This window comes from Cricetulus griseus, chromosome 2, assembly GCF_003668045.3.
Source record: "Cricetulus griseus strain 17A/GY chromosome 2, alternate assembly CriGri-PICRH-1.0, whole genome shotgun sequence".
Lineage (NCBI taxonomy): Eukaryota > Metazoa > Chordata > Mammalia > Rodentia > Cricetidae > Cricetulus > Cricetulus griseus.
In genome coordinates, this window is record NC_048595.1 from 25,018,824 (window position 1) to 25,090,912 (window position 72,089).

Genomic DNA, 72,089 nt, shown 5'->3' on the forward strand with positions numbered 1-72,089 from the left:
TCAGGCCTGGAATAGTCAGTTGGAAGCCAGGGCTTTGCTCACCCTTTCCATTCCCCACATAAGCAATAGGCAGCCCCAGGTCAAGGTCTCTTCATAATATCACATTTCTGAGAGGAGAAAAAAAAAAAAAAAAGCCAATGCAGTGTAGTGACTTGCCAAGATAAGCCTAATATCCAGATAAGATCATAGTTTGTTTTAGAAAGAAAACAAAGTCTGATGCTTTAGAGAACTCAGGCTGATTCTACTAAGAACTGTAGTCTGGGTGCCCCGAAAATTTCATTCTGACCCACAAAGAAAATCAAAGAGCCTTCTGAAGCTGGAAGAGGGTGGGGGGGGGCAGAGAGAGCACAAATGGCTGCTCCAGCCATGAGAGGGCAAGGCTGGGATATGGATGCTGAGCCATGAGGAGTGAGCCTGCAGAGGGTCTTTGGAGCCAGGGCTGGCCTCGGAAGGAAGGCTGGGGTCGGGCTGAGAGTGGGGTTCTAATCCTGAGTGCGACTAGACAGAATGGAAGATGTCTCAAGTGTGAGGCTGGCGCTATGATGCTAGCAGGACGGGTGACAGAATCAAGCAGGAGCTGAGAGAAGTGAGCAGGGCTAGAACCCAAGCTAGCCCCTCCAGTGTTCCTGATTCTTATATTCTTTGGGGAAAATCTCTACTTGTGAAAGGAGGAAAGAAACAGGGCTCGCATCAAGGCCAAGACACTTCAATTTTTCCCCTTTGTGTGTCAAGTCATAATCCATAGAAGAGGGGCTGCCCAGGCTTATCATAGCTTCTTAAAGCTCCCCTTAACAGCCATTTACCTTCCTCACTCCACTCCCCCTGCATACAACATTACTTCCTCTCCGAACTACCATCCAGCTCAAGTGCCACCTCCCTCAGGCTGTCTTTTGTAAGTCCTCCCCACTTTGCCCCACCCCCTGCTGGGTGAGATGACCCTTTGAGCACCTGCTACTAGGTGGACATCACAAATACCTCCTTCCATTTTCAAAACAGAGATTCTTAATGGAGGGTAAATATTTCCCTACAGGGGACATCTGACCATATGTGCAGACAATTTTTTATTGTCACACTGACAGGTACTACTGGTATCCGGGAGACAGAGGCCAAGGTTAATGCTAACTATCCTATGATGCCTGGAGAGGCTCTTTCTACCACAAAGAATGGTCCGACCCTAACATCAATAGTGTTGAGCTGTCAGTAAGAAGTGAATGTTCAGTCAGGACTACATTTCCCAGCCACCTTTGCAGTTGGGTGCAGAGTGAGACAAGGTATTAGCCAAAGGAATATAGGCAAGGGTGGACTAGATGTAGAACATTTGAGGATGGTTAACCAAAGAGAGAATGAAGCCTGGGTCTCTAAGAAACCATGGGAAGGAAAGTCGCCTGCCTACCAGAAACACCCATCCTGGACCATTCTGGGTAAAACACTCTTAAACAGTCCTAAGCCATTGAGTGACTGGGGGCTGCTGTAGCAGCTGCTCATGCCCTGGCATAGCTTTTTTTGTTTCCTCTGTGTTTTCCCAGGCAAACATGAATAAACTCTACACTTATTCATGCATTCATTCGTGCTACAAGTATCCCTTTATGTGTTGAGCTCCCTGCTAGGGCCCAAAGAAATACCTGTAAAGAACGAGACATCACCCAAGGTTCCTGCCAGTACCTGGTTGATGGTGCAATAGGAGTTAAACAACAAAGCACAGGTAGGAGGGTGATGGGATATGATGGAAACAAGAGCAGCTCTGGCTCAGTCGAGAAAGAGGGAGGTAGGTGAGAAAGAACATTTTCTAGAAAGCAAGCCCAGAGTTCAGGAAGGTAAGATGTTGCTGCCCCGGGCTGTGGCACCAAGAAAAGGCACAGGGGCAGCACAGGCCTCTCTCTGTGACACTCCCAGCTGTATAATGGCCTGTTTTCTCATTTGCAGGCTGGAAGCTCCTGATGGCAAAAACATTATCTTGCCTCTTGAGTTTCCAGTGTCTGTTTTGTGCCTGGAATTCCTTCCTCCTCAAATGACCCAGGAGGCTTTTCCTTCCAGCCTTCTCAGAACAGAACACATTTCTAATTTCTGTTTGGTCCTCTTGTTCACCAAACATTGTCCATATCTTTGTAGACTCCAGAAAGTGAAGCCGGGACAGTCATCCTGGTCCCCTATGTCACATGATCGTTAGTCTCCTAAAATCAGCCTCCTTACTACCTTGAAGAACCTGACAGAGACCCTATTATCTGTCCTTCAGTTTGCTTCCATCCAGTAAGTCACAGGCGCCCTGCCCTCACAAAGCTTTCTCTGCCATCTGTTATCTTTTATAATACTAACTTAATAATTTCACTGCTCTCCCTGGACTTTCAGTGAGCCTACAGGGTAAAATACAAACTCCAGTCATGCCCTCCCTGCAAGGGTCTTCATCATCTGTGTTTGTCTGCCCTGACAAGCACCGGTTTCTGGTTTCCGGCTTCCTCCATGTCCTTGCTCCAGCCCTAGGAGGCCCTCATACTCTCAACAGGGAGCCTTCCTTCAGGGTCCTGCCATGTAAGGCTGTGTCTACCTGGAATGCTTTCACTTATTTGCCCTTCAAAGCTTGGTGCAGATGTGAGAACTCTCAAGCTCTCATCGGCCAGTGCCCTGGTAGATTTTGTAACTTGAACGAGGAATGTCTCACATAGGTTCACCTGCTGGAACACTTGGTCTTTGGCTGCCTGAGAAAGCTGTGGAAACTTTAGGAAGTGGATCCTTGTCAGAGAAAGTACGGTCACTTGGGGCAGCCTGGGGACTTTATGGCCTGACCCACTTCCTCTTGAGGCTTTTTTTCCCTGAAAGTGGTTAAGTCCTTTCTCCTTCAAGTGGCTTTTGCTAGGGTACTTTAGCACAGCAATGGACAACTCAGACGGCAGCCATCCCGTGAACTTGGATGAGTCCATGGGGGAGTAGATGAGGGAATGGACGGGTGGACGTCGCGGTGATTGAATGGCCAGCTGCCTGCATTCTTGAGAGGGTTCTCAGTAGTATTTGTGAAATGGACTCACTACTTCTCCTGGACGTCATTGACTGAATCTCTTAAAGAAACGCCTTCTCTGAGTTACGATTTAATGTTACACTGTCTTCAGAGAACCCTGACATGAGAAACTGACCAACTTAACAGCATTTCTGTCTTCTATGAAAGCAGAATTGAATATATTGCCCACTATGTCACTCAGTGTCCTTTATGCAAGGACTCATGATAAACTCATGCATGGGGTTATTTCCAGGAAACACTTTGTCTCTGCAGATGAAGATGTGTGCTTTCTGCTGTCAGGAAGTAAAAACTGCCTCTCGACCCGTTTCCACTTCTGCTTTAGCTCACAAGTAGTTTTATTGCCTTATTACCTTCATGCAGTCGGATCAATCTGGGGGCCTGAAAGTAGCAGCTCTCCCTGCCTTCTTCCAGCGGAGTCAGTTTGGCCATTACCCTGTAAGGCCGAATTTTGTACTTGTAAATCGGAAAGCTTCCTCAAATCCGTATCGGTGACCAGTGTCCCAGTGCAGAAGTCGAGAGAAGCAGGGTAAAGCACAAAGCTTCTAGTTGATGGCTTAGTCAGGGTTTCTAGAGCCGTGATAAAGCACTGTGACCAAAAACAACTTGGGAAGAAAAAAGTTTATTTCTTCTTACACTTCAGGTCACTCTCTAACACCGAGTGAACTCAGGGAAGATAGGAGCTGATGCAGAGGCCGTGGAGGAGTGTTGCTTACTGGCTTGCTCCCATGGCTTGCTCAACCTTTTTTTTTTTTTAATAATAATAATATCCTGGACCAACAGCCCAGGGGTGGCACCACCCACAATGAGCTGGGCCCTCCTGCATCAATCAAGAAAATACTCCATAGGCCAATCTAGTGTGAAGTTTTTCCTCTTCATGAATTACCTTAGCTTGTATCAAGCTGACATAAACTAGCCAAGTCAACAGGGATCTTTTATGGAGGGTCTCCAGAAATCTCCAGGTGGTTAGCATGACTGGGGTCTAGCAGAGAGACCAAAATGGGAAGTGATGAGCCAGCCTGATTCTGGCTTGCTTGTCTTATTGGGCCACCCTTGCAAGCCACTTCTACAGAGGTGCCTATTTAACATATCAAAGTGGACACTGGCAACCAGGTTCTCCCAGTATCTTTCAGTCCCTTCCTGTTACAAAGTCCTCCTGGCCAGCATACCCTGCCCCCTCCCCTAAACTCCAGCCCAAGGGCTGGGCTACCCTTCCTTATATAATCCAACCATTTTGTTTACCTGGTCATTTTTTTCTAGTCTCTTTGGGCCTCCTGGCTGTGGCACCTGGTTCCCTTCTCTCTCCTCTCCCCTCCCCCACTCCTCACATGGCTCAGAGTCATGTCCACTCTGGACTCTCCCAGAGGTCCCTGCCTCTGGCTATGCTCTCCCACAGGTCTACAATAAACTTTCTCCTCCATCACACCTAGGAGCAACCACATCCTTTCCTTTTTATTTTATTTTATGTTGTGTTCACCCACCTTAGCGTTTCTTTACCCCAACTTTAAGTGCAGATCTCATAGACTGACATTTTTACAAGATTGCTCATAATAATTGCTGATAATAATATTGATTTTCTTGTACTGAGGGCAAGACTTCATACTGGGAATCTTATACTCACCTTGTCCTGTTTATTCTTTTTTTTTTAAGTACTGGGGATTGAGCCTAGGGCCTCATTTATTCTAGGCAAGAGCTCCACCACTGATATAGATATAGATATAGATATAGATATAGATATAGATATAGATATAGATATCTGCATTTCCCTATTGAATATCTCCTAACTACTTCTTGTTGTTGTTGTCCTGTGTGTATGAAGGCAATCCCAAAGGCACAGAGCAAGTAAGCAAATAGTAGAATAAGCATTTTAACTCAAGTACATCAATTGCTACCTTCCAAACTCCTGTCTATCACCTCACCTGTGGGCAAAAAGGATGCATTTAGGAGGAACAACCCCACCACCACCGCCGCCACTACACTGACAGGAGTGAGGGATTGCTGGCAGCGTTGCCAGGAGACAGAGGACACAAGTCACAGCCTTCTTCCAGAATACTGTATGTTCCTTTCCAGAGCCCTGGAAATGGCTGGCTGGCCTACAGCCTTCTTCTGTTGCTGACACAACATGGCAGCAACTTCCTCTTTCTCCCGATTGTTAGGATTCAGGCATTGTGCTGGCCTGTCCCTGTCACATGGCAGGATGCACTCAGGCAGTCCCCAGCCAACCTAGTGGCCTATGGTTGTGTCACTATGTTGTCTGCATACAGGTGCAAAGGTCCCTTTAAGAGGTAAACTCCGCCCACTTCTGCTCTCTCCCACTGTTCCAATGAAGGGCCAGACAGGGCTTTTCCCCTCTCTCTCCCTCTCTCTCTCTCTCTCTCTCTCTCTCTCTCTCATCTTTCTCTCTCATCTTTCCCCCCCTTTTCCTTTCTCCACTCCCTTCCCTTTCCCCCAATAAAACTTCCCACTCAAGCTCTGTGTGCCTAGCGTGTTTGGCCCTAGCCCATCATGGGATCAGCTACTCCGTCCCATCTCATGCCACATTATAGCACTGATACTTTGTACCTCAAGAAATCTGGAGCCCTCAGATGTCCCAGCCCCACCTCTGGGCAGTTTGACCCTTTAGAGATGAAGGAAATGGGAACGGGGTGGGTCAGATTTGAGTCAGTTGCAGAGGTTGTCTATAGATTTTTTTTTAGGGACTTCCAATAGAATTTGAGGCCTGAGAATTGTTATTAGCCCCATAATAAAAACAGGAAAATGGCAACATGGAAATTAGTAAATATTTAATCAAAAGCAAAGTGTAACATTATGTCAACTTCATTAACTGTTGAATTTGGTAGGTATAAAAGTTTCATTACATTTGATAAGGATTTATAGGTTAGAGTTTTTCTCACTATGCAAGATTTCCTGAGTAGGCACCAAGATTAGACAGAAACCTCAACTGACCATAAATTACTCACGGCCAACAAATTTTCAAAAGCAAAATGGAAAAAAGAAAAAAAAACTTATACCTGAAAAAATTGTATTTATTGTAAGAAGTGGGTAAGCTTAGTGATATACTCCAGACAGAGAGAGGGTGGGTGGAGTTTGGGTTTCTGGGTTTTATTTCTGTTATTTTGATTGTTTAAGATAGTGTTTCACTGTATATCCAGGCTGCCCTGGAACCTACTATGTCAACTAGGCTTGCTTCACACTTAAAGGGATCCTCCTGCCTCAGCCTACTGACAGCGGGCTTTTGAATTTTTTTTTCTTTATGCATGCTAGGATAAGTAGTTTGAGCTAAGCCCTACGATCCATTAAGATTTTTAAGGAGCCAAGGACACGTCCACTTTTCTGAGTTTTACAACCTAATCATATTTGAGTCAGATGCAGAGGAAGCCTTTGGCTGTAGGCAGGAAGGAATAATGCCTTCCCCTGAGATTTTTCTAATTCTGATTAGAAATCATGGGGCTGGAGAAAGAGATTCATTTGATAGAGTGCCTTCCAACATTCAGAATTGCTTTCAGTCTCCAGCACCTTATGAATAAGGTGTAGAGGTCCTCCATGTCTGGAAGTCCAGTATTTCCTTGGGAAGTAGGTCCAGGAGGGTCAGAAGTTCAGGGTTGTCCTTGGGCTATACAAGACCATATTTTTGTTTCTCTAAATGAGGAAATAAAAGTAAAGGAAAGTCAGAAAAGGATGGGTGGGGGAAAGAAAGCAAGAATCCTCGCTAATCACAGCTAACGTTCATTGGAGACAATGTGTTCACCAAACTACTGAACTCTTCACATATATTGTCTCCAATGGCACCAAACAGCTCTCTGAGGTCAGGGTTTTTATTAGGTCTATTTTGTAGAGAAGCCAACTGAAGCACAAAGGGTGAAACAAGCTGCCCAGGGTCATATTCAGAGTAACAGGGAATTTAAGAACTTTTCCAAGTTAAAATGGTGTCTGTGACCATTAATGCCAGGCTTTGAGAACTAAAAAAGAAGGAAAAAAGTGGAAGCCAAAACTGTCTTGTTCAGTACTCTGTCTTCAGCACCTCCACCAGTCTTGGGTGCTAGGTGTATATAACTCCCTTGACACTGGAAATGGCTTAGTCTGTGCCACGCCTGCTCTGTGCCAAGCACTGGTGGTTTGTGGTGATCTGCCTAGGGTGCAGGACTTCTCTAACTCTTGTGTCTTCCACTATGGGGGCCCATGACTGGTGTTCAAAATGCAGCCAGTAGTGGGGGGAGGCAGTGGAGGTTAGGTGGGGATGGCACAGTGCATAGGATGCATGAGAAAGAATCTGTCTACCCAGCATTCACATAAAAAGCCAAGCGGCTGTCACAACCATCTTGTAAAACCAGCATCTGGAAGACTGAGAGAGCTTTCCCTAGGCAAGCTGGTGAGCTAGACTAGCCCAAATGAAGAGCTCTTGGTTAGGGGAGGGACCCTGCCCCAGGAAACAAAGTAGAGAGAAATCAAGGAAGACACCTGAAGTCAATCTCTGGCCTCTATATCAATGTGCACATACATGTACTCATGCACATATAGGAGAGAGGTGTGTCCATACACATGCAACACACCCCCACACACATACACAAAAGTAATCAGAGCCTGAAGTGGTTCACATGATGACTTCCCAGTTAAAATTCTGCCTCCTTCCACTTATCCCAGAACCTGCAGCTCAGAGACTCTGGGTAGCATACATTTCAATGTAATCAAAAAGAAAACTAATGAACAGAGCTTCGATGGGCCTCTTTTGCACCAGGTGTTCTAGCAACTGCTATGTGTTTTTGTTTTTGTTTTTGTTGTTGTTGTTTTGGCCCCCCCTCCCTCAGTTACTACGTGTTAGGCAATTACTTCACAATAGAGCATCTAGCCCCAGCACATTCTACCCAACTCTAGAGAGTTGCTTCTCTTGGACTCCCCAACACTGGGATTGCATGCAGGTACCACCATTTCCAGCTTTTCACTTGGGTGCTGAGGATCAAAGGCAAGTCCCCATGCTTGTGTGACAAGCACTTTACCAATGGAGCATCTCCATAGCCCCTTGTGTCCTTTTAAGAAAGAGAGATTGAGACAGGGCCATGCACAGAGAGAGCCCCTTGAAGAGAAGGGAGAAGATGCTTCTACATCCAAGGAGAGGAGATCCTGTCTTAGTTCTTTTTGTGGTTGTTGTAACAAACTACCCTGACAAAAGCACCTGAAGGGTGACAGGCTGTATCTCTAAGTGATAGTCCATCACGAAGGGGATGCCAAGGCAGCAGAAACCTGAAGCAGCTAGTGACACTACCATAGTCAGGGGAGGAGAAGCGTGACTTCATGCATGCATGCAAAAGCTCAGTTCATATACTTTTTATTCAGTTCAGGATCTCCTGAACAGGGAATGGTGCCACCCACAGTGGATGGATCATTCCCACCTCAATGTAAATCTACATGGAGAGATACCATTACCATGGCAACTCTTATAAAGGAAAACACTTAATTGAGATAGTGGCTTACAGTTTCAGAAGTTCAGTCCATCATGGTGGGGAGCGTGGCGGGTGTGCAGACAGACATGGTGCTGGAGAGGGAGCTGAGAGTCCTACATTTGCAGGCAACAGGAAGTTGACTGAAACACTGGAAGTATTCTGAGCATAGGAAACCTCAAAGCCCGCCCCCAAAGTGACACACTTCCTCTAACAAGGCCATACCCACTCCAGCAAAGCTACACCTCCTAATAGTGCCATTCCTATGTGATTATAGGGGCTAATAACATTCAAACTACCACATTATCTTATCACCCACAGTCATGCCCACAAATGCTCACTGACTCTCTTTCCAGGTTCTAGATTATGCCAAGTTGGCATTTAAAATTGATTATCATACTTCCAAATGACAACAACTCTGCTGATAAAGTTCAAGTCCTGTATCTTGAACTTCCAGCCTCTAGAACTATTAGAAAATCAATCTCTACATTTTAAGATAGTGGGACAGCCTTAATAAACCAATATGCTAAAGTAAATAGTGCTCACCTCAGTTTCTGATGACAGGGGACAGACAACTCAAAACCTAATGAAATCTTAATGTGAACCCAAGTAGTCTCATTCTAGAGTTCATGTGTCTTGTAGTATGTTCTCTGTGCTATCCGACAAGATAATCCCAGACACGGGCGACTCGAGCACTTGAGCTGTGCCTATGCCTAGTGCAGGTAAAGAACCGGTTTGTTTTTCTACTTTATTTTATTTAAATAGGTGTGTGTGTGTGTGTGTGAGAGAGAGAGAGAGAGAGAGAGAGAGAGAGAGAGAGAGAGAGAGAGAGAGAGAGAGAGAGGAGAGAGAGAGAGAGAGAGAGAGAGAGAGAGAGATCCTATGTATATACATGTGTATGTGGAGGCCAAAATGTCAACACACTGGGTTCCATTCTCCACCATTCCCCTAATTTTTTCAGACTGACCCTGGAGCTCATTGATTCCACTAGACTGGCTGGCCAGCCACCCTCAGTGTCTTAGCTAGGGTTTCTATTGCTGTGACAAAACACCATAACAAAAGTAACTTGGGGAGGAAAGGGTTTATTTCAGTTTAGAGCTCCCTATCATAGTCTATCATCAAAGGAAATCAGGGCAAGTATTCAAGGTACGAACCTGAAGGCAGGAGGCCAAGGGGGAGTGCTTCTTATTGGCTTACTTCTCCCGAAGCACTCAGCTTGTAATTTTATACACCCTAGGACCTCCAGCCCAGGTGTTGTACCAGCTACATCAGCCTGGGCCCTCCCATGTCAATCACTAGTTAAGAACACGCCCCACAGACTTGCCTATAGGCCAATCTTAGGGAGGCATTTTTTTTTTTCAGTTGTGATTCCCTCTACTCAAATGACTCTAACTTGTGGGGTGCTAACACTAACCTCTGCAGGACACCCAGGGATCCTCCTGTCTCCACCTCCCCGGTGCTGGGTTACAGTTGTGCTCTGCTGACTGGCTTCTTTATGTCATCTTTGGGGACCTGAACCCAGGCCTCCCTCATGTTTACAGGGCAGGTACTTTATCTACTGAGACCTCTTTTTTTTTTTCCCCAGCCCAAGAACTGATTGTTTAAACTTACATTAAAATACAATTAAAATTTCAATAACCCCACATGGCTGGTGGCATTCATATCAGATGTAGCTCTATGCAGTTTTAAAGACAGCACTTACGGATTTTTCAGCATCTGGGAGAAGCCTGTGTACTCTAAGAAACCTACCTCTATCTATGTTCCCTATCCTTGCTTGTTTTACTGTTGTTGTTGTTGTTGTTTTCCCTCCCATCCTTTCTGATTTACTCCTGGGTGCCTGATTCCCTGTTCAGGGGAAGACAATTCAGAGGAGGTGGGGGGAGCCAGGCTGGCTTTTCGCGAATCCTGTGGCCTGGGCAGTGCAAGGTCTTGGCACTCTGCTCTAAGCATGGGTGTTAGCCAACCAAATGCCAAGCGGCACAAACACTGAGTGACATTTTCAGAACTATTAATATTTCATCCGAAGTGATCACTTTTCCTTTAAATACACTCTTAAAAGGTTTTTCTACATTCTTAACTATAATTTTATTCAGTCTAGGTCCTCAGAATTTTCCCCAAAGGAGCACATCTTCAATTTCATAATGAAAATCAGAAAGGAATGAAGCTCGGATTGCAAAACTCAGAGTCAACATTTCCAGGAACTCAGCCCTCTGTAAAGAGCAAAGCTACGTAATGGGCACCTACAGTATTCCAGACACTTTATAGACAGTGTACTATTAGTTTATCCAACATGTATTTATTGAGTACCTACTGTGTGCTAGAAATGTGATGGGCTCACTATGTAGCTCAGGCTAGTCTGGAACTTGGAATCCTCCTGTCTCAGCCTCCCAAGTGCTGGGATTACAGGTGTGTGCCACCACATCCAGCTCAGAAATTTGGTCTTCACAATCAGTTACTTGGCAGCAGCTCTTTGGTCTATCTGTAGTCACTGTTTCTGGCTTTTGGGGTTAATAACACACCTCCCTCCATCAGAAGATGGCTTCATGAGAGGAGGCACCTGCTCTTTCTGCATCATCTTGCTTCTCTGGCAGGTTGCCTGGTACAGAAAGCAGTCCATGAGCTACTGGAGGGAAAGGAAGAAAGATTCAGGACACATAGCTAAGGAATGAAGTACCAGATGCCTGAGACTGGCTCTCCAGGTGTCTTTCTTCTTCCATCTCCGGCTGGTTCTTCCCACGGTGGGCCCTTGGAGGAGGAACAACTGCTTTGGGGTTGGCGGCGGGTGGGGGGTGGGGGGTGGGACGACGACCAGGGAATGCCTGGCAAGGTGCTGTGCAGCTTGTAAGAAGTTTGGGGGGGGATGGGAACTACCGATCTCTAGTCTAGTAGAGTGAGATGAGTTCTTGTTTGTTTGTTTTCTATCTCTCGAGTCCCTGTCCCAGCGCTGGGGTCGCTTAGGAGCCCAGGGCACTAGATCAGGTCTAGAGTCCTGAGTTTTTGAATTTCAGCCTTCCTTCTTGAACTCTGGACAAACACAACTTTTTAGGACTTGGAGACTCATGTATGCCGAATAAGAAGTAGTACTAAACTCTTGACCTGGAATAGGATAAGATTTGAGCTCAGCCCTTGGCATTCGGTGCTCCCTTGGAATGGCAGTTAGGATTAATGCCAGAGGACAAAAGGGCAGGTCGCCCACCCCTCAGAGGCTCTTAAGTATGTCTGTAGTGGTGGGGGTGGAGACAGTGTTTCATTTTGACTTACTTCAAAGGGGAAGCTCTCTGGGGTCTTCCCGGCTGCACCCCGCCCCCACTCCACCAGCGGACCTTGGATACGAACGCCTGGCCCGTGTCCCCGCGCACCCAGCCGCCGAGCCGTTGCGCTTGAACCCACAGAAAGAATCCCAGCTCTCGACGGCAGGGGAGTGGGAGATACTCGGCACGCAAATCTGCTGACCCCCGCCCCGGCCCACCCTGCCCAATCGGCGCCCTTTTAAGGGTTGGGACCCTCTGCGGTGCTGGGTCTCAGTTCTGCGCGGAGGCGCTACAGGTGTCCGCTGGGGACCTAGGCCAGGCTGACTGCCAGCACAACACCGCATAGGAGATTTCTTTCTAGGGAGGCAGAACAGCAGTAGCAGCAGCAGAGAGAGAGGGACAGAAGGGGGCAGCCGGGAGAGCTAAAGCCAGGAACTGCGGTGGGCGAGGGCCGTTAGCCCTTGGCGTGCACCGGATCTCTGGGAAGGTGGGAGGAGACAGTCCCATGGCCTGCCCCCACCCAGTCTAGTACAGTGCCCAGCCCTTACTCAGCCCTCCTGGCGGCTTGACAGGCGAGAATGGGCTGAGTCACAGGCCCTGAAAGGTGTCACAGGGGTGTCGCAACGGGGGTGTGCCGGGTTCTGTGGGGAGAGCCAGTCCTCCCCTCCAGTCGTTCCCAGATGTCATTCTGCCCGCCCAGGCGCTTGGTTCCTGAGTTCCGGGGCATTCCACGGTTACTAAGTTACTGGTTTTTGTTGACTTTTAAATATTTTCTTCTACGGGAGAGGGGGAGGGGGGCAAAAGTCAGGAAAGAGCAAATAAAAGCAAGTCAACATAAGCCCCCCTTCCCCAAAAGAAAGTTGCCCCCTACTCCTCATCCCCACCCAAACAAAACGCCTCTGAAACCCATCCCTTGGCTGGAGCATCAGCCAGCTAGAACTGACTACTTCCCAGGCCCAGTCTTTAGCTCCCTTTCTGGTGAATGAGGGCTGGTGGTGGACAGTCCCTTTGTCTCCCAGCCCTGGGTGGACAAAGGGGCTTCCGGAAAGAGAGAAAGAGGATGGCCAGTGGAAATGGGCTCCCTCCATCCTCGGCCATGGTGGCCAAGCGTCCCTCCGCCCTGGGGCCATTCCCCAGATACGTGTGGATCCACCAGGACACACCCCAGGATAGCCTAGATAAGATTTGCCATGACATCTGGAAGAGAGTTCAGGGCTTGCCGGAGTCCCTGCAACCCAGGACCTCGCTGGAGAAACTCTCGGCGCCGATGACCGCGACTGTCAGCTTCCAAGAAGAGTGAGTAGTGCCCTGTTTGGTTGATTATCAAGGAATGGAGGGAGGGGAAATGAAGTCTGACTTAGGGTTGAACTCTCTCTGGCCAGTGTTAAACTCTATAAACATTTTCTTCATCCCTTAGTATGGGTAGTTTGGAGGAGGGAGCTGGCCACGGTGCTGAAATTCCAGGAGCAAGGGAAGAAACCATTCCTGATGGCTTCTTTCCAGATACTAAGGAGACATTGTCATTCTAAAGGCATAGACAACTAAGATGAAAATCTGGGGTCCTGGCAAGAGTATTCTCACCAAGCCTAGGGGTAATATCACTGTCCCCAGAGGCAACTAGGTGATCTTTCCCCTCTCCCAAGAAAAGTTCAGGCATTGGCACAGATGAGTCTGATGGCTGGAAACCACATCTGGAATCCCCTAATACAGAGAGCAGCTGTCCCATTCAGCATCCACAGAGCTACTGCAAGAGCGCACATCAAAATATTTACTGGGAAGGCATTGACATATTCAGAGGACATAATAGAAAATTAAAGTGCGGGAAGATGACTGTAAATAGCCGGTTTCCCGGATGGGAAATCCCATGTCTGGGAAACACAGAGCTAAGTGTTTCTGCACTAGGAAAAAGTTGAAGAGATATTGTTGGGGCTGGATATTGGAAATGAGAGGAAGGAGCAGAGAGGAAGAAGGGATCTCATTAGGAGAAGGAGTGCATTCGTTTTGGTGATTAATGTCACTGCTGAGTACTCTTTCAAGGCTCTGCACCTTCAAAGTGGGCTGCAAGCGTTAATTAATCCTCCCAGCATCCCTATGAAACAGGTATTAGTGTCCCCATTTTACAGATGGATTAAGTGTTAATAATTAAGTGCCAATTAAAGCCTAAGTGATAATTAAGTGTTGTCTGCCCCCAACACATGCTCCAACTCAGTTCAGAGATGGGGGAACCATTCAGGCATTTATCAGCTGCCTCAGGTTTCAGGGCTCTCTAAGCAATAGCTGAGAGGGAAAGAAAAGTATAGCAGATGCTCAGGTCTGCACTTCCTGCAATCCCTTTGCAAGCTCCTTTGCTTGATGCAGATGAAGGTAGAAGGCATGCTGGCTGCTTCTGCCTCCTCTGCCCTATGCTCAGCAGGACCCGGCTCAGATGGAAATGGCCTTTCTATAGCCAGAATCCTGTGGCTAGTCTTTTCAGTGGCACCGAGCTCCTCTGTCTTGTTCATTGCCATCTGCTCTGGGACAGTGCCTTGGCATGGGAAACCTTGGGGGCTGTACTCAGCTCTCTCAATGGCCAAGGAGCTGATTGTCCACTTTCTGGATCATAGGTCAGTAGCAATTTCCAGTAGATAGCCCCTTCTCTGCCAGGTCACACTGAATTCATGGAGACAGACTCTACTTCCAGTCCACACTTGGCCAGAAATTGAACTAGCCTACCTTTGGCCAGTTGATTCATTCTGTTTGGCCCTGATTTCCTCATCTGCAAATTGAGGATGATGTGCCCTGCCTTGTCAACTCAGAGTCGATAATGAGGGTCAAATGTGATGGGAAACAAAGAAATGAAAGATGCATTATAGAAACAAGACCGCCTTAATATGTAATGCACCGAGTTTTGGGGTGGGAGGGTTACTGCTGTTGGCTTTCTTCTGGAGTTTTCATGTGGTCTCCAAGTCCCAAGGGTGCTTCACACAGCCACCCTAGAGTCAAGTGGGTTGTCTGCTGGGTCCCACACATACTTTAGTCAGAGCTGTTCAGGCTTTTGTTGGTTTTACTACTGGAGTTCTGAGTATGGTTGCATTTGAAAGAGTTTGGTGACTGAGAAGAGACCCAGGAAACCACCTACTTGGAGGAATAAACCACATCATAGTTGTAGCTATCCACCTGGTAGAACACAATGAGAACTTCATGAAATGAAAGCCAGTGCTTCTGGAGTCAGACAACCAGGTTCAGCCCCGCGCTGGATGCAGAACTGTGACTGTATGGTGGATCTTAACTTTGGTCATCTGCCAAATGGAGGTGACAGTAGGGGTTGCTGGAGGTGGCAAATCTGAATCGTTCAATGGTCCTGCTAGTAATTAGGATTCATAAATTCCTTCTAAGAACAGCAGTTATAATTTCTGTAAATCTTGAAATTTTTGCAGGCAAGAGGTAGTACCTTTTCAAATTCCCCATTCTTTTTTCACTATACAAATTTGCAAACCCCCAAAATAAAGGTAGCGAGAGCCTATAGATCTAAATTTTTAATTTTTTTTTAATTTTTTATTTTCTGTGCACTCATGTTTTGCCTGCATATATATCTGTGGGAACCCCATGTTCTGAGTGATGAAGGGTAAACTTTAAAACTAGAGGGCACACCACTGTTTCTTATGTGTTCAGATACACACCTGCTGGGTTTTCCCCTGCCTAATGTGTAGAGTTTTGATGGGGGAGGTCCTTCTGTGCATATGTTTGTCTTATTGGCTGATAAATAAAGTACTGTTGGCCAACAGGGAAGCAAGATAGGTTGGACTAGGAGGGTTCTGGGAAATGTAGTAAAGGGAAGTCTTGTGATCCAGGCAGGAAGTGACATAGCAGGCAGACTTAAAATATAAGCAGGGACAAGCAGGAAATCGTTCTCTCTCTTTCTCCTCGTCTCTTCTCTGGGAGCCTCCATGTGAGCCCAACAAGAGAGGATGCATGTCAGATAGGTCTTTATAAAATATATAGATTAATAATTATGGTTGATACTTAAGACAGAGATAGCAGATAAAAAATCCTAGCCATTGGCCAGCAGCATTGTAATTAATATAAGACTCTCTGTGTTATTTCAGGCACCCACATGGTGGTGGGGCTTGGGTGGCTTGGGGGAAAGATGTATCGTTACAGAGTTTGGTTTGGTGGTGTCTCGTTTTAGGATTGCTAAGCAAGTTCTTGAGTCGTAGTATTCACCAACTTTAAAGTTTTTTTTTTAAGTATTTATGTATATGGGTGTTTCGTGTGTATGTCTGTGCACCACATGTGTGCCTAGTGTCCACAGCAGCCAGAAGAGGGCATTGGTTCCCCTCAATCAGAAGTTACAGACAGTTGTGAGCTGCCGTATAGGTACTAGGAATTGAAGCTGGGTCCTCTGGTAGAGTACCCATTGTTCTTCACCAGAGTCATCTCTCCAGATCCCAGAAAAAGTTTCTTGACATGTCCCTAAATGTCTCAGAAACCTGGACATGCAGTTTTGCCTGAATTGCCTGAGTCACTTCTTTGATGTCCTTGCCAAGCAGTCCTTCACACCCTCTCAGATGGAGAAGTGCCATGTCTGAAGCTGTCAACTCTCACAGGGGCTTTTTTTCCCCTAGAGCTGAAATCTGTTCCCATCAAACTAAGTGTATTCTTTTCTTGGGGCTCCAGAATTACTATTTGTTCTCCATGTAGTGCTTTAGATGGGAAAGGACAACAGCAGTCCCCTCCCAGGGTTCTTTGTCTTTGTAAACTGAATACCCCTGGTTTTCTTTTACTCTTTAACTGACTTGTATATTGGCTTCCTGTTCATATTTCTGAGGCTTATGGCAATGGGTTCCCAGAACCAAGTGCAGATATGTGGGTGGGATCCATGCATGCTGAGTGTATCCCCTTTGCTTCATATTCCTGTTAGTGATGATGACACCACAGTCACATTCCTTTTCATGCTGTGTTTGCTCTATAGGCACATAGGAGTTCATTTACTCAATCAAAAAATATTTATAAGTAGCTACCGTGTGCCCAGTGCAGCGCTAAGTGATGGGGGACAAATCTTTTGAGCCAGATAAAATAACAGAAAATAAGTAAAATTTACACAACAACAACAACAACAACAAAATCCATGATAACTTCAAACTGTGAAGGTATTCTCATTGGAGGAGACCAGTGATAAGCGCATAAAAGAGGTGAGATAATATCAGATAGCAACCAGTGTAATATGGAAACAACATCCAACAAAGAAATAGCAAGAGACCTGTTAGGCTGAAGTACAGGAGCCTGTGAACCGAGTCTCAGAAGCCAATAAGCAGCTGGTTGTCTGACAGTTCTGGAGGAAACATCCAGGTGGAGGACAGAAGATACAACAAGCACAAGGACCATGAGAGGATGATGTGAGCTTTGGGAAAGATAGTGTGGCTGGAGGGCCCAGAGGGATGGGGACACAGTGCCAGCTGACACCCGAATTAGGCTGGCGAGGTCTTAGGTGACCTCAAGGTGTTACCATACAGAGCAAAGACCTCATACATGTGTGGTGGCGCACTCTGGGAGGAATTTCAGAGATCACTTCAGTTTCTTCACGGGGATGGCTTAGGATGTGTGAAAGAAGTCAGAGGTCTCTTGGAAGATGCTACAGTAGACCAGCTGAGGCCCACATGGGGCAGTATCTGTCCCACAGATGGAAGGAGTAGGGGGTTCCATGTGCAGCATGAGGAAAACGGGCCCTGCTGATGTCTTGGGCACACCAAGACAAAGAGGTGGGGTGTAGGGTTTTTACCCTGTGTTACAAGTTGAACAATGGTGCCATTTAAAGGGGTGGGGGAAGAAGTGGGGAGAAATGGGTTTTGGCAAGAAATCAATAGTTCTGTCTAGAGTCAATTAAACTCCAGAATCCTGCTCAGTTATCTTTTAATTAGTCTTAAATTTGGGCTTAGAGAATTGTGGCAAGCCACTTACTGACTCATATTCGAGGATTACATCTTCACTCATTCTCCACAGCATCGCTAATAAAATTCCTCAGTCTCAGAATGGGGGCTTTGGGTTTTCTGTTGACTCTATCGCTCTCACTACAGAATGGTACTAGTTCGTTTGTTTCTGTTTTGATTCCTTCAGTGAATGTTTACCATTGCCTTCTGTAGACCAGACTCAAGTGCTAGGCCATAGGGATACAGGGCTAAGAAGGGCAAAGCTCCTGCCCTTGAAGAGTTGCCTGTCCAGTGAATAGGGTGGGCACAGACTCATCACACAGCAACAATAGCCAGGAAACATTTAATGTGCACTTACTGTTTTCAATATAACGTTCTGGTGAAACATTATTTTGTGATGGGAAGAGGAGCAGGCCCTGATATCTTTCATGGAGCTTCAGTGTCTTGCAAAGGACAATATATGTCTTGCAAAGGGTGATATATGACAATTAGCATGCTAATGAAGGAACTCATGACTGAGACTTGGGGATAGACTGGGCACCCTTGCACTGTGACTGTAGCAGATGTGGGCACAGTTCCATGGTAGAAGATGGTATCATAATTAACAGTAGCCTCACTGTCAAGGCTTCCCAAATTCAGTGTGTCTTGAGGATGGAGAAGGTAGAGCTTATAGTGGGAAATTACCAATATGGAGTCAGGTAGAAATATAAGGGTATTTAATAGGGAAAAGCCTTACTTACAGAGCGAACCAGCCAGCCGGTGGTAATCTGTACAGCAAGAAGCAAAGAAAGAAACCGAAACCGAAATGCAGTCCCCCTACTCACTCTGACCACGCCCTCACAAGCCCTCAGGTACTCCTGTAGCCAACCCCTAAGAAGGCGTGGCTACAGTTTCCCCTACAAGAGCTTGTGGAAAGAGTCCAGCAAGTTTAGGGAAGGATAGGGTCTTCCTAAGGATGGAGTCTACTGTGAGACAGGAGGACAGTGGCAAGGTGATCCTGGGCTGGCTGGCTGTGATCAGCCTCCCTGACTGATTCCAGGCCCTCCCTGGGCACCTAAGCATGTCAAATCAGGTTGAACCTGGTTTGCAGAGTTCAAAGACTTTGCTGAGCATCGTGCAAAATCTGGCAGAAAGATAAGTCTGCAGGAAGAAATCCGTATTAAGCATTCAAAATCCAAACAAAACAAAAAGCAAAACCAGGAGCAAGCCCAGCAGCCTGGTGCTTTGAGCTGACTCGCATTCATTCCATCAGGACCTTGTCTCAAGTCAGAGAGACTTGGGAAGCCAAGGCACTGCCTTGTTTGAATGACTCTCCCAACAGGGCAATTCTTTCTACTATTGTTATTAAGCAATTGAGTGAATTTACTTTGCTAGAGAAATCGCTTCAGACACACATTGTCTTTTACTATTATCTTGAAAGCATGGAGCCTGGTGATGAGAGTAAAACTAACAAGACCCACACCTGGAGAACCAGCCTGACACATCTCCCATTCCAGGCAGTTCTGGGTATCCTTGTGGTCTAAAGTGATAAGCGATGCTTTCTTCCCCTCCAGGAGTCAACACCTCCTTTAGAATCTGTGGAAGGCAGTTGGGCACCCTGCTGCTGGAACACATATTCCCACATCTCTCAATAGTTAACATGATGTCAGAGTCCCTGTGGGCTGCAAGGTTGGGATCCATAGATGTGCCTCCCTCCTGAGCTCCCCATTCCAGGTCTCAGCATCTGTACCATTGACATTATGCTACCCCCATCCTTGCTTGTCCCATGAACCAGTACATGGCATTCAAAATCCAAACAAAACAAAATCAGGTATGAGCCTGGTAGCCTGAAGTTCATTTGTTCCAGTAGATCCTTGCATACTCCAGTCTTTCACACAGGGCAAGCCACAGAGACTTGGGAAACCAAGGAGCTGCCTCATTTGAACGACTCTTCCAACAGGGCAATTCTTTCTGCTGCTGTTATTAAGCAATAGCATGAATTGGGGTTCAAGAGACTCTGGCCTTTCTCCTCCAGTTCCTTCCATCATGGCCGTTGAGTCATTGCATCTTCATTTTTTGTCATTTCTGTCACTGTCCACCCTCCTGTTCTGGTGCATTTGCTTCCTCTCCCCGAAGGAGGTCCCCCACCCTTCCCCAGCTTCATCCTCCTGATTGCTATTTGTCCAGACCTCTGCCAAAACATATCACATTGGCCTCTGTTCCTTTGGCTTGGCCTTCAGGAGTCTGTGCTGTAACTCTGTAGTATCTCTAGACATACACGTTACTGTTCTCTTTGAATGTTCTGTGATCTAAGATGAACACCAGCAGGCTTGCATGGCCTTGCCTCCACTCAGGCTGCTCAATTCTCAGGAATGCCCTTCTCCTGTTATCTGTTGAGTTCCTACCTGCTCTTAGACACAGGGTAGTAACCTATCCTATCCTCTCCATCACCTCACCCTGTCTCTCTGATACTGGGGATTGAACTGGGAACCTGGAAAGTGTACCTTGTACCATCACTAAGCTTCCTCCTCAGAGATTTTCTGTTCACTTCAGTGATTTAAACTAACAATGATACTCCACTTATTTCTTAAAGAGTTTTATAACAAAAACTAGACAGGAAAATTAGAATCATAGCCCTCTCTAGTTGAAACAAAGTTCCTTAGGATGTGTCCCTTCTTACCCTCATCTGAAAAACGGAGAAAGGTTATAGCAACTACCCTCAAAAGTTGTGTTGATGGAGCAATGAATGCAATGCTGACACGGCACCTGGAATAAGATGAAAAGCTCCATGTTCCGGTTGTCATGATTATTACTGCTCTCACCATCATCACAACACCACCGTAAACATTTTCGTCATCATTGCCATTGCCATCATTATGATTGTCATGGCTTTTCCTATCATCATCCATCGTGACCATCATCGTTGTTGTCATTCCCATCACCGTCCTTACTAGTATCATGTCATCACCAACATCAGCATCAGCATCACACACCACACCGTCGTCATTCATCCTCATGGCCTTATCATCATCATCATCATCATCATCATCATCATCACTAGCACAGTCATTACCACCATCATCTCATTATCATCATCTATCATCACTAATCACATCACCATCATTGTCACTGCCATCACCATCACCGTTATCGAAATTATTGTCAGCATCACCACAGTTACCATCACACCTCCATCCTCATCACACCACCATCATTGTTGCCATAATGATCACTATCCTCACCACCACCACCACCACCACCACCACCACCACCACCACCGCCACCACCACCACCACCACCACCATCACCTTCACAATTAATGCTGATATTAGCAAAGATGAAATGACAGCATAGGAATGCAATGGGGAGAGGAGGTTTTATGTCTTATGAATCAAGCTGAATGAAACTACTAACGTAGGGAAAACAGATACTTGAGAATTCTGTAACTTACATTATCTAATGAGAGAAAGCAGAAGAGATGAGCACAAGAGACAAATGCCTTCCTGGCACCAAGGGCAGGGTAGTCTTTATAATAGTGGTGGAATTGAAGGACCGAGCTGGAGCCAGTGCTCTCAATGCCTGTTGGCCAGAAGCTTGTCTGTCAGCTCTGTCCTGGTATGGGAGTCTTGATGTTCTGATGAGGTGATGGTCACCTGACCTGTATCTTACAATGCCTGTGGCAATGGTCCCCTCTAGCACTGCACCATGGGGTTCCTTAAGGACAGGGATTGTGTCTTACTCATCTCTGTCTCTCCAGTGTCCAGCCAAGTTCCTGGCACTCCGTGATTATGCAGTATGTATGAATGAGGGAGGAAGTGAATGATGGATGAGCCATTAAAATGCCACCTTGAGGAGAGTGAGGCCTATAGGTGGCCAGGATCCAAACGAAGGGTCACAGCCATCAGAGGGAGCACTGAGGCATGTAGGGAGAGAAGATCAGGCAGGCCTAGACACAGCAGGTTTTGTCCTTCTGCCTTAGGCTGCATAAAAGGGAGCTAGCATGCTCTTGAACAGCTTGTATGTGTGAGGCTCGGTGAATCAATGTACTCTTTTTCCTTCTCCCAGCAATCTTCCCATGTAGACAGTCACTGTTACTCACATTTGGGACTGGGATGATGCTGGAGCTCAGAGAGGTTAGGCAGCTGGAAGGGAGCTGAGGTAAGACAGGAAAATCCCGAGGGGCTTCAGCACTGGAGCTCACTGGATAGCAGGCGCCCTCTCACAGCCTGCCTGCCTGCCTGCCTGCCTTCCTTCCTTCCTTCCTTCCTTCCTTCCTTCCTTCCTTCCTTCCTTCCTTCCTTCCTTCCTGCCTGCCTGCCTGCCTGCCTTCCTTCCTTCCTTCCTTCCTTCCTTCCTTCCTTCCTTCCTTCCTTCCTTCCTCCTTCCTTCCTGCCTTCCTTCCTTCCTTCCTCCTTCCTTCCTTCCTCCTTCCTTCCTTCCTTCCTTCCTTCTTTCCTCCCTCCCTCCCTCCCTCCTCCCTCCCTCCCTCCCTCCCTCCCTCCCTCCCTCTTTCCTCCTTCCTTCCTTCCTTCCTTCCTTCCTTCCTTCCTTCCTTCCTTCCGTGCTTGCTTAACACCAGGAGCCTTGAGCAGGGAGGGAAGATGAATCACGACTAACGTCCCACTTCCTGTGTCCCCCTTTGTAATTTAATTTTATGGTTTTGGGAGCTGTGTCGCAGGTTGTGGGAGCCTGCAGAGATGGGCCACCAGTGGTTTGCTTTAATCCCCTTTTTAATATCTTTGTTGCAACGTTCTTTCCAATTCAGCTCCCAAGTCACATTAAAAAAATACCTCTTCCTTGGGGTAAGCCTTCCCTTATTAAACAGATTCAAATGAAAAGTTTTAAAGATAATTTGAACAATAAGAATCACTCGGTAGCTCCCAGCCGAAGCTCCTTTATTGCTGTATTTATTCCCAGTATTTCCTGTCTCATTCCCCAGCTCACTGAGTCCTTCATTCCCCAAACCCAGCTCTCTCAGGCCTTGGCCCCACTCAAGGTTTGTTCCCTTCAGGGAGACTCAAGGAAGGGTGCGATATGGAGGGGCGTGTCTTACTCCTACTCGCCAATGACTGAGAATCTCAGGACTGCTGTAAAGAATCTGGAGGAAAAGCCACACACCCAGGGTGTGTGGACAGAAGGGGAGGTGGGAGATGGGTAAGGATGGCCCACCCGAAATGTTTATACTTGGTACCATACCCGGATGCCCTGGAACCTACAGTAGAAACCAGTGCTCTACCACCAAGTAGACACTTCTGGAGTACACTAGGGGTCAAAGGTGAGAAATCCCAGGCTGACAGGTTGAGGAGGAGGAGTTTCTAAGAAAAGCAAGGCAGGCAAGAAGGAGACTGATCTCTACTGGGTCCTTTGTGGATTGCTGGGACATTTAAGGAAATGGACTCCACTATGTGTGAAGAACTTTGCTGAGAAATGTGATAAACAGACTTGGCATTCTGGGAGCGGAGTGATTTTATAGTGTTGCTTACCTTTGACCGGGGATAGTGTCACCATCCTGTCCCCACTTAACAGCTGAAGAAATGAGGTCTCGATGATTTTCCACCTTGGCCAGTACTGGTGGTGTGGGGCTCAGGCTATGTGTGAATCTAGACTGTGGGACTCCAGAGCCTGCCACCAGGTCTGACTCTCAGGCTCACCTTGCTGCCTCTCAGTCAGAAGTGCTAACATTTGCATAGTGCCCCTTACAATTTACCAAGCGCTTTCACATTCATTTTCTCACTTAATCCTGCTGAGCCTGGAGAGGGGAGGAGGGTGAGTGTGTGTGTGTGGTGTGTGGGGGGCATGCAGAGAGGCCAGAGCTTTTTCCAGGCCCTCTTTACACCCCGACTCCCTACCAGAAAAGTTATAGCTGGCATCTCAGCAGGATTCCAGGTACCTTTGGGTACCTAGATGACAACTGAACACCACCTCTAAACAGAGAAGTGGTATGGGTCTCTCAGTGGCCAGAGAGGTGGACTCAACATTTGTTTGTAAGCAAGAGGTTATGGTGTGTGTATGTGTGTGTTTGTGTGTGTGTGGCTTTGGGGGTATATGTATGTGTACATGGCTGGGGCGTATGTATGTGCATGGGTGCATGGCTACAGTTTATGTATATGGTTGTGATGTGTGTGTGCGTTCCTGTGGTGTATGTGTTTCACTGTGGTGTGTGTACATGGTAGTGTGCCTGTACCTGTCTCTAGGGTATACATCTATGAGCATGGGTCCATGGGTGTGTGTACAACTCATGTGTGGGCATGGTTGTATAATGTATGAGGAGAGGAGACACAGTAGTTTGATGAGTACTGGACCTAAGCAGGGGAAGATGGAGGAAGACAGGCAGCTTTGATGGGCTAGCTGCCACCTTCTCTCCCCAGTAGTCACAGGCCACTCTGGGTGATGTGATATGTGTGTCATGGGACTACAATGTTGGCCTCTGAACCTATGTAAGTAGAAAGGCCAGAAACACCTCCATCTCCAACCTGAACTAAGATGGTTCTCCCTTGAGGGAAAATTCAGGTTGGGTGCAAGAGCCTCTGTTTCCCTAGGGAGGTCTTTCCTTGTCTGGAGCCCTTGGGTATAGAAGTCTAGGTTGGTATCTGTGGCCTTTCATTGATTTCTGCAGGCTCCTCTGGATTTTAAAGTTTCCATTAAAGAATTATGTTATTTTGATGGACTTTCCTTTTTATGTCATGTGTAGGTTGTTTTCCTTGCATCTCTCAGTACCCACACTTTGTTGTGAGTACTCAGTGTTTTAACTGTGATATGCCATGGGAAGTTTCTTTTCTGGTCTTGACTATTTGGTATTCAGATACATGCTCCTTGTAGCCGAATGGCCGTGTCTTTCCTTAATTTGGGGACGTTTTCTTCTATGGACTTGCACTGGCATTCTTCTCCTTCATCTGTGCTTAGTTGGAATATTCGGGTCTTTTCATGGTGTTCACAGTTCCTGTGTGCTTTTTTTCTTTGTCATCTTTCTTTCTTTCTTTCTTTCTTTCTTTCTTTCTTTCTTCCCTCCTTTCTTTCTTCCTTTGCTTATGTGGTTTAATTCCTCTACTTTAACTTCAAATCTTGATTGTATTTTCTTGATATTCCAATATTCCATTTTCTTTTCTTTCTTTCTTTCTTTCTTTCTTTCTTTCTTTTTTTTTTTTTTTGGTTTTTTCGAGACAGGGTTTCTCTGTGGCTTTGGAGACTGTCCTGGAACTAGCTCTTGTAGACCAGGCTGGCCTCGAACTCACAGAGATCCACCTGCCTCTGCCTCCTGAGTGCTGGGATTAAAGGCTTGTACCACCACTGCCCGGCTTGATATTCCATTTTCTGCTTGATCCATTGCACTTGTAAGGAGTGAGCAGGTGGAGTTCTCTATATAGCTTGAAAGAGCCAGTACCTGGAGTCTTGGCTTGGGTTCTTGATTGAACAATGAAGACATTTGAAGAAATGGGGAGAAATGGGTTTTTGCAAGAAATCAATCATTCTATCTAGAGTCAATTAAACTCCAGAGTCTTCTTTAGTTGTCACCAATTAATCTTAAATTTGGACTTAGAGAACTGTGGCAAGCCACCTACTGACCCACGGTAGAGGATTACATCTTCGTTCATTTGTTGCATCACTAAAATTCCTCAGCCTGAGAATGGGGGTTTTGGGTTTTCCGCTGACTCCGTTGCTCTGATGGTGGGATAGCACCTGTTCATTCCTTGTTTGATTTCTTCAACAAATGCCCACCATGGGCTTCTGTAGGCCGAGCCCTGTGCTTTCTAATTGGGTTGTTGAGATTTTTTAATCCCATCTTTTCATTTCAGCTTGAGTGTTCTTCAATATTTCTCTAACTGAGTTCCATTTTCAAGTCTTGAGTTGTCTTAGATATTTCCCTCTGCCATATGTTTGTGTTTTCTTGGATCCCATTCAGGCATTTACTGCTGTTCTCATTAAGTTCACTGGGCTGGTTTGTTATCTCCTCTTTAAACTTGAATTCTTTGATGAAGTTTATGATTGTCCTTTTAAGTTCTGTGTCTTGGAGTTCATCCAGGTAATTCTCACTAGAGAACATTTATAAGGGACTGGTGGGCTTCGTGGGATATTCTGTCTTGGCCTCTCATGTTATTTATGTCTGGGATGAGACCTGGGTCTGTGGGTTTCTTTCTTTCCTTGGTTGTGTCTGTGAGTCTGAGAGTAGGCCTGAGGGTTGGAGGTAGTATGGGTGGGCAAGGTTCCCAGAGCACACCAGGTCAGGCTGGGACACCCTGTGTATCCCAGGCTAGACCTGGAGGTATGGAAAGGTTAGCTTTAGGAAGATTTATCAGGCTGGGATGGCACACATGATATATGACTGGGACCAAGCCTGGAGGTTTGGAACAGTATAGGCAGGACCCACCAGACTGAGCCTGAATATATATATATACAACCCAAGATAGGTCTAAAGATTGGGGAAGGTGCTGGTGGACTGGAGTCAGATGGAATCACTTGGGGTATACTGGAGCACAGCGTGTGTGACTAGGGCTAGTGATTAGATCTCAGTTTTTTTTTTTTTCAAGACAAGGTTTCTCTGTGCAGCCCTGACTGTCCTGGAACTCACTCTGTACACCAGGCTGGTCTCAAACTCAGAGATCTGCCTGTCTCTGCCTCCCAAGTGCTGGGATGGAAGGCATGCACCACTAGTGTCCATCCTGAAGCATATTTTAAGTCTTTGCTTCTTACTGAACCCCGAAGAGAAGCAACTATCAATTATTTTGATAAACCCATGATAAAGTAGAGGTATTTCATTGGATGATCATATTACCCCACTGAGGCTATGGTGTGGAGTGCTCAGAGTGGTGTCATGTAATCAATGCCAACACTTACTGTCAATTTTCATAAGTGGGACGCGTAGCTTAGAAATGAGGCCCCTGCTAAAATATCTGGCCTCTGCCAAACGGTGGGGAATTGAGTCTAGTTTCTGCCTCCCACCAGGAATTTACCTCTTAAGTACTCTAACATGTTGTTCCCTACCAGGTAGACACAGAACCTTGAGGTCAGAGATTGGTCTACAGATGGACCACAATTCAAACCTAAGTCTGTGTGTGACTCCAAAGCCTTCAAACTGGCCAGGATAGTTGGCTGGGTGATGTGTTTGCCATTGGTCTAAGATGCCATAGCTGGAAGAAAATATTTGTCTTGGTGTCCTCCTTTGGTGCTAACAATTTCTTGCTTGCATTTTTTTGTTGTTTGGCTCAGCTGAGTAGCAGTTTTCATCTTTGCTGTGTGTTATCATGTACACAGAACTGCTGCCGGGGGAGCTAACAACATGCTTGCTTAGTCATTATGCTGGGAAGGGGTGCCAGTCAGTCAGTAGCCTTTATTTTTACACAATTCTGTACATTGCAAATGTAGAAATAACACAGCATCAGAACCGCTAGCACATAATTGTCATTCTCATAGGTTGGTGAAGCAGAGGGGCCAGTGCAGACCTGGAGTCCCGAAACCTTGACATGGCTTTGTCAGGAGCCCAAGAGCAAGGTTGCTTTCCTGGAATGATTCACTAGATACAGTCTGGTAGGGTTTATGGCATTTATCAACTCCAAGGAGAGAGGGAACACCAGGGGAAGGGTGCCAGGGTTTGCAAAACTCAGGGGAAAAACCCAGGGGCTGGTGAAGATGGTCCTGTGGGTGAAGTGCTCTATGAGTTCAGATCCCTGGCACAAATGCTGGGTATGGCAATACACATCTGTAATCCTAGTGCTGGGGGTGGGGTAGGGGAGGGTCGGGCAGATTTCCCAAGCTCTTTGGACAATCAGCCTAGCCAAACTGATGAGCTCTGGGTTCAGTGAGAGACCCTGATTCCAAAACAAGCAAACAAGTGCAAAGTGACCAAGGAAAACACCAACTGTAGACCTGTGGCATTGATAATACGCACAAGGGGGCATATACATACATAACTAAGAATCCCCCCTCTCTCTCTCTCTCTCTCTCTCTCTCTCTCTCTCTCTCTCACACACACACACACACACACACACACACACACACACACACACACATAATTTCCGGTTGGATTCCAGGAAACATGTGCAAATATGTGCTTATCTTTGAACTTAGCAAAGTTAGGTAGTGCTTAGAAAATGTTCCCTTGAATCCCCAGCTGACTGCTAAGAGTAGTGTTGGCTCCCTGAGAGTTTGCACCTCCCAATCCCCACACCAGTCAGGGAGTATGGTCAGCTGATGAAAAGGCTCCACCTGTGCCCACCAGGGATCAGGCTAAGCAGGAGCAGGGGTGGGGGGCCTCTGGTCAGCACCTAAGGGGATGCCAGACCAGAACTGAGTGCAAAGCCAGGCAGGTTGCAACAAGCAGAAGGAGCTGGCACAGCTCTTGGGCAGAAGGGATGAGAAGCACACAGCAGGTGACAGAGACATGAGAGTTCCTTCCTTCATTTAGTCAACAAATTCTTGCCCAGCTGGAGCTTTGTGCCAGGTGCTGTCCTAGGCTCCAAGGCCTCTGGGATGACCAAGAAAGAGTCCCTGTCTTTGTGACATGCATATGATGGGGAAGTAACATCTTTTTAATAATAATAATAATAAAACACTAGATAGAGGCAGATGGCTTGAAAGAGACAGACTGATATAGACATCCCCACAGAGCATGCCTAGCAAGAGAGGGAGGGACATTTCTTTAAAAATCAGATAGAAAAGGCCACCTGGAGACTATGGCATCTGGATTGACACCCGAATGTTGCCAGGGGCCAGGTAAGGAACAATCCAGGGGGTGCCCAGAGCATTCTTTCTGCAGGAAGTTCAAGGGCCCTTTGTCACAGGAAAGAGCTTGGCATTTCAAGGAATGGATAAAAAATCAACGTGGTGGAAGGAGAGGGAGATGGGGCCAATTTGCGTAGCGTCCCTCGGATCATAAAGGGGTTTGGATTTTATCCTGTGAGTAATGAGAATCCACAAGGTGGTTTTAAGCAAGGGAATTGCTTGATCTTAGTTCTGAGAATGTCCCTGCTCTGTGGCCATGGAGTTTTCTAAAACAAACAAGAACAAGCAGATCTTATTTTCTTGGGGATAGAGGGGCTAAGGAGGCGGGAAAGACAGGGATTAAGGACTTCGGGGTGTGTGATCACTGCGGGGTGTTTGATGAAGGTTTTCACAGAGGCATGGGGACTGGTAGCTTTATTTTCCCCGCGTGTTGATGTGTTGATATAGGATTACTATCATGCTGGAAGTAGGGTCTTTGGCAGTGTACCATGGCCTTGCCCTGGACTTTTCTCTGGTTAGACATTTCTAACTGTGAACTGGTGGAAGACTCAGAAGACATGCTCATCAGACATGCAGCCGACATGTAGCTGTCAGGGATGGCTAATGCCACAGATGACAGGCTCAAGATTCACTGTGCTGATCCTCTAAGGGCTGGCATTACAGGATGAAAGTGGCAACATCCCTGATTGCATTCAGATTGGGGAACAAGATTCATGCGGGAGCTAGGGGACTTGGGTGGCAGAACTCTCTGGAAACAAGGCTGGCTAAGGCTGGAGGAGTGAGTACAGGAACTGGACCAGCTGTGTCCCAACACATCAGCCTCCTCTCCAGCATGGTGACAAGGTCCTCGGCCTTTCAAGGGGAAATTGTTCCTATCTGTGAAGTGAGAATGATACTGTCAGGTGTCCAAGGAAGTGCAAGGGATCAAGTGTGTATATGGACGTTGATGCCTGGCCTTCCTTCCGGCTTGCAGTAGATTCATAATTAACGACGCCTCCATTATATTAACCTTTGTAGAAGGTACCCAGAGAACTCACAGCTAGAGTGACCATCTCTCTTAGGTACAGTGTTTACTTATAACTTTTAAACAACCCCATTGGCCTTGGTAGAGTATCCAGAGGGCAATGAGCTGACGAGCCAGGTTTGAATTGTTGCAGGTGCCCACAGAAGTCTGGTGGCGACGGCAGGCTGTGCAGAGGTGGGCTGGGGTGTCTTTGTACAGATCTAACCACTGATAAAAACACAAGCATCTGGCTTGCTATGTATCAGGCTTGTGCTAAGTACCTTGCCTAGCTTACCTACCTCCCAGTATCTTCACAGTCTTTAACCCTGAGAAGAGGGTGTGGCCTGACAGATTCGAGAAAACAAGGTGCTAAGGGGCAGCATAGGAATTCCCATTCAGCACCCATGGGTCTTTTTCCATCACCTTTTTTCAGGCTGGGAATGACAAGAGTGTCAGTTGGGTGTCAAGTAGGGATTATGCCTGGGATGTTTCGATACAGGGACATCAAGGTCTTTTAGAAGGTGTTTTTGTGGAGGACTTAGGGGATGGCTCAGTCTTGAAGTGTGAGGGCCAAAATTCAGTTTCCAGAACCCACATAAAAATGGCAGGTGTAGTGAAATGTACTTGCAATCCCATCCCTAAGGAGCCAGAGACTGGAGGATTGCTGGAGTTTACTGGTCAACTGGTGGATGAACTCTAGGCCAGTAAGAGAGCCTGTGAATAATGTCCCTGAGGAAGATGATTGAAGTTGACCTCTGGCTTCAACACATACAAGAGCACACATAAATCCCTCCCCCCACGTGCATATACACGTACACACATCTGCACACTCACAGTTCATACATATTCACAGGCACTCACAGGCACAAATGCACAGAGAGGGAAAGAAGCCGCTTTCCTGCCACTTGACACTTTTGAGGATTCAGTGGTGACAAGTGTGTGTGTGTGTGTGTGTGTGTGTGTGTGTGTGTGTGTGTATGTGTGTGTGTGTGTAACCCAGAAACCAAATATAGACACCAGTAGACTGGCTATCTCAATGGCCCCATGTGTCTGCTTCTAGCTTTCCCCATGACTGACATGTATAGCCTATGAAGGAGCTGGTCGGTTGTGCCCTCTCCCTCGCTCTCTTCCTCCCTCAACTGGATTAGTTTTAAGGGAAACCCCAGGCACAATTGATCTATACATATTTAGCATGTAGTTCCGAGAGATAACGGCTGCTTTTGGTTGTTGTTTAAGTGTGACCACAATGACAGGTTCACAGTGTTAAAAAAGCAAGCATCCTTGGGGTGAGGCTAATTGACAAAAGCTATTGGCACACAGCTGGTATTGCCAGGCAGTGGATATGGGTAGGGGAAGCAAAAACTGGTCCTTCAAGTGGCTGGGCCCTAAGACTTGAGACTTACCTGATTCCTTTTAAGGAGGAGGAACCGAAACTTGGGGCACCCTCTTTTACTCTGATTGTTCCTGGGGCACAGCGGTGAGAGCAGGGCCTATTTTTAGCCCTAAGTCTAGACATGGAAAGGCAGCAAAAGGAAGGGAATATTCGAGAGGGCCAGGGAGAGAGAAGAGTATGAAGGAAAGAGAGATTGAGAGTAGGAAGTGAGCCTTCCCCTGTGGACTGTCAAGGGCAGGCTCTGCTCTCCTGGTTCTGAGTGAACTGTGAGCCTGCCTGTTTCTGTGCAGTCCTGTGTGCATCAAGGTGTGTGTGTGTGTGTGTGTGTGTGTGTGTGTGTCCGCCCTCATAAGCAAACAGCACTACAGGAAGGCAGGGACATCCCATGAACACTGTTTGGGGTATTTCTTGTGCCTTCTTAGTGGAGAGTGGATTGTCAGACAGACCACGCTTTGGTTTGCCCACAGTGAAGCCGCAGCAGCTGAGCCCCACTCGTGTATCCCTTTTATTTTTTCCCCTTCTGCCTCTTAACTGTCTTTCTCTTTATGTGCCTTAAGTGGCTGCTGAATCAAGTTTCCAGAACATTCCAGGCATAGGTAATTCTATCTATCCTTCCCAGGAACCTTCATGTATGCATAGCAGGTACTTCTAAGCTGGAGGACCCTGGCTCCCCTGGGAATGTAGTGGAGGAAGGTGCCCCCTCACCAAATTTGCTGGGGGGTAGTTGAGAGGGCAGGGTTACCAACTTCTCCCTCACTTGAGGAGAACCAGTAATCAGGAGCTGGGAATTCATTAGCTCATCAAGCACCATCGGGATGTTGGATCACTAATGGAGATCAGGGACAGGGGGACAGGGGAACATAGGGACAGGGAGAGCTGTATGAACTGGTTCAGGTTCCAGCCAAGTGTTGTTGTCATCCACAATAATGTTCCAATTCAGATGCCATGACCCCATCAGAGGCCATGCCAGCAAGAGTAGATACAGATGTCCAGATGGGCACACTGTGGAATCCAAGGTTCAAGGTCAGGTCAGACTATGAGCCTGACCTTATGTGGACATAAGCACTGACAGGTGTGTGACCCTGTGACAGAGTGTCTGCACTGTTCAAACACCCCTCTGTGATATTCCTGGGAATCACACAGGATATTGGAGTATCTGCGATGCTGAACAACTTGCTCAGGGTCACACAGATTGAAAGTTACAGAGACAGCTGTGAGTCTTAACTGTGCAGTCCGCCAGCCTGCAATAGGGGACTTACTGTATTGTATTCCTGGAAACTTCTTCAGGCTCTAGATCTTGTTCTTTGAACTGCTTAGTCACAGACTTTGCTGCTGGGCAAATTTCCCCAGTGAACCATCTCTCTACTGTTTGTTGCCTTGGGGACTGAGGAGGAAGGGGCAGACATCTTCAGCACTATAGCCTAGCGGGTGATATTGGCTTTGTGTCCACCTGGTCCATTTTTCCCTCTTGAGAAAGCAACAGGTTTTTCTCATTAGGAAAGAATGGTTTTCAACAGGTTGTGGCCCCACCTTCTTTCCCCGAGGCCTGTATCCCACAGCCTGCATCCTGCTGGCAGAGCTACTGGTGGATGAGAGCACTAACTCCGCCATGTCTTTGAACCTTTTGCAGAGCTCTGGAGCTGAGCGGGGGCAAGGATGAGATCTCCCTGCTGGTGGAGCAGGAGTTCTTAAGTCTCACCAAAGAACATCTCATCTTGGTCCAAGAGAGCTCTGGGGAGCTGGCAACACCTATTGTCACTCCCCAGGGGACCCGGGAGCTGGCTCCCTGCTTTCTTGTGCCTCCTCTGGGGGCAGACAGCACTGAATACCCAGGATCCTCTGTAACAGCTGGTGACAAGCTTCGGGAGCAGAAGCTGTCCGTGCCCATCATCAGTAGCAGGCAGGACTGTGATTCTGCCATGTCTACAGTCACAGGCATCCTTCGTGCTGCCAAGGTCAAGAGTGTCAAGGGAACAAAGGACAAGAGCCATAGCCTGAGTGCCTCTAATTCAGAGATCAGCAAGCTCCTGGCCCAGTTCCCACTGAAGTCTACCGAAATGTCCAAGGCCCCTGACAACAAGATGGTGCTGGAAGAGACCAAGGTCATTAAAGATTTCCTGCAGAATAGCATGTTCAATGGCTCTGGACCCCGGGAGCCCATGGGGCTGGGCCCATTCCTGCTGCTGCCACCCCCACCTCCTCCTGCACCCCCTGACAAGCTCCCTGAGTTCTCTCCTCCAAAAAGGCAGCTTCCAGTGTTTGCCAAGATCTGCTCCAAGAATGAGGCTGACTCCACTCTTGATGGCCACCACTGGATTGGTGAGTGGGCCTGGGAGCAGGGAGGTGAGGGGGTTACCAGGGAGGAGGGCCTTGATCAGAAAATATGATCAACGTTATAGTGCATCTTGGTGCAAAGCAAAACAACGCAGAGTCTCTCTCTGTCTCTGTCTCTGTCTCTCTCTCTCTCTCTCTCTCTCTCTCCTCTCCCCGTGTGTGTGTGTGTGTGTGTGTGTGTGTGTGTGTGTGTGTGTGTGTGTATGTATGCCTGGAGGCAGAGGTGTCAGGCGACATCCTCTGTGGCTCTCCATCTTATTTCCTGGGATTGGGACACGTAGCCCTCTGATTGAGCTAGAGTAGCTGGCCAGTGGGTTCTAGAGATCTTGCCTTTGCCTCCCCAGGACTAGGGTTACAGCCACATGTCACCACATACAGCTTTTTATATGCTGTATAAATGCTGGAAATCCAAACTTAGGTTCTCTGCCATGACAATCATTTCGCTAACTTAGCATCTTTCTGGGTCCTGGAAGAGTTGGTCATTTCTGACTTTACTAGGTACCCATTCTGGAGGAAGTATTTACCTTATAAGGTAAGATCCCAGCCTGGGGTCTGGGCTAGAAGAGAAAATTGATTGGCAGCTGGGGGTACTTAACCTCTAATGGAAGTACACACCCTGGTCATCAGGACCACTCTCTCTAGGGCTTAAGCTGTCCAGGAACAGCTCAAATTGTTCGTCCTGGGACTCTAAAGGTTTAGTTGGATGTATTTTCAACACTTGAATGGGGACTCCACAGTCTTCCCAGGAAACTCAGCCCCCCTCCCAGTGCTTCCGACTCCTCCCTGGGATTCAGCATTGTGTATGCTCAGACTGGATGACAGAGCCATTTGCCCACAGCCCACGGCTCCTTGGAGAACAACCAAAGGAAAGGTCACCCCCCAGGCCGAAGTGTTATGGTTAAGTGACAGTGCCTGCATGGGGAGGGCCCAAACCCACTTCTCTGAGAAATAAGGACAAGGTGACCTTCCAGAGCATTCTACATTCTAGAGCACTTGTGGGACCCCAAAAAATCAGAGCTGAGATGACAAGCTGGACTCAGTGTCCAGCAGGCCTGGAGGAGTCACGAGGCTTTGGGATGATAGCTGTGGGTGGGAGGGAACTACCCTCTCCTTCTAGGGGGGACCCTTCATGTTCCTTGCTGAAAGGGCTGCAGATTTGGGGGTATCTTGTCCATTTCCCCTCCCCATACTCAGAAAGTGCCTTTGCCCACAAACCTGTGGGCAAGGTATGCCCGAGGAGCTTTGTGCAGGGTGAGCACATTCATTAGGGAAAGCACAGGGGTGGCATGTCTGAGTGTGCCCGTGTGTATACTAACTAGTGGGTATGTTTGTCATGTGTGTGTCTGTATAGTTATGAGACAGAGGGTAATATAGGTGTGTGTGTGTGTGTGTGTGTGTGTGTGTGTGTGTGTGTACATGTGTGTGAGAGAGAGGGAGGGAGGGAGAGGGAGGAAGTGGGAGGGGAAGAAGGAAAGAGGGAGGGAAGGAGAGGAGAGAGAGAGAGAGAGAGAGAGAGAGAGAGAGAGAGAGAGAGAGAGAGAGAGAGAGAGCCCAGATGTCAGAGGGGTCTTGCAGATGTTCAAGGGACTGACTGTAGATGGGTGAGAAGCTGTAAATACAGCAGTTTCTAGGGGGAAATAACTATTATTAGTGGGTATGTTATTTCAGCATTCTAGCTGGGGGCTAAACTCAGCAACCAGAGGAACTCCTGGAAGAGACTCTGGGGACATGTTCTGCTAAAATTGTCATAGTCTCCTAAATTGGCACTGGCTAGAGCAGTGTTTGCCTTTGTTGGGAAGGTAAGGTCCAGGTCCATGTAGAGGCTCTCAGGGCTGCTGGCCTGGGTGACAGGAGGTCTGTGAAATGGTGGGATCATGTCCACTACCATAGGTCACAGCTGAAGCACTGGGACTCAGATCCAGCTGGTACCAGAGTCCCCAGGTACCTGCAGTCTGTCCAGAGCAGCACAGAGCCACCCCCCTGCCAGCACATGGGCTTCTCAGCCAAGCTCTGTGGAGGCTTTCAGAGACAGCCAGTCTGAGGAAGGAGTGAAGGGCAGAGTCAAAGCCCACTTTCTTCTTCTAACAGAGAAATGCCTTAATAATGATTATATCCATAGGTGAGTATATGTATATATTATATAATATATAACTTACATGTATACACATTTATAAAGCTCTCTCTCTCTCTAGTTTTTGGTCCCAGGAACCCCTCAAATAACCAGTCTATAGATGTTCATAATGGCATCCAACCTACGCATTCCTCCTACACACTGTAAGCCACCTATAGATTACTGATGGTGCCTGATCCAATGTCACTGTTGTGTAAATGGTGGTTACAGCATGTTGTTTAGGGAATGATGACAAGAAATTTTGCATGTTTTCAGTAAGGGTGCAGTTCTTTCTTGGAATGTTTTGTATCCACTGTTACACACACACACACACACACACACACACACACACACACACACACTCAATTTTGAAGAAAGCATGACAACACTGAGGGGAACTGTGGGTGAGAGAGAGCTCTGCAGAGGTGTCACAGGTGTCAGGGGTCAGAGTGTCCTTCTGCAAGGGATGGATGCTCAGCGTGTTTGCAGTGAGACCTGAGTCTGGCACCCATTGAGTTCTTTCTGAAACTCCAGTCATTTGTGATGACTCACATTGTCCCTTTGATGTTTCCTGCTATTGTAGTTGCCCATGCCTGTGACACCTTCCTGATGGCCCCAAATGAGAGTCTTGCTAAGCCTTCTTTCCTTCTTGGTTGAAGGATCCTCTCAGACAGACGAGATCCCAGCCAGTGTCTTCTCCCATTTTGTCACCTCATGGTGCCCGTCTGCCTTGTCCTAGAGCTATTTCTGGACACCTCTCCCTCTTCCTTGTGTGAGCTCCTGCAGGGCAGCCTGGCTCTGACTCATCGCTATGTCCCCAGTACTCAGGGCAAGGCCTGGTGCTGATGGGAGAGCTGAATCGCTGTGAGAATGACAGCAAAGGTGAGGGACTAAGCAGCATGGCTCAACTCTGCATTCTGTAGAGATGTGTGTCTCCTTACCTAAACCATGGCCAAACCACATCCAAGCTACCTCCTATCCTTGGCCTGGCGCTATGGATGGAAAGAAGGGAGAGAGAGACAGCGAGGGAAAAGAGGTGGAAGAAGGAAGAAAAGAAGGAAGGGAAGACTGAAAACGAATGGGCAGGCATCACGGAGCACAGCTGCAATCTCAGCACTCAGGAGGCAGAGACAAGCAGATCTCTGTGACCTTGAGCCCCTTGAGGTCTACATAGTGAGTTCGAAGCCAACCAGGTCTACGCAGTGAGGCCCTGTCTAAGAAAGAAAGAAAGAAAGAAAAAAGCCATGGGTAGATGAATAGATGAGTAGATACACAAATGGATAGATGGATGGATGGATGAATAGACAGATGAGTGGATGGATGGATGGATGGATGGATGGATGGATGGATGGTAAAACGATGCAATAAATAAATAAATGGGTAAGTGGCTGGCTGGATAAGCCAATGAACAGATGAATGAATGGAAAGATGGACAGACGGACGGACAGACGGACGGATGGATAGGCTGAGTGGGTGGGTGAATGGCCTGATGGGCACACGAACAAGTAGACAAGTGGATGGAGAGATGGCTGTATAAGACAGGGAGGTCAGAATGGGCAGCAATCGGAGCAGACTTCAGCAGGAGTCTGGAGATGCACCTGACTGAGACACAGTTCCTACCTAGTATGGCCCGGACCTCAGTGTGAGCTATGGGCCCCAAGAAAGTAATCTACAAGTATTTGCTTCCCAGAGGCTTTGATTCAGTTTCCCTCTTTCTGTAGAACGAACTCCTGGCAGCAAAGAGCTGACCAAAGGTCGAGAGAGCCTCTTTATCAGCCAGTGGCCCCAGAGCCGGAAGGACACCTGTGGTGAGGAGGGTCACAATGACTCAATTGGCACCATCTCCATGACTCTGCCAACCAAGAAGCCTGTGTGGCCGGCTGAGAAGAACCTGCTGTATGAGTTCTTTGGAGCCACCAAGAACCCCAGTGGGCAGCTGAGACTTCGAAGCAAAGTGGATATGGATGGGCTGGATCTGAAGTGTAAGTGATCGTTCTCTGGGCGGGTACCCAGAAACCACAGGTATTCAGGTCCAAGCAGCAGGACCTCATTCTGTCCATGGGCAAGTCACCATTTCCCCTTGGGTTTCAGGATTGTTAACTCCATAAAATGGAGGAAATGATTTTCTCCCAGCATCCCCTGAGGGAATCCAATTGCTAGAGGAAAGTAATTGGTTTTTAGAGATCCTACAAGCACAAACAACTGGTGTGGTCCATAGCCCCAACCTAAGATATATTACAGCTTCTAAGTTTGCCCAGGCCACAGAGAAATCCGTGCTTTGTATTATTTCCACATTGAGATTATCCATGACCTGGCCTGGCTTCCTCTCCTTTGTCCTCCTACAACTGCTTTAGTCACAAAGTCAAAACCCCTTTCCAAACACAAATTAACAAAAAAAGGATGCCGTGGAGGGGTGTGTTTCTGATTCCGTAGTCCATGGATGTCTCTGTAGAAGAGAAGAATCCAGTGTTCATACACAATAACAATTAAAACTCATGCTTTGGAACCCAGTAGTAAGTTAGCCCGCACTGAACTATTTCATGTTTTTAAATACTCGGGAAAACACTAATAGTTAAAGGGATGGCTCAGTGGTTAAAGGTGCCTACTGCTCTTCCAAAGGACCAGAGTTTGGTCCCCAGCACCCACTTTGGGTGAATCGAAAACTTCAGGAGTTTGGATAACCTGCTCTTTTTTCCACACACATACACATAAAGAAAAATAAAAATTAATCTTTAAAAACCATTCAATTAATATTTAGAAAACCATTCCCGTATAGAGACAGCAAACTGCACAAAGTTGTTATGTTGCTCAGTATCCAGCCTTGATGGGGGTAGATCATTAGAGGGAAATTCTTTGCAACAGCTTTGCCCTTGTTTGTATAAAGCTGGAGTTGGGTTTTGCAAGTAGGTGGAACACAGCCTTAGCACTGTGGTTTATTGCATACCTTGCTCACCAGCCTCATTTACTAGTGAGTGATGGAGACAGAAGCCTTTCCTTCCAAATGAGCAAGCGGTGCACTAATGATGGTTTCCTGGAGTTAGAAAGCTCCTGGACTTGGAAGGACCCTACTAGCGCTTAAAGGACATGACCCCTGAGAGTATGCATCCCCGGGATGCATACAGAGACATCTAGCCTCTCCCTGCTGCAGGCACTGAGCTGTTTCCCTCCCCCTTTCCCCTGTCCCACTGTGACTTGCAGTTAACCCACCTGCATTGATGCCCGACAAGAACAATATTAAGTATGCTGGGAATGTTTTCGCCCCACGCTTCACCACAGCCTTGACCTCGACCACCCTGAACCAGCCTCTCTGGCTCAATCTGAACTGTCCGCCTCCACCAGTGTTCTCCAACCACTCCACCTTCCCGCAGTACCAGGTAAGCAAATGGCTCTGGCTCCCCAACCAAGCCTGCTGCACCAAAAGCCTTGGGACTCCCCTGGAACACCATCCCTAACCATAGATCACATGAGAAGGAGAGTAGACACTGTCAACCTGTGAACTTCTACTGTTTTCATTGTAACCATAATGACTCACCAATTGGTACACACACACACACACACACACACACACACACTTATGTGCTCACACACATGCATACCATGCACGTATACATGACCTTGGGAACCTGTCTGAAAGGGAGTTAGAAGTGCCACACAAAAGGACAGCCGAAGAATTTGTAGCAGAGTTTGAAATTTTCCTCACGGAGCTTATTTATGCAGGGAGAATGGAGTTTGTTCATTTTGTCCATTTAACTTAATATCCCTTAAGAGCCGTGGCCCACTTGGTGGAAGGAAGAAAGAATCAAATAAATGTCCACTCTAGTTTAAGCCTTTGTCCAATCCAATAACTTAACAGTCCCCTTTGGTAGTGCTCTGTGTTTTCAGGAGAGGTGCTCAGCGTCAAAGGTTTCCCCAGCTTCAGGTCCCATTCCTGGCTTCTCCATCATGTCACATAGTTCCTCCAGGAAGCACGGGGTTTCAGACCTGTTCTCCGGGGCTTTGTCCATTTGCTGGCCTGGCTGTGACTGGAAAAGGGAAATGGAGAAGAAATTTGTGCTGAACTTAACTTGTCTTCCTCCACGATCGTTCTGCATGGAGCCGGCGCCACCTTTGTTGACAACAGAGCAAGAAGTGTGTGGCTTAGACATCCCAGGTGGGCGGGGAGCCTCTCTATTCTAAGGACTTCAGAGCTGATGCCCCTTCTTCTCAGCAAAGGACCTGTTTCTGATTTGTTTTCAACTTTTTCAGAAAGAATGAGTCCCCACTTCCCTTCCCTCCACAGGTGCAAAACGCCTTGCACTTTAGGACGCCATGGAGAGCGTTGGGGAAAATCGCAGGGCATCATCTTCACATTAGTAATAACATCTTCCCACAGTCTCGAGAGAAGCTTCGGGGTCAATTAATTCATGGCTTCCTTCACTGGCGTTCTGAGCCCATTGCAATTTGGGGCCTGCCTAATCCCCATTCATTTATTCACCTATTCATTGGCCGACTCCTTTTTATTTATTTATTCATTTTTCTTTAGTAATCTTAAAGACCTCTGCTCTGTGGTTACTTTAGGCTGAGCCCTGCACTAGGTGAGGGCACTCAAAGGTGATGAAGAGGCTTTGAGTCCTGTGTAAGTTCAGGAGCAAATCAAAGACCAGGGGGATATACACGACCTCAAAATCAGAAACAACTGCACACTTTCCCACGGTTGGAAGTCACTCTTGCTGAATTCATGCACCCGTCTCACAGTGTCAGCCTGTATTGCAATGCTCCACTGACTTGGCTTTTTGAGCAAGTAGGATTTGGCTATGTTTTTCTGAGCATCAACTCTGTCTTGTGTCTTCAGAGACACTGGTGTTCATATTGTAGGGCTGACTATGACTTTGCTACAGGAGGAGGGAAACTGAGGCAGCACATCTGGGTGGCAAATTTCTAGATGCAGAGAGTACTTTCTTGTAGATCAAATGATGGATTTTTCTATAACATGCACAGGAAGCCCAACTCAGTCTAGTCTCTTATACAGCTGTATCCTCAGGCTCATTCTCAAACTCTCTGACTGCTGCTTATTCTGGCCTTTCTGCTTTATGTATCCATCTCTCCATCCACTTTACTACTCATCCATATTCCCATCCATTCATTCACCTACATTTGTCTATTTATCCATCCTTACCCATCATCCAGCCAGCCATCCAGCCATCCATCCATCTATCCATCCATCCACTTATCCATCCACCCATCTATCCATCCACTCATCCATCCATCTATCCATCCCTCCACTTCTGCAGAGAAGTGATGCCCTGGCCTGTCTGGGAGGACCTCCTTGATTCTGAAAGACAATTCAGGCAGCGAATGGGCCCAATCAAAGTTAGCCAGGAAGGAGCTGACATTCCCAGGTGGTGGCCAAAGACTGCACCTCTGCTTTCTTATGAATCTCAGAATTTCCTAGTGCTTGATTTGAGACTAGGAATCGACTGGATCAGGAGGCCTGGTACAGCTGAGAGAAAGCAGATCTGAAACCAGAAGATGGGTGAGAGGGCTTTGCAGCATCTGCATTGTGTGGCCTTGGGCAAGTTCCTTAACTGCCCTAGTTTGTCTGTAGAAGATTCGGGCTTATCATAATTACAGCACTCACAGAAACTGATTTGGTTGTAAGGATTAATTGAGCCCAAGCAAAGGAAAGGACTCTTAAAATCCCCAGTGTGACACAGATGTTCACTGAATTAATACTCAGTTAAGGCCCTCCAGGAAAAGGGGGTCAGGGAGTTCAGTAGACCTTGAGGGGGCAGAGAAAACAGGGGACTAGTCTATCACAGTCTCTTCCACACAAGGCCTAAGGAATAAAGATGAGGCCCCAAATCCAATTTTCTCAGAGCTCCATGGTGGAGAAACTCGGAGATAGGAAGACAAAGTCCCTAACACGGACCTTGAGCAGCTCCAGATGAAGAAGGGAAGCCATGTGGGGAAAGGCCATGGCCTCAAGCAAAGAGGAGTGAATGCTTATTCGCCCCTGCTTGCTCACAATTTTACAAAGCTGCAATTCTAACAACTGTGAACGTCCCTAGAGTCAAGCAGTCTGCCTCATTCTAATGAAGGAGGCACCATCTCTTACAAGGAGGGGAGCAGGGCTGGCCAGCTTGTGTGCCCTCCATTGGCCCCAGCATAGCCTAGTGCAGAACAGGTGGTGGTGGTGGATGGCTGCCTGGTATTTGCAGTCCTGGAAGAGGTGGGTGGCGAGCTTGTTAATGGAGTTAAGGGCAGCAGATGGGCCCTTAGCAACCTGTCCTGAGGTCTTGCCACTCACCAAGGGTCTGGAATGAGCAAGTTCATTCCTTTGGTAGGACTTCTCTGGCCAGGTTTATTCCATGGTGGGGAAATAGGGACTGTGCTGGGTCATGATGGTGAGTGAGGCTGACCTGGTTGTAGAATTTTAGGCAATAGGGCATGAGGGGTGGACTGGCTTCAGGCAAGGACTGGTGGAAGTGGGAGGGGCCAAGACAGGAAGGTCTCAAGTGTTACTACTTAGTGACAGAGGAAGGGTAGGGATCTCTGCTATAGAATGCTTTGAGTCTCAGAGACCTGGAAGCTGGGACAGGAAGAGCTGAGAGGCTTCTGAGGTACGCCACGTCCAAGATCCTGGAGCCTTTCATGAGGAGCTGAGGATATCATCAGGAGCATGGTGTCTATCATTACCATTTTGGTGATTGACACAAACCAAGGCCGGAACAGAGACAGCACTTCAGGATGAAGAATGTTTTGGAAAGGTGTCCTGGGATGAGAGGTGCCCTGGGCTTTGAGCATCATGCTAGGTACTGAGTGCCCATCTTTTTAGCTTCTCCGGGCCACACTGGATGAAGATGAGTTGCCTTGATCCGCACATTAAATATAGGGTTGTAAAACCCACGGCCCACGAGTTCCTTTACATGACACTGAGACAAGACACTGCCGTCTATGATGTCCACGCCCTAGAATCATTCTATCAAGTTACAAAATAGTTGCAAAGCAATACGATAATGTTTTAAGTAAGCTTACAATCTCATGGTAGACTGCGTCCATAGCCATCCTGGTCCCCATGTGGGGACCTGCAGGGCTAGGGTTGGGGGCACCCTTATGATGTAGGTAATGACTGTAGACAGTTGGAGGGGTCATGGGTTGGTCTACCCTTTGAAACATTTCTGCTAAGTGTGTGAGTTTTGTGTCTGTGTGAACTTGTGGATATCCCAAGCCCCACCCTTATTCAGGGTTGTAAATCAACTTTCCACCCCCTCCGGCTAAGCTGCCAGCAATCCTAGAGGGAGGGGCCAGTGGGGGATGACAGACAGCCCTAACATTTACAGAGGCCTTACTGTGTGCCCAGGTGCTTTCTCAACTCTTTACTGGCATTCCTTTATTTACCCTCCTGCTTACCCTCACCATGAGCAACAGATACACACTGGCCCTAGCAGAAACCCAAACAAGCGTGTGTGTGTGTGTGGGGGGGGCATAGCTGCACATCTGTACACAGAATCGTAGGCCCCATACACATACAGATATACTTGAACATGGATGTATCAATGCTGGAGCCCAGATGTATAGCACACCTCACACTTAGGTGAGAATTGGCTTAGGGAAAGGTAGAAAAGGCCCATGATGGCTGAGGAGACAGGCTGATCCTTGAAGTGCTTGTCTTGCAAGCTTGAGGTCCTGGGTTTGAACCAGCAGAATTCATACAAAAAAGCTGGGCTTGGTGAGGGAGAGTTGCAGTCTAAGGACTGTGGAGGCAGAGACAGGAGGATCTTTGGGGCTTATCTGACAGCTGACATAGTCTACTTGGTAATCCTCAGGCCAGTGAGAGACCTTATCAAAAACAAAAACGCCAACCAAGGTGGGCAGCATCTGAGAAATGACACAGGAAGTTCACCTCTGGTCTCCACAGATGTGTATGCAAATAGCAACAGTGATAATGTGGTCATTCCCACAGATTTCACAGGCCTGGCCTGGCAAGACTCTCACAGAGGTGGAGTAGCTTTCTCAGGGACACAGGTCAGCCTCTGAAAGTGTCAGTCTTTGGCACTCCTTCCTAAACATCCCTAGATACTCAATTCAGCTTTGGAATCAGTTAAAAAGGGGGCTTTCCAGGTGGCCTGAGCTGTGATGGCCCCAGCGGGAACCAGTCAGCTCTAGGCAACTTCGTGGGGGATGGGAGAAGGTCAACTTAGGATGCAGATCTAGGCCTATGAGTAGGATGCTGAGCAGCTTCTGTGTTCAGGCTAGGGATTGCCATCTAGCATCAGCTAGCATCAGGAACCTCTCTTTTTCTCCTTAGGGCCTGTACCCACAGCGGTCAACAAGGATGCCCTACCAGCAACCTGTGCACCCCCCTATGGGGTGCTATTCCCGACAGGTAAGTTGATGACTTCCCCTTCTATGTCCTGGCTTCATAAGGTCTTTAGGTCCCAAAGCTATCTGCTCCTTCACCCTTGCCTGGTGGTCATCACCATTACTTTCTGGGCCATCACTGACTTATCGTATGATGATCCCAAATGTCACTTAAAAGAGTCCTTATTACATGATAATGCTAGGCCTCTCCAAAAGGCTTCTCCTACACTAATTTAACCTTCTCAACCACCTTACAATGCATGCTACTGATGGGGAAACTGAATCACAAAGAGATTAGACCAAAAACACTAACACATAAGTTTGGGTTTGCTGTGACAAGTAGCTTCAATAATTCAGAGACTTTCCAGGAGTCTTTAGTTCTTGCTCATCGGCTGAACTTGGCTGTGGAACAGAGTCAGGACTATTCTCTTTTCTCTTTTGGGATCTTAGCTGAAGATGCAGGAGCTGTCGCTTTTCTCCCATTGACTGACAGAGGAAACTCATAGTGCTTCCAGGAGCCTCAGCTCTGTGCATGGTGACATCCACACACTTTCAGTTGGCCAAAGTTAACCCCACAGCTCTGCCCAGCATGTATGAGGCAACAGTCATTTTCATGCTATGTGGATTGGCTAGTTCCCATACAAGACACTCAGTTTGGTTTGAAATTCAAATAAATAGTGAATACATTTTTAGTATAAGTAAGTCTTAAATATTGCACAAGACATATTAACGTTAAAAATACACTCACAGTTTATTTCTGGTCTGGATTCAACTGGTGTCCTGTAGTTTTATTTGCTGAATGTGGCGGTATGAATTACACAAGTACTTCAGGTACAATTGCCTCTTAGATATTAACTCAGAAGCAGCCTATGTTCTTGGCCACCATGCTGGAAATCTCTTGTACACAGATACACAAAAGTACCGCTACAATAAGGCAGCAGATATAGCAACAGACCTACATAGAGAGAAGCAGAGAGAAATAGATAGTAGGCTGGGGAGATGTTTCAGTGGCTAAAGGGCTTGCTTTCCAAGCACGAGGAATGGAGTTTGGACCCCAAGAAACCATGAAAAGCTAGATTCAATAGCGTGCATCTGTGATCCCAGTGTACCTATAGCAAGGTGGGGGATACATGCATCAGCTAGCCTGGCATATATAGCAGTGAACTATATAGCTTCCTTATAACAAGGTGAAAGGTTAGGATTGACGCCCCAGGTTGTCCTCTGACCTCCACATGTGCACTGTGGTATCTGTACCTTGGGGGTTTTGGGTACAATTCAGGATTGGAGACAGTGCTAAGCTGGTTATTTTACTTCTCTGTGCCTCAACTTTTTTGCCTCTCAAATGGGAGTAATTAGGGCCTGTTATTTTGCGCACCACCATGATAAAGGAACTGACAAAAGCAACTTAAAGAAGTTTTATTTTTATTTTTCTGCCCAGTTTGAAAGTACAGCCCATCATGGTGAGAAGGCGTGGCCCCAGGGACATGGGGCAGTGGTCACATTGCAACCTCAGTTAGGAATCAACGGGAGTTGAAGGCTGGTATTCAAGTGGTCTTCTCTTTCTCCCTTTTTGTTCAATCTAAAACCCCAACCCCTAGGGCTGAAGCTGCCCATGTTTAGGGTGGGTCTTCTATCCTCAGTCAAACTTCCCTGGAAACACCCTCACAGTACACCCAAGGTAATTCTAAATTCTCATGAAACTAACAATCAGGGTAAAATCAGAGTGTCTTGTCTCACAGGGTTTGAAGATATAGTGACAGAGGTGAGATGAAGGGTCTCCCACAGCCAGAGTGTTTCAAACGCGCTAGCCCAAGTGGGTGGGTTTGTTTGTTTGTTTGTTTGTTTGTTGAGACAGGATTTCTCTGTATAACAGCTCTGGGTGTCCTGGAACTCGCTCTGGTTGGCCTCAAACTCAGAGCTCCACCCACCTACCTCTGTCTCCCAAGTGCTGGGATTAAAGGCACGATCCACTACCGCCTACCAAGTGGGTTTATATTAGCCATGAACAGGCAGGGAGAAGGGGGGCTCTTGAGTATTGTGGCATCTCTGGTGGAAATGCAGAAACTTTCCCAGCTTTGACAGAAATTCCCCTCAGCACACAGGGGATCCATGTGAGGAAAGGGCCTTCTAGTGTACAGGTTGTCAGTAATGGAACCTGTTGCCCTTGGTGAGTGCTCCCAATCATGTCAACAGATGCTCAGTGCTCTCCCCTCTTTACTGGCCTCTCTTACTGCATTCACTCTACTGTCTCAGAGCTGGAGCAGCAGCAATGAATAAGATGGGTGGTGCCTTGCTTGTTGGTGGTGAGAAAGTGGGAGCCCCAGTTCTCAGCAGGTATTTGCCCAGGTATCCAACAGAAATCCCACTGAATTCCCATCTTTCCCTCGGATTTTTGGTTGCCCCACCTCCTTTTTGCACTTTCTTTTTTTATTATCCAGTACTGTAGCCACTAGCCACATGTGGCCATTTGCAGGAATCCCAATTCAATAACATCCAGACCTTAGCTCCTTATTCGCCCCAGCTGGATTTCAAGTGCTTGATAATCATAGCTGGAGGTTTATGCAGTGATCCTCACAGCACAGCCCCATTCTTCCCTGGCAGGGGTTTCCACTGGGTGAGGTTGTCTAGGGCTCACAGTCTGTTCAAGTCTGAAGGTGGAAGCCAGTCATGTGAATCCCAGCAACTAAACCCTCCCTACACAGAGTATATAGTGTTTATCCATTTTATAGATTAGGGGCCTGAGGCCCAGACACATAAGGCAAGTAAGGGGCACACGGGTTTATGAAGTCAGCGCTGGGAGATGTTGAGCTTGTCCCTCTCTTCTCTGTGCCCTGCAGGTGACACCGTACAACCCACAGCAGATGGGACAGCAAATTTTCCGCTCTTCCTACACCCCCTTGATGAGTTACATCCCTTTGGTCCAACCCAACTATCCATATCCTCAGAGGACTCCCCAGAAGCTTCCCGCCAACCCCCGAGATCCTACCCCGATGGCAGGAGATGGGCCTCCATACCTCTTCCCCCAGGGATATGGGTGAGTCTTCAGCCATGGTGGGTGTGGGGAGCTGACCTGCATCTAGAGGGCTGTCATAGATGGCAGGAGAATGGGGTGGGCTTCATAGAACCTTTCTTGGTATATGTCGCCCATGGCAGTGGCGGGTGGGGGGCTGGTGGCATGTGTTTGTATCTGTGCCTAGTTTCGGAAGTGAGCCTGGGCTGGGATCTAGGAGGAGCCTTTTGAAGGTACTTTGCAGACTGCCACCTACAGGTCGGTTATGGAACTGCAGATGCCCAATAAGAAGCAAGTAGGCTCTCTCTATTCATTGCATGGGTGCTGCAAGAGGCTCATGACGCCCTGTCATTATCATTGAATGATTTGCAAAGAATGTAGTTAGCTAATTTGTATATGACTCCTATCCACTTCCTGATGCTTCTGGAGTCCTTGCCAGGCTAATCTTTCAAGTATCCTCTGGAGTTTGCCGGGTCCTGGTGAAGGATCTCCCACAGCTTATCCACAGAAGCCTTCCCAATCCGTAAAAGAGTCTGGCATTTCCTTCCTGGGTTTGTGTGAGGGGCTCAACTGCAAACTCCAAACACAACTGGGCAGTTAGGATAAAAATTCCTCTTGGATTGTGTATGGTGTGGAGTACCAAAATTGTGTTTGTTTTTAACATCATTAACAAGTAACTACTCACTCCGATAAGCCAAACTCTCAGCTAATATTAGTGATCCAAGGCAGAAGGCACCATTTCCCTCCTGTGGACCTCAGAATCTTAGGTAGATCAAGGAGCAGGTTATTTCATTTGGAGAAACTCAGGTTCTAGGTTAGAATGAAACTTTCTAGGTGGCATTGATTCCTGCCCCGCCCCCCTGCCCAGCAGACACCCTCTCCCCACCTGGCCCACTGCATGACCCCAGACTCTTGTCCTCTGGAAAATTACATCTTCCCTAATATCTTGTGAAAAGTGATCGATGTTTCAAAGAGGTTTTGATAGTCAGATCTGTTTGGGGGAAACTGTGAGAAACAAAGACAAGCAGATTTCTTAACAGTTGGAACTCTCAGATCATTTAATTGCCTGGGGTGCTCGGAGAATATTCAAGAGGTAGACAATGGTGGTATTTGAATATGATATCCATGACTTCTTTTTATATCTTTCCTTTCTCCTCTACTTCCTCCTGTCTTTCTCCCCTCAATTCCCCTCTCTTTTCCTCCTTCTTATTTTGTAGAACACAGCATGGTATGTAAACCCCCACCACCATCATTACATACACTAAAAAGGACTGTGGTTAATTCATGGAGTTAATGTGAACTTAGCCTACAGGAAACTCAAAAAGCAGAGGGTTGGGGCAGGAGACATGCCCCAGCTTACTGTTCTTTCAGAGTACCCAGATTTGGTTATCAACACTCACCATCCAGAAGCTCACAATCACCTGTAACTCTAGTTCCAGGGGATCCAATACCCTCTTCTAACCTCTGTAAGCACCCCCCACATATGACATATATAAACTGATACAAACACACATACATATACATAAAGAAGAAATGGAGGACTGACAGGATTGGATGGTGCATGCTCTGGTAAAGTGAAGCTGAAGTGGTCCCAGGCCAGAGGCAGGACCTCTGAGGGGAGACCCTAATGAGTGTCTAAGAGAGGCAATGTAGGTGGCGGGGGAGGGGGGGTCAGGCTCTGCAGTGGGAAAGGGCAAGGCAATCATGTAAATGCCCCTTTGAGCTCCTGATTTTGAGGTGCCAGGAACTGAACCCAGATCCTTCCTCATGCTAGGCAAGTAACTTGCTGCTGACCCATCCCCCAAGCTCAGAAGGTGCAAGACAAACTAGAGGCCTGGGAACAGAGGCGTGTATGGTTTGAAGTATTAGATTTGTCCCTGGAAAAGGTGGAAAATAGGATTGGAAAGGGAGGTTGGGAATGGATTATTAAAGGCTTTTGGCTGCTAGGCCTGAGGATCTAATAAAGGCCTGTGCACATCAGAGTGAACACATAGGCCTAGGGGAGAGAACAGGAGACAAGGTGTAGTCTGGAGGTCTCAACAAGAGGTTATCTATTACCTTGGTGGAGGTGAGAGTGAGTGAGGCATCCGAGGGATGCAAAGAACCATCCCTCAGCTGGCAGTCATCCCTGTGTTACACCTTGTGATTCTTCACAGGGACAAACTGGGATGCTGGCTGTCCAGAGAGCCAGGGGCGTTGTAAGCACAAAGGGCAGAGGCCAGGTGTCCCTGTGTCTTTGGGGAGACAGGGGAGGGGCGAGAGGAACAGGGAGGGGGCAGTCCAAGAAGCAGACTGAGGCACAAGACTGAGAAGAGTGGGAGACATTGGAGACAAAGAAGCAATGAGTAAGGAAAGGTGGCGAGTGGGGATGAACAACGCCTCGAGAAGCTGGGAAAACCAAGAGGATGGGGCCAGAAAAAGGTGCCAGCCTGGATCCCTACAGAGGATGGTTTGTTCATTTATCAAAAGACAAACAACTGATGGAGGGAGCTGGGAGATGACTCAGTCAATAAGTGCTTACTATGCAAGCATGCAAACATGGTGCCGATCCCCAGACTTTGCATAGGAAGCTGCTCCCGGTGGTATACACTTGTGATCCCAGTGCTGTTCAGGCAGAGATGGGTGGATCCATGGAGCTCACTGGCTGGCTAGCTTAGTCTGATTGGTGATCTACAGTCCCAGTAAGAGAATCTCTAAAACCAAGGTAGGTAGCCCCTGAAGAAAGACTCCCAAAGTTAACTTCTAGTCTCCATATACTTGGACACAAGCATGTAGCATCTATACACACACACACACACACTCACACACACACACACACACACACACACACACACACACATGCATATATACAAATCTGATTGATTTCTGGACTTGTGGCACATGCCTGTAATCCCAACACTTGGGAAATGAATTAGGAAGATCTTGAGTTTGAGACCAGCCTGGGCTACATGGTGAGATCCTGTCTCAAACAAAACAAAAAACTGGCTAGAGCAATTCCAGTGCCTGGCACTTTCCAAGGCAAAGTGTTTTCTTCTCTCACAAATCTCATAGTCTCTCTCTCCCTCTTTCTCTCTCTCTCAACCTCTCTCTCTCAACCTCTCTCTCTCTCTCTCTCTCTCTCTCTCTGTGTGTGTGTGTGTGTGTGTGTGTGTGTGTGTGTGTGTGTGTGTGTTGGTGGGGTGGGGGAATAAGATGCAAACATGTCATCAGAGGCCCAAAGGAGGAGGTGGCTTCTTCTCCTCCTCCTTCCTTAAACAAGGTCTCACTATGCTACCTAGAGCTGGCCTTGAATTTATAGCCATCATTCTGTCTCCCACACATAACAGGTGTACTGGGACTAAGTCATGAACCACCATGCCTGGCAAGGAAGTCTTCCTGAACCATAGTCATGTGTGTGTGTGAGAGACAAGCACTCTACCCAGAATGATTAGACATGCAAAGGGGCCCCTGAGTGGCTGGAGTGTGACAGGATGGTGAGAGTGGTGGAATGGGAATCAGCCAGGGCTAGACAGGTCTGGAGCCTGGTCAGCCATGGTTTGAGAACAGCAGGATACCATGGAGACTTCTGAACTGGGGAAGAACATACTTTCATTCCCTGTATAGAGCAGATCATGTTGGCCATGGTATGAAGAAAGGGCAACGGGAGTGAGGGCTGATGCAGGGGTCAAGCCTGGGGTCCTCAATACTGCCTGTGAAACAGATGCAGATGGCATGGAGGAGAGTGGCGCCTATAAGAAAAGGGACATGTGAACCTATCTAGAATGTTCATTTTCTTGGCAGAACCAGTGGGACTTGATCACGGTTGCATACAGAATGAGGACAAAGGACGAGGGTGGACAGGCTTGGGGGCAGGCACAAGTCCCAGGCTTCTGTGCTGTGTACACTTGATGACTGACAGTGGCAAATGCTTTGGTTGCAACGGCGACGGCAAGGCTGTTTATCAAGGGTTCAGTCTTAGATACTGAACTTGCTAGTCAGTGTTAGTCACTTTCTCACACAGTGATAAAACATCATGGCCAGAAGCAGCTTATAGAAAGAAGAGATTATTTGACCTTACGGTTCCAGAGGGAGACAGGTCCGTCTCGGAGGGGAGGCATGACAACAAACAGGCATGGAGGCAGGAGCAGGAAGCTGAGAGCTCACAGTTTGAACCACAGCATGAATCAGAGCAAGCGAGATGTCAAGAGAGGTCTTACACTCTCAAAGCCTGCCCCTCAGTAAAATAGTTCCTTTGGGAGGCAGAACCTCTTACATGTCCCCAAACAGTGCCACCAACTAGGGACTGAGTGTTCAAATACCTGAGAATACGGGCAGAGGCATTTATCATTTCAAATCACCACAGACAGATGAGTGGAACTATTGGTAGACAGGAGCCTGGAGCTTGGGGGTCAAGGTTGGGGCAATGAATTTGGGGGTCATTAGGATGTGGAAGACAGATGAAGGCATGAGACAAGATGAGTCACTTGGGCAAAGGGGCCAGGAAAGGGGCTAGGAAGCAACTTCTAGTGAGGTGTGCATTTGCGTGTGCGTATGGGTGTGCATGTGTGCGTGTGTGTGTGTGTGTGTGTGTGTGTGTGTGTGTGTGTGTGTGTACCATGAGGCCGTCAGGAAAAGAATGGAGGTCATGTGCAGGAAGTGATTCTGGAGAAGAGCACATGGTAGCTCGGATCCGAGTGGGAGAATGAGAGCTAGGTACTATGGGAGCCAACATGGGAGACTCTGGGTAGTGTAGTTGCCGAGGAAGCTATGAAGCTCATGATTGGACAGGACCTGGCGAGCTGGATCAGGCAAGGGGAGATGTATGCATGGCCACTGGTGGATAGTTTGGTCTGGAGGACAGGCAAGGTCATCAGAAGCCGAGGTGGGAGGGGATGCAGTGGGGCAGACAGGAGCAAGGGCCTCAAGGTCTCAGAAGAGGAGGAGGGAAGCCCTTTAGTCCCTCTGCCCTGTTGATTTGCATACCCCGTCAGGAATGACAACTACACAATGTCTCCTCCAAGCAATAAAATAATAAGTTTGAGCATTTCCTGGGGCATGAGTAATACTTGCTCTGGAAACAGTATTATATCAGCGGCCCCGGATCAATCAGGACCCATGCTTGCCTCACTCTAGGACAGTGGTTCCCAACCTGTGGGTCACAATCTCTTTGAGGGTCAAAGGACCCTTTCACAGGGGTTGCCTAAGACCATCAGAAAACACAGACATTTACATTATGACTCATAACAGTAGCAAAATTATAGTTATAATGTAGAAATGAAAATAATCACTCTGTGGTTGGGGGTCATCGCAACATGAAGAACTATATTAGAGAGTCACAGTGTTAGGAAGGCTGAGAGCCACAGCTAGGAGCTGATGTAGCTCCTCCCCTTCCTCTTCCCTCTCCTCCACGAAGTATGCCTTGGTAGCTTTAGTCCATACACCGCTTCTCCTCCTGACCCTCAAGTGTTCTGCTGTCTAGACCCTTGGCAGTTGGTCTGATTGCAAGTGATCTACCCAGAGAAGCTAGGGACACGGGGTGCAGTGACCAGAAATGAGAGACAACATGGCTAATTTGCTACTGATAGTCATTGTTACCGTGTCAGCTTTTATTTTATAAATCCAATCAAAACCCAGGGCATCTTATATTAACATCACTTCTTTTCTTCCAGTGCTGGGAATTAAACCCAGGGCTTTCCACGTGCTAGGCAAACACTCTGCCACGGAAGTACACCTCAGCCCATGTTTTTAATGAGACAGGGTCTAGTGAGACTGAATTGGCCTCAAATTTGTGATCCTGTATCCGCCTCCCAAGCGCTGGGATAACAGGCACACACCGTCTACCATTACTTTCAATCATTTATAATCCAGAATGGATTTTTAAAAATACTTTGTTTTTCATTTTATGGGTATGTATATTTTGACTGCATATATGTGTACCATGTGTGTGCAGTGCCCAATAACATAAGAAGGTGCCAGATCCCCTGGGACTGGAGTTCTGGATGACTGTGAGCCATCACGTAGGTGCTGAGAATCAAACCTGAATCCTCTGGAAGAGCAGCCAATGCTTTTAACTGCTGAGCCATCTCTCCGGGCCCTTCAGCACGTTTTCTCCCCTCTAATTTCATTTATTAGGAAATAAAATTCCAGCAAAAGTAGAAGATACAAGAGACATGGGAAGTGGTCACAGTACATAGACCTCGTTAAGTCAGGAACATAAAGGGTTAAAAATAAAATGAGCTACAAGCAAAAAGCCAGTAGCTCATCCACGGCCCAAACATCTGGAAGGTTCCACTGCTTTCCCTCTCTGATCTTCTGCCTTTAGCAGCCCGTTTCATCCTTAACATTTTAAAATTATATTACTCGTGTGTGTGTGCATGGAGGGGGCCTGCATATGATGTGTAACGTATGTGGAAGCCAAAGACAAATTGTGGAAATTGGTTTGCTCCAGGCATCTTGAAGGTCTCAGTGATCAAACTTAAATTGATGAGGCAAGTGCCCATACCCACAGAGCCATCTCATTGGGCTGGCATTTTTTTCCTCATTTTTTTATTTTATTTTAGATGCCAACCACAGTTTTCCTTCCCTCCCTCTCCTCCTACTCCCCACCCCCTCTACCACCCCTCTCCCATTCCTCCGTCTTCACTCAGATGGGATAAGGCCTCCCATCAGAATCAAAAAAGCATGGCACACCAAGTTTAGGTTGGACCAAGCTTCCCTGCCCCTGCCTTCCCCAACATCAAGGCTGAGCAAGGCATCCCACCATAGTGAATAGGTTCCAAAGAGCCAGACCATGCATCAGGAACAGGTCCTGGTCCCACTGCTAGGGGTCCCACAAAAGACCAAGCTGCACAATTGTCACCCAGATGCTGAGGGCCTAGGTCAGTCCCATGCCGTCTCCCTAGGGGTCTGTCCAGAGTCCATGAGCTCCCACAAGCTCAGGTCAGCTGTCTTTGTGGGTTTCCCCATCACGATCTTGACACCCCCCTTGCTCACACAATCCACCCTCTCTTCAACTGAACTCTGGGAGCTCGGCCTGTTGAAATAATATTGCCATACCCGGGATAGGGGTGACGTTTAATTTTATTGGGGAGAAATCACTTACATGAGAAACCGATAACCCAGGGTCAGCGCTCCGAGCACCCAATCTCAGCTACCTTCCGAGATCCGACCAATTGAACCCCTATAGAGAGAGCCTGTCTCCTCCTCAGGCCTAACAGCCCCCTACACACCTGTGGCCACGCCCAAATAGGCATGGTCAGCGCCACAGGTACTTAGCAAGATCTCTCCCAGTGCCTGGCTGTGGATTTCTGTGTCTGCTTCCATCAGGTACTGGAAGAAGGCTTTAGGGCAGTCACCCAGTCTGATTACAGAGGAAGGCCAGTTCAGGCATCCTCTCCACTATTGGTAGGAGTCTTGGCTGGGGCCATCCTTGTGGGTTGCTGGGAGCCTCCCTGGCACCAGGTTTCTCCTTAACCCCACAATGGCCCCTCTGTCAAGGTATCTCCCCCTCCCCCATCCTGACCCCTCATGTTTCCACCCCCTCATCCCCTCTCCTCTACTCTCCCACCCCGCTCCCAGCTTACCCAGGACACCCCATCTACTTCCTCTTCCCAAGGAGATCCATCTATCCCTCTTAGGGTCCTCTTTGTTACCTAGCTTCTCTGGAGCTGAGGATTGTAGGCTGGTTAGCCTTTGCTTTACATTTAATATCCACTTATGAGTGAATGCATACCATGTTTGTCTTTCTGGGTCTAGGCTACCTCACTCAGGATGATTTTTTTCTAGTTTCATCCATTTGTCTGCAAATTTCATGATGTCATTGGTTTTTATTTTCCCACTGAGTAATACTCCATTGTATAGATTTACCCCATTTTCTTTATCCATTCTTCGGTTGAGGGGCATCTAGGTTGTTTCCAGGCTCTGGCTATTATGAATAATGTTGCTATGAACGTAGTTGAGCAAGTGTTCTTGTGGTATGGTTGAGCATCCTTTGGGTGTATGCCCAAGAGTGGTAGTTCTGGGTCTTGAGGTAGATTAATTCCCAATTTTCTGAGAAAATCAGCCACCACATTGATTTCTAAAGAGGCTGTACAAGTTTGCACTCCCACCAGCAATGGAGGAGTGTTCCCCTTACCACATCCTCTCCACCATAGGCTGTCATCAGTGTTTTTCTTTCTTTCTTTTTTTTTTTTATCTCGGCCATTCTGACAGGGGTAAGATGGTATCTCCGAGTCATTTTGATTTGCATTTACCTGATAGCTAAGGATGTTGATCACTTCTTTAAGTGTATCTCAGCCATTTGAGATTCTTCTGTTGAGAATTCTCTGTTTAAATCTATACCTCATTTTAAAAATGGGATTATTTGGTATTTTGATGTCTTGTTTCTTGAGTTCTTTATGTATTGTGTATATCATCGATACAGTTTTTAAAAGAGAAAAAGCGATGTGTTTCTGGTAGGCAATTTGCCTGTTAGGGAAATGCTGGCAGGTCCTGGGTTGGGTGCTGAGCATGGAGTAGTGAACAACCAGGTGCTTTCACTGCGGTCCTGGAACTTATTTTAGAGAGAAGGAAATGAAATCTTAGCTGCTCCGTGGACTGTTGTAACTAGGGAGCCACAGATGTTGTAAGCAGCTGAGGCTGTTACACCCACACCGTGATTTCCATCCCCCCCCTCATCCTCCCACTTTGTTGCCTCTCCATTTTATGGGAGAGTGTTTTGAAGGTGACTCTCTCTTGTAATATGCATCTGCCCAGCTGAAAAGTGGTCCAGAATCCCTGGATTAGACTAAATCTAGCCGTTTGCTCTGCAGCAATTTGTATTAAGCTCGATGTCCATTCAAAGTATGATAGGAGATGGGTGAGGACTTTGCAGTCAGATCCCAGAAGTCTGCAAGTCAGTTCCCCTCTGAAGAGGTCAGGGGGAGCTCCACAGAGGAGACAGACGGCCTTTGAACTCTGTTTGGAAATATGTGTGCTGGTAAAGAAATCGGAGAGGTGCGTGGATCCCTGCTCTTGGAAGCTGAGGCACATGTCTTCCCTGCTCTTTCTTCCCTGAAGGTTGAGCCACATGCCAGGCACTCACACAGTGGTGTCTCAGGCTCACTTTCCTGGGGAGTGTTGAAATAAAGGGGCTGAAGGAATGAACTTGCACTGGTGTTGGCTGGACTCTGAGTTCAGGTGCCAGGACAGGTTCTGTTTTCTGCCATGTTGTGGACTTCCCTAAGGCATTTGCTTCCCTAAGACAGACTGGTGCTCACAAACCTACAGGTGAGGGGCTCAGACCCAGGTAACTTCACTCTTTGTGGCCCCTTCATGGTGACAGCCTACACTCTTGACTTCATCCTTACATACTCCCAGCAGCTCCCTGCAACAACATAGCAAGGGACATGGCTTTTCATTGTCCTTTAAATGTGTTTGACTTGCCCAGAGCCAAAGCCTTGTATGATGCTAAAGCTTTTAGCCTCCAAGCTCATTCCAGCTTCCCAGCCTTTGACAGCCACAAAAATCAATAGACTATTTTTTTTTCCAGTCTCTCCAGGCACACTGGAGACTTCATCACTGCATCTATCTCCCCTCTCCTCCAGGTTCAACTCGGCGTCCAGCGGCCCCCTGATGAACAGCCCCTATTTTTCCTCCAGTGGGAATGGAATACGCTTTTAGACTTCTTTCTCTCTCCCCGCCTCTCTTTGCCCTTGGAACAGGGCTAAAGATTCTGGAATTCTGGATTCTGCAACAGCTTGGTGTGAAGTTTGGAAAGCCAAGGTTCCAACCAGGTGGCCGACAGAAAACAGCAAGACCAGACTCATCTACTGACCAACACTCACCTTCATAGCTCCCCTTGCGTGTAGCACACACCGCAGACGCACCCTCCTATTTGTAAGACCACACAGGCACCTGTATTTAGCTAACATGACTGGTTTTTGTTTTTGTTGTTGTTGGTAAGATAGAAAGTAAGACACTTAATTTAGAACGTTTATATTTTATGATAAAACTATGAGCTGCTTGAACATGCGTGTGCCTGTTCATTTACTTGGCTGTGATTTGTGAAAGCTGTACTGCTCATTTTCCTCCCATGAGTCTCAGTGCTTCTTCAGACACAGACTGGGGTCTTGGGAGTGTTGCCATCTACATGCGGAACCTTGGGAGTCAATATCTTGAGCACTTATCTCTTTCCTCCTGTGATTCCCTTCCTCCCCGACATCCCAGATTCTCATTCCTACAATGGGCATTGGACAAGGAATATTCTCCCCTGTGGCCTGTCCCAGGTAGAAGGTTTTCAGCAAATCTGTCTTGGACACAGCATTGGCATAGGACACAATTTCAAAATGAATCTTAAGGGCTGATAAGATTATTCAGTCAAGGCATCATTTCAAGCCTGATGATCTGAGTTTGATCCCTGGGACCCAGTTAATAGAAAGAGAGAACTGACTCCTAGAAGTTATCCTCTGATCCCCATGCATGTGAGTACACACACACACACACACACACACACACACACACACACACACACACACTTAAATACATGGAACAAAAATCAATCTAATTTGTGATAAACTGTATTCATCGATGATGCACTTGTGTTAACCTGGAGGTCATTCTCAACACTGCACCTAATGACACTGCCCTTGACTCTGTCTTGTCCAACTCTGGCCAATGACTTGAATGACAACACTGAGAGACTCACAGTAACATTTATAGAGAATGCACTACGGAAATAGGAGACAGAATGACTTGGTTCTCTAGATCTACCTCCATGGGTAGGCATCGCTAATCAACTGTATGATTTCATGCCCTTGAGGCTGGCCAGAGCTGAAGAATCAGTTTTCTGATGGTACTGCGAGCAGTTATTATCAACCAGAGTTGGTCTGTGAAGTGAAATCCATGTGCTATCCTTTTAATGCTTGTTACCATGATGAAATTAAACAGGGCTTGTCAACATCAGGACATGCTCTCTGGTCCATGCACTTAGATGGACTACCACTATTGCCTCTACATTGCTCTTTTTTTCTGCAGTGCTAGGTACCTGGGAGCTGAATTCTACAGTGAAATCCAGGTCTGAAGAACATTAGAAACTATACTATAGGCCTGCAGCAATGACAGGCAGAGAGTCTGAAAGACATCGATGTCTTGGAATGGGTTTAAGCCACAAAAAGTATTTCTCTTGACCTCACAGTATGATGTCACTAGACTCACTGACCTTCCTTTTCCTTTGGATTCTGAAAAAGTAATTTCTCCTCCAGTTTCCCTTAAGACTAATACCTTATCTTTGCTGGTGGTCTAAATTTGGGGTTTCTGTTATTCTTTGGGCTTCTGCTTCTCATATTGTTTCTTCTTGCTATGCTTGGTCAACAGGCTGCCCCTATATTAGTTACTTTCCTGGTTTCTGAAACAAAATGTCAGACAGCCCAAAGCAACTTAAGCAAGAAAGGGTTTATTTCTGCTCACAGTTCAAGGAGAAGCTCATCATGACGGGGAAGGTCTGGCAGCAGGTTGCTGGTTCCAATGTGTCTACAGTCAGGAAGCTGAGAGAGATGAATGTGGGTACTTAGCCAGCTTTCTCTTGTTTATGCAGTCTGAAAACCTGGTTCATGAAATGATCCCCCTCCAATGTATTTAATCTTGAAGATTCTTTCAGGACAGGTCCTGAGAGTTATTTCCAAGGCAAGTTGACAATGTAAACTATCACAGACCCTAGGAGTGTCTTACTTTTAGCATGACTATAGTTTACTGCCCAATATTGATCTCAGCCTGGAGAGAGAGAGAGAGAGAGACAGAGACAGAGACAGAGAGACAGAGAGAGACAGAGACAGAAAGACAGAGAACATGGGTTTACCACTGATCAGATCTGGTTTCTTAGAAACTTTTCAACATTGACATTGGCGAGAACTTACCCCTGTGGACCAGAATGCTATTAATGATAAGAGTCTCCAGGATTAAAAGATGATGTAGACTTGAGACAGACTTAATGTCTACTTAGTGTAGACTATGGTATAAGATGGGGCAATAAAGTCATTTCTTCCCTACTCCTGAAACTTTTTCCCAAATAATAAGAAAAAACTCTGTAGCTAATAAAAGCAGGGGAAGTTATAACCTTGCTACCCTAGTTTTATTTCTGGTGCTGGGATAAAAGTACCTTGACCAGGCCGGCCATTGGTGGCACACACCTTTAATCCCAGCACTCGGGAGGCAGAGACAGGCGGATCTCTGAGTTTGAGGCCAGCCTGGTCTCCAGAGCGAGTGCCAGGATAGGCTCCAAAGCTACACAGAGAAACCATGTCTTGAAAAACAAAACAAAACAAAAAATACCTTGACCAAAAGCAATCTAGGGAAGGAAGAATTTGTTTGGTATTCAATTCCATGTTATACTCCCTTTGGGTGGCAGTCAGGGCAGGAGCCTAATGCCTCACATCTGCAGTCAAGATCAGAGAAATGAATGTATCCTTGCTGCCTGCTTGCTTCTAGATTTCTTCATTGTTACACAGTCAGAGGCCCCTCTGTGTAAGGAATGGTATTGTCCACAGTGGGCTGAGTCTTCCCACCTCAATAACCAAGATAATACCCCACAGACCAATATAATGTAGATAATTCCTCATGAAGACTCTCTTCCAAGGTGATTGTAGGTTGTGTCAAGCCCACAGTTAAAGCTGTCTAGCCCATCCACCCTATACATAAGGCAGAAGTATGGTGGAAGAATGGTAAATGCCTTGGGAAGACAGATCATGCAGGAATGCTGAAGGATCTATGATAACAAGCAAGCTGTCCTTCTTCATGGAGTTCCAGAATCTACAGAGCCTGAGGTCCCACATGCTGAGCACTGTGGAACATGGGACTAGAGGGTGATCAAGGGGTTAACACTGTAAAGCAGTTTCTGTCCTGGCCTCACAAACTCCATAGGCAGTTAGTTGTATGTCAGACATGAGGCATTGTCTTGGGGGAAACTTAGGGACCATGCTTCAAGGTTGTGGAGTTGAGTGCTCAGTTGGAAAATGGATTAAGAGAAATACACATGTATAATCCAAGAGTGGCAGCTAGGCTATGATGGAAAGCAGGGGTTTGGAGGGGCTAAAGAATTGCTCAGAGACCTTTAGAAATCAGCCTACAGTGAATGCCATTTTGTAAATAGCTCCTAGTCACCATTAGGACCTAATGGTAATTAGGAATAGATATTCCCCAATAAGAAACATCAAGGTAAAGCTAAAACAAAACAAAAAACAACAAAAAAGAGCTTGGCAGTGGTGGTGCACATTTTTAATTCTAATGCTTGGGAGGCAGAGGCTGGTGGAGCTCTGTGAGTTTGAGGCCAGCCTGGTCTACAGAGAAAGTTTCGGGACAGCCAGGGCAAAACAGAGAAACCCTGTCTACAGGGAGGGAGGTGGGGGATGAAAGGAAGAAAGACATCAAAATTTCCTAAAGGAAGTAAGAGAAATCAATAATATTTATATTTACTTATTTAGAAAGGATAGTTTTTTTTCTACAAGCCTATTTTAAATAACTAAAAAGAATAATTTTTGAAGTCTTTTTTTCATTTTCCTTGTTCAAGATGTTTTCCTGTGAAGGGGTTAGAAGGTTAATATCAGATCGATCTCATGAAAAGGAGAATAAGCAAGAAAACGAGGTAACCTACAAGAGATATAAGATAAGACAACATGAAGCTAAGTCTAGGCCCTGGGTATCTGGGCAGCTGGATTCCAGGCTGTAGTTCCAGTGAAAACAGAGAGGTGGATGCTGAGGCACTCTCCCAAATGGAGTGCTCCTAACCACTGCTCCAAGAGGTGAGAGGAGAAGGATCAAAACATGGCATAACCTTAGGAAATTTCAGAGTAGCATGGATAAAGGTAAGATCCTAAAAATTCCAGAAAGACCTTGAGCAGCATAATTGTGATAGCACCTGGGTTCTCAACAGTAACACCAGAGCTTGGAATATCCATTGACAAAGTCATAACAGCGACCGAAAATGATCTTCAATCTGGAATTCCAAACCTGAATGCTAAATGATGAAGGTAGATGGAAGACCTTTTGCAGATAATCAAAGTTCCTAGAAATTTATCTCCCTGCATCTTTGCCAGAAAGAAGGGTGGGGATGAAAATTGGTCCTCTAGGACAAGGGGACCAACCAAGAAAGAAGAGATGGTATTCAGGAAACAGAGATTCGGGGCTAGAAGGATGATCAGGGAATTTCCAGGGTGAGAAGACAGGAACGGCTTAGCTCAGGGACCACAAGGCAGAGAACCATTCCTAGAGTTCAGAATGGAGTAGAAACTTGGTAATCTCTACAAAGGAGGTGTGTCAATATGTAAGACCCCCGGAAAGCTCAGGCACTTCATTGCCTACCTATGTGACTTGGTTTTGGCAAGATGGAAAGCAACCAGGAGTGTGAGCATGATTTCTGGAGGTGCGCGATACTTTGTGAGGTTGGCAAAACACAAGAGGAAAGAGGCCCAGCTCTTAGCTCTCTTTTGGCCTCAGAGTGGCCAGGCAAGTCTTGGATGGCTTTGCTCATCTGAAAAGAATGTAAATTGTAACTAAAATAAAATGCTATTTTGAATTTCTTTCACTTATAGCCATTTCCAATTTTGGCACATTAAAAAAATGAAGTAATGACATTTATTTTTATCACTAATAAGTGTTCTTAAGGTCATGTAATATACATGCATACATACATAATACACTTGTCACATCTACCCACCTGTCTCTCTATCCACCTTCCTATTCATTTGCTTGCTTAGTAGACATTTTGTGGGGAGTTCCATGCAAGTCACTTATGACACACCTCCCTTGCACCAGACACAGACTATCACATTTTTGCCTTAACAGACACAGACCTAACTGGTGGAAGGAAGGAAGCCTTTTCAACCAGGGATGTTTTCCTTGCCACAACGTTCTACCCAGATATTACCCAAGTGAGAGGCAGAAAACTGGCCTAGTGGGGTCAGACTCATAAATGAAACACATTTGCCATTTGCTTTACTTTAAAAGAGAAGGAGTCCTGGGGGATCCAGAGGTCCACCTGTATCCCAGGATGGCATCATTCTGTCAAATGAGGCCAAGTTCTGGCTACGAGTCAGGCAAGGAAAGAGACGATTGACTTCAGCTCTTTCAACAGACAGAATTTAATACAAATACTTGTTAGCCTTGAATTAAAAAACTGAAAAGGCATTGGAAAGATTCCAAGAGTAACCCCCAAAGTAGCAATTGTAGGAAGAGACTGCCACTAAACAGAAGGGGGTGGGATTATGAAAATTCAAAAGGCTTGGAATCTGTTTCTGGGGAGCAGGGCTACTTGGGGGTTGGTGTCTCTGGACTTAGAAGAGGCCTCTCATGGGTTATCTTCACTTCTGAGGAGGAGGAGCCACCTTCCTGGTGTTGGTTTTGGAAGAAGCCACAGTGAGGCTGTTTTTGCAAGTGTTTGGCATTTTACAAACTGAATGCAGAAACTACTATTGGGCTGGGATGTCACTGATAGATGATGCTGACCAGAGTAGAAACTGAAGATGCATGGAAAATTGTCCTTCTTCCTCTAGCCTTGGGGCTCCATACAGGGCCCTATATGCGTGGCCTAGGTGGGAAGTAGCAAGCAGAGAAGAAGTGGTCTGTAGAGTTCCAGGACTATTGGGAGAGTGGAGTCAAGGATCATATCTGGTACCCAGCACATCCCCTGTCATAGGACAAATGCTTAAATCTTCCCAAATGGAACAGGTGCGAGTCTAAATTTCACTGTGATGAGATGGACTATCTGGAGATGGACTTTTGGGAAGCAACTAGAGTTGGATGAGGTCTTGAGAGTGGAACTGTCACTATTGTGTCAGTGTCTTAAGAAGAGATAGTGGAAAGTCTGCTCACTTTCTACAGGACAGGTCACATGAGAAGAGAGCAAGACAGAGAGAGCTACAGTTTCTACCTGCAAGCCATGGCCAGAGGTCTTAGAATTAAACCTTGATGACAACTTTGATCTTGTCTTGGTCCTTCTGACATTCATAACTGAGAGAAATAAATTGTTATTGTTTAAGTCACCCAAAGTACAGCCTTTTTTTCGTGGTAGCCTAAGCATCAGGAGGAGCCCCTCAATGACCTCATTGTGTAATCTTCCTGATGTAAGTGAAATTCTCAGAAGTTGCCAACCCCAAGAGCTCTTTTCCAAGAACTACCTTAACATATCTGCTAATCCTTAGGGGAGAGAGACAGACAGACAGATAGACAGACACAAAGACAGAGACAGACACATTAAACACAGAGAGGGGGAGAGAGTAAAGAGGCAGAGAGAGAGAGAGAGAGAGAGAGAGAGAGAGAGAGAGAGAGAGAGAGAGAGACAGACAGACACACACACAGAGAGAGAGAGAGAAGAGGAGAGTCCTAGAGTAAAATGTGTTGGCTAAAACATATTTACATCATGTTTCCCCGAGTCTTCTTCATTCTTCAGTGGCTGCTGTCCTTCAGGATGTGTCCCAGGAACCAGGGCTTGGGGGAGGGACTATCAGAAGCTATTCATCAACACACAAGTCTTCTTCTTGCTGCATCATAAAGTCTTAAGGCCGAGCTTCAGCAGTTTATTAAATTACCAGAACGCCAAGAAAAATAGCTTTAATAACACATTTCTGCCTATCTATTATTTTTTTATAACCTAGAGTGGAGAATTAAAAGGCTCCCTACCATTTAAAATAGCATTTTTTAAATTAAAATGAACATGTTAGGAGGAATTTTTTTAACTCACAAAAAGAAGCCATTGATTCAGGGTGTGATTACTCCAAGCTGAAATTTTATGGCTAACTCTGTGTGGTGAAGAAGAAGCAGGAGAAATAGTTTTCCTTGAAAGGTTTAAAAGTACATCAATTAGAACAGGTAGATGGGCAGGTCATCCTGTCCTCACATGTAGTTTAGTGTTAGAAATACTGTTTTCAAGAATTACATGGAGGGGCTGGCAAGGAGGCTTAATAGGTAAAGGTACTTGCCACCCAGTGATGCAAGCCTGATGACCTGAGTTCAATCCCCAGAGGCCTCGGGAAGGTGGAAGGAAGAACTGACTCCTGAGAGGTCTCCTCTGATCTTCATACACATGGTATATGCATCCCCGTCCCCACCTCAGCATTCACACACACAAATAATTTACAAAAAAGAATTGCATGCTGAGGGGACCAGATGGCTGTCCAGCTGAGACCTCACAGGGAGCCAAGCCATGAGAAAGTGCCCACAATTCAGGTTCTGCTCCAGAGATTTGCAAAATTAAGAATTTTATTAGTTCTAAATAACTGTCTTAAGTGCATAGGTTAATGCATAAACTCAACTCTTATTTAGATGGTCGTTTTAAGACAGCATCTTGCTATGCAGCCCATGCTGACCTTGAATTCATGATCTTCCTAGTGCTGTGATCAAAGGACTGTGCTCCATGCTTGGACCCCAAAATTTACTTCTAATGAGGGACTTCTCCCTAATGCCCCTTTACTTAAAAAAGGCTTCAATAATCAAGTATGATAAGCAAATAGAAAAAAGACACACAAAACACAAGTTTCAGAATAGTGAACCATTATAAACAAGAACTCATGTCATCACTACCCAGCATAGGAACCAAATATCAGACCCACTTAGATCACTAAGTGCTCAATCCCCAGAGGTCATCACAAATCAGAAGGTTAGCATCTTATTTAAATCAAGTTTTGAATTTCATATGCATGCTCTCATAACATATTGCTATGTTTTATTACTTTCTTTTTATTAGTGTATATTTACTTGTACAAAACAGACCTTCCCTTTCATGCATATAAGGTAATTGATCATATTTGCTCTTTACTTCTTCTCTAATGACCTCTTTTTTTATTTTCATGACTTTTAAAGAAGTTCTGTGTGCAGTCCAGCTTATTTCAATTAACGTGCTTTCCAGGCTCCCCCCCATTTCTTATAAATGCTATTTCTTTCTTCTTAATGGGTAAGTAATAACTATATATATTTGTTATGATAAATCTTTTTGCCAAAAGCCACCCGAGCCCTACCGCCACGTGGGCACTTTCTGCCAGCCACCCGAGTTCTGCCCACCGAGTTAGGGCCCCAAATAATACACAGAGACTTATATTAGGTACAAATGCTGCTTGGCCAATGACTAGGATTTCTCATCTGTTAGCTCAGTCTTAATTATCATATATATATATATATATATATATATATATATATATATATATACATATTTTATAAGACATCTTATTTAGGATGCCTTCCATTGGCATCCTCATCCTGGGATCACATGGACTCTGGAGGAAGAGAAGGGCCCACTTCCTTCTTGTCCTTGTTTATATATGAGTCTCTCTGCCATATCATTTCCTGCGGATCACCACTTCTTTACTACATTTCCCAGAATCCTCCTTGACTCCTAGTCTGCCTAACTTGCTGCCTCTTTGGCCAAATAGTACTTTATTTATCATCTAATAAGACAAACACATATACAGAAGCACCTCCCCCATCGTATAGTCTATATTTTCTTTATCCATTGGCTTGCGTTTCCATCACTTGTCTACTGTCAACGATGACATTATAAACCTGGGTATAAAAGCCTCTCTGTGGTGTGTTGTGCTTGATGCTTTGGGGTATGTACCCAGGACTAATATTAACTGGACCACAGGTTAGTTCACTGTCCAGTGCTCAGGGGCATATCCATACTCTTTTCCAAAGAAGCTGGCACCAACCATGTGGAAGTGTTCCTTGAATTCTGAGGATCAGACAGGTATTGTGCTGAGAAAGCAGTGAGCAAATCACAGCTTGTGCTCATTGAGTTTGTAGTGTGGATGGCAGGAAGGATGGAAAAAACAGACAGTTATGTACCCAGAGTGCTTGGTTTTTATGGAGAAGTGCAGGTGCAGGGGGATGGAGTATTAGCTAGTGGCTCTTCTCCAGCACATTGCTCCAATATGTGATGTTAGCTGTGGGGGTGTTTCTTTTATGAACTTGGGTGCCCTTGCATTTGGTGCATAGATGTTTAGAATTGCAATATCCTCTTGGTGGATTTGTCCTTTGATGAGCATGTAGTGTTCTTCTGTATCTCTTCTGATTAGTTTTGCTTTGAAGTCTATTTTTTTCAGATAATTAAAATAGCTCTGCCTGATTGCTTCTTGGGTCCATTTGCTTAGAATACCTTTTTTCCAACCTTTTACCCTCAGGTGATATCTGTACTTCACAGTGAGGTGTGTTTCTTGGATTTACTCCAAGACCTACTGGCCTCAAATTACAGCATTTATTGTCCCTTTTCTGTGAGTCAGAAAAAAAGTTTGACCTGTCTCACTTGTGCCCTGTGCTTTGAGAACTCTCACGGGCTGTAATCCAAGTGTCTGCTGGGGCTGCAGTCTGGTGGGAGAACTTGAGTGGAGAAGACTTGTCTGCAAAGTGACTACTCACATATTTGTTGGCAGGATTCAGTTCCTTGCACATCATTGGCTAAAGGCCTCCCTCAACTCCTTGCCCTGTGAATATCTCCAGTAAAGATGTCACAGGTGGTGGTGGTAAGTCAGAGGGAAGGTAGGGAAAGTGTCAGAAAGAGTCTACCAGCAAGATGGAAGTCACAGTCTTTTATACCTAGGCCAGATGTGGAAGAGGTTGTCTGTCTTTCTTGCTAAATTCTATTTGTTGGGAGTAAATTTAAAGGTCCAATCTGCACTCAAAGGGAGAAGGTCTTCCAAAGACATCAATACCAGGATTCCAAGGATATTGGGAGTCATGTCAAGAAGTGTCTTTATCAGCTATCTTATTGTGAGCAGAGGTAAGCTGTGGAGTTTCTTGGAAGAGCAGAGTCAATGTAGTCGAATTGTTTGTGATTCTAGAATCATTTTGCCTTTATTCAATGACTGGTCCTACCACCTATGGTTTTCCCCAAGTCTCTTCTTGGAAGTGGAGGTGTTTGATGAGTGTGAAATACTTGCCAGGTACTGTGAAAGAGGCAGAAGAACCAGCAGTAAACAAAATTGCTGCTCTCATGGAGTTTGCAGTCTAGTCAAGGAATAACGTTCTGCATAGGTTGCACATTTTTTTCATCCATTCACCCACTGATGAGTTGATTCTATAATGGTTGTTGTGAAGAGTGCTACGATAAATGAGCGTGCGGGCTCCTCTGCTGTGTGCGGGCTTTGATCCCTTCAAGTACATGCAGAAGAATGGTATAGCTGGTATATTAGTTACTTTTCTTTTGCTGTGATTTTTAAAACACTGTGACCAAGGCAACTTAATAGAAGGAAGTGTTTATTTGGGGCTAAAATTTCCAGAGGAACGGGAGTCTACTAGCTTCACAGTGGGAGCTTGGCAGCAGACAGGCATGGCAGCTGGAGCAGGGAACTGAGAGCTCACATCTTGATCCACAGACAGGAAACAGAGAGCTAATTTGAAAAGATGTGACTCTCTTGAAACTTCAAAGTCTGTCCTCAGGGACATACTTCCTCCAGGAAGGCCATACCTCCTAATTCTCTTCAGCCACCAAATGGGGACTAAGTATTCAAATGCCTGGTATTTATGGGGGCCATCTCATTCAAACCAGCAATCTGGATCGTGTGGTCATTGCATTTTTAGTGTTGTGAGGATTCTCCATACTGACTTCCATAGCAGCTGCGTTCATTCACATTCCCAGCAGGAGTGTGTAAGCGCTTCTCTCACCCCCATCTTTGCCAGCAATTGTTGTTGTTTGGCTTCTTTGATTAGAGCCCTTCTGACTGGGGTGAGATAGAATCCCAATGTAGTGTTGATTGGCATTTCTCTGATGGCGAAAAATGTTGCACCCCTCACCCACCCCGTATGTATTGGCCATTTGTGTTTCTTCATGTGAAAATTGTTCAGTTCATTTGCCCATTTACTGATTAGGTTATTTGTTCCTTAAATACTTAATATTTTGAGTTATTTAGACATTATGGGTGTCAGTCACACACACACAAAACCTATTATTTGTACAATTAACAGAGTCTAATAATATGATCTGACATCCTGAGTGGGATATTAACATCAATACCATTATCTACTCCATAGATTTTATTAAAAATTTAAGTTACACTAATGAAATAATTTAACCATGAAATCTTTTGAAATACAGAGTAGTTATTTTGTAGAGTGACCTCTCCATTTGGGCACATTTAATGTGACAGGAAAACTGCAAGCATTGGCTTGCCCCTCTCAGTGCATCCCATCAGGAGGTACCTGGTGGCTTTGTCCCATCACTGGTGCGATTAGCTCCAATCACTTAGTTAAAGTGGTGTTTTCCATCCTTCTCCAGAATAAAGGAACTATGTTTTTTTTCTTTCATGGTGAATGACCATTTCATGGGGAGGCATTTTGAGCCCATATAATTATCCAGTTACTCATCAAGTTTATTAGTTTCAGCAATCATCTTCATCAAGGAGACCCTCACCTGAACCAGCTACTAACACAATGGTTGACCAATAGCAATGTTTTTAATTCTACTGTCATCCTCTCCGGATTTATGAGTCCAATTTCTCTGAGGAGCTATTTTTAGATACTTTCATGTGTCAATAACTTTTCTCACTACAGCGATGATACATCCAGACAAAAACAACTCAAGAGGGAAGGGTTTATTTGGGCTCAGAGTTTGGGGTTACAGTCCATCTTCAATAACAAAAAATTCAGTTCTTCTGATGGGTGCTTCATGACTTCTCACTGGCGCCCTTTGTTTCCATGGGCAGACTGTGAGAACAGCTCTATATGTCAATCCATAATGAAGAGTGAAGTTGAGCATCTCTGTGGGGAAGCACTGACTGTACACCATTGGGTAAGCTGTCCTAGGAGCTGCATGGGGCAGAGAAGATGGTGTCTGGATGAAAGTGTCTTTCCCAACAGAGATGGGAAGCCTGGATTGGTTATTTTCTTCATACAGTGATAAAGTATCCAATAAAATCAACCTAAGTAAGCAAGGGATTCTTTAGGATCATATTTTGAGGGTAGAGTCCATTGTGATAGGGAAAAACATGGCAGCAGGAGCTAGAGGCAGTTGGTCACATGTATATCACCAAATATATTTCTTTCTTGTCTTGATTTTGGGATCAAATATCCTAACAAAAGCAATGGAAACAAGAAGGAAGGAAGAAGGGAGGGGGAAGGAGGGAGGGAGAGAGGGAAGAAGGGAGGAAGGGAGGAAGGAAGGAAGGAAGAAAGGAAGGAAGGAAGGAAGAAGGAAAGGCAAGTTTACTTTGGCTTACAGCTCCAGGGTATAATCCTAAATGGCAGGTAATTTATGGCTATGGGAGCTTGAAGCCAGTAACCATATTGCATTAGTCAGGAAGCAGAGAAATGAATGGGTGTGCTCAGCTCTTTTTCTTCTTTTGAATTAGTCCTTGACTGTAACCCATGGAACGGTGCTACCCACATTTAGGGTAGGCCTTCCCACTTCAATAACACCATCTATTTTATTTATTTATTATGCATACAGTGTTCTGCCTGCAGGCCAGAAGAAGGCACCAGATCTCATTATAGATGGTTGTGAGCCACTATGTGGAGTAAGAAAATTGAAATTAGGACCTCTGGAAGAGCAGCCAGTGCTCTAAACCACTGAGGCATCTCTCCAGTCCTCAATAAATAAGTCCTCAATATAAATAAGCCTTCATATATAGGCCAGTGATGGGGTATGTCCTTCCATGTGCTGTGAATATATGTTTCTCTTATTGGTTGATGAATAAAGCTGTTCCAACCAATGGACAGGCAGGATGTAGCCAGGTAGGAAGTGTAGGTGAGGCTACCAGTCTAGGTGAATTCAGGGAGAGAATATGGAGAGTGAGTCATGAGAGAGAAGCCCAAAAAACAAGAGGCTCAGGCATTCTCATGTAAATCAAGACCATGTGGAGATACGTAGATTTATAGAAACAGGTTAATAATTAAGAGAGAGCTAATCAATAAGAAGCCTGAGCCATGGCCAAACAGTTTATAATTAATAAAAGCCTCTGTGTGATTATTTGGGACTAAATGACTCCAAACCAGGTGGGACAGAAACTTCCATCTACAGCCCAGAGACTTTTTCCCATGATGATTCCAAGTTCCATCAAGTTAACACTCAAAATTCTTCTTTATATACTATCCGGGAGCAGAAAGGGATGAAAGTTGCCCTGAGACCCCAACCCAAGGGATGCTGCCATCCACACTCAAGATGGCTATTCCTACCTCAGGAAACTCTTTTCAAATGCCTCACAGGCATGCTTGGAGGGTGATCTCATAGATGATCTTAAATTCTGTCAAGTTGACAATCAATTTTAACTGTCACAGGTCACCAGGAAGGTGACATTTGAATGCAGATCAGAATGGACCAAGAGAATGAGCATGGAGATGATCTGGGGAAGATTGCTATGTAGATGAAATGTTATGTACAAAGAATAACAGTCATATTTACTCCATATGGCTGTTATGGAGAGTATATAGCACTTATATGTAAAGCATGAAGTGTGGCTGTCAGGAATAATGAAGAGAAACTACTATTAGTAAATTGGGACATCTGAGATGAGTGTGAAAGACAGGACAGCTGAGATAGCAAAGTTAAATGGGGACAGTAGAGTCCAAGTATAATAGGCAGTTCCCCAAGGATATACACCATCTATCCTGTGTGAAGAGGAATGTGTAGATATGATGAGACATCACTACTATAATTAGGCTGCATTATATGCTGTATTATATGACTTAATGACAGGAATCCTGGAAAGGGACAAGGCTTTCTTGTGTGAAGAGACACCATGGCCATGACAACTCTTATAAAGGAAAACATTTGATTGGGGTGGCTTGCTTATAGCTCAGAGGTTCAATACATTGTCATCATGATGGGAACCAAGACAGCATGCAGGCAGATATGGTGCTGGAGCTGAGAGTCCTTACATCTTGATACAAAGGTAACAGGAAGTGAACTGAAATACTGGGAGTAGCTTGAGCATATATGAGACCACAAAGCTCATCTCCACAGTCATACACTTCCTCCAACAAGGCCACACCTACTCCAACAAGGCTACACCTCCTAATAGTGCCACTATATTTGGGAGCCATTTTCTTTCAAACAGCCACAGAGATGTTCAAAGAAAGACTCAAAACACAAAGGCTTTAGTGGTGGTAAATTCTCTACCATGGAGCTGAAACTCAGAGTTGCCATATATGACAAGGGCAAGAGAGTGCTCTCTCTTGGTGCTGGGCATGATCCCCATTGAGAGCAAGGAGCTGGATTCTGCCAACAACTTGCATGAGCTTGGGCACGGACTCTGAGCTCCCAGTGAGAATGAAGTCAGCTGCCTCCCTGACTGCAGCCTTGGGAGACGCTGCATGCAGAACTCCCACAGGGCATCTGAATGGCTCTGAATAAATCATAAAATTTTATAAACGGGTGTCCTGGGCTGCTAAGCTGAAGGTTCTTTGTCATATGTCATTAGAAGATGAACATGCCTGGGAGCAATGTTAGGAAAGGTCTCCAAGTGCAAAAGGCTGCTGCACCACCCTATGCTTCTTAGGTGCTGTGGACTTAGCAGTAGGAGGACAGACTCTCAACAGCAGTGGTGGGCCGTTTGCTGGACCTCTGTGTAAGACTCAGGTCCAGTCAATACAGCAACGTCAGTGGGGACCTCGGGGCCAGGTGTGATCCCTGATGGACTTCAGACCTCTTTCTTCTCACAGAACTTAAGCTCTGATGGAACAAAGTAAGTCAGAGGGTCACCAAAGGCATTCGGGAGAGCAGACCCCTGTCTTTTTGGTGATTTGGGTATCTAAGTGTTCAGAATGGTACCTCCCACACAAGGGACCTTTTTGGTTGAATAGAATTGAAGTGCCACCTGGACCTGTGATTTATTTTTTTAACAGGACGTTCTGGGTCAATGTCGTCAGACATTTTGGTTTGCCATAATAGGTGGGTGCTATGGGCATTCACTGGGGGGATACCCGAGATAATGCTCAATAACCTACACCTCACAGTGAGTGCTTCCAACACCAACTATGGAGACCAGAAAGTGACGTTAAGGAAGCGTGATATGAACATGGAGACCCCATGGAAACCTTTGCTCTCTTCAGCAACAGCCCTTTAAATAGCCCTTTAACGCCTATTACTCCAAAGCCCAGTGTGTCTTTAATCTGACCAGGACTGGGTAAACATTGCCATTGCTCTGTCCTGGATTCTCTTAGGGCTTCATAGAGTACAGCTTCACTGACATTATTTCCTTCTGTCATTCCTTAAGGACAGTCCTTTGCTTTGGTCCTTTAGGGTTGGGCTAGCCAGTGTTTGACAATCACATTTCAAAAATACAAACACAGGTGATACATCGGTCTGTTAGTTCATTAATATATCACTAATTGAATGGATACATATCATACAGCTAACAAATCTAACCACACACACTGTGCTACAGTTGACTGTGGGTTCGCTGTAGCTAACAGGGCCTCTCAGAACAACTTCATTGATTTCTGCTGAACCCTTGCATCCACAGCCAACCTATGAAAGCAGCTAGGGAATAGGTACAGTCCTGGCCTGATTGGTGGCCCATATTTTCTCTGCATTAAGGAATAGGACACACATGAAGCAAGGAAGTCTTGCCTGGACTCCCTCCATTCAGCAATGCTGTCTGTATTTACTTTGCCAAACCAGATAACACTCCAAATACTGGAGGAAGTCCTCTCCTTGTGTGCCACTCCATGTACCAT

General features: G+C 46.3%; 1 protein-coding gene across 1 annotated transcript; it reads left to right on the top strand.

The window, feature by feature from the left end:
• Window positions 1-12,675: 12,675 nt before the first annotated feature.
• Window positions 12,676-56,123, top strand: CUNH1orf94 (chromosome unknown C1orf94 homolog). Its single transcript, XM_027398982.1, has 7 exons — window positions 12,676-12,989; window positions 32,321-33,009; window positions 36,856-37,116; window positions 38,333-38,508; window positions 43,422-43,499; window positions 46,312-46,508; window positions 56,048-56,123. The coding sequence occupies exons 1-7, from the start codon at window positions 12,676-12,678 to the stop codon at window positions 56,121-56,123; spliced, it is 1,791 nt and encodes a 596-aa protein (XP_027254783.1).
• The last annotated feature ends 15,966 nt before the right edge of the window (window positions 56,124-72,089 follow it).

Excerpts from the sequence above, each read along its gene's own strand:
- CUNH1orf94 (XM_027398982.1), top strand. The coding sequence starts at position 12,676 with ATGAGGGCTGGTGGTGGACAGTCCCTTTGTCTCCCAGCCCTGGGTGGA. Across the intron at positions 43,500-46,311 it reads TGGGGTGCTATTCCCGACAG|GTGACACCGTACAACCCACA; the intron begins GTAAGTTGATGA and ends TGTGCCCTGCAG. Across the intron at positions 46,509-56,047 it reads CTCTTCCCCCAGGGATATGG|GTTCAACTCGGCGTCCAGCG; the intron begins GTGAGTCTTCAG and ends CCTCTCCTCCAG.